Source organism: Eretmochelys imbricata, chromosome 17, assembly GCF_965152235.1.
Source record: "Eretmochelys imbricata isolate rEreImb1 chromosome 17, rEreImb1.hap1, whole genome shotgun sequence".
Classification (NCBI taxonomy): Eukaryota; Metazoa; Chordata; order Testudines; family Cheloniidae; genus Eretmochelys; species Eretmochelys imbricata.
In genome coordinates, this window is record NC_135588.1 from 8,309,788 (window position 1) to 8,377,581 (window position 67,794).

Sequence of the window (67,794 nt, forward strand, 5' to 3'; positions counted from 1 at the left end):
GAAGGTGACGGCTAGTGGCGTTCTGTTATTTTCTTTGTTGGGCCTGTCCTGTAGTAGGTAACTTCTGGGTACTCTTCTGGCTCTGTCAATCTGTTTCTTCACTTCCACAGGTGGGTATTGTAGTTGTAAGAATGCTTGATAGAGATCTTGTAGGTGCTTGTCTCTGTCTGAGGGGTTGGAGCAAATGCGGTTGTATCGCAGAGCTTGGCTATAGACAATGGATCGTGTGGTGTGGTCAGGGTGAAAGCTGGAGGCATGTAGGTAGGAATAGCAGTCAGTAGGTTTCCGGTATAGGGTGGTGTTTATGTGACCATCGCTTATTAGCACTGTAGTGTCCAGGAAGTGGATCTCTTGTGTGGACTGGACCAGGCTGAGGTTGATGGTGGGATGGAAATTGTTGAAATCATGGTGGAATTCCTCAAGGGCTTCTTTTCCATGGGTCCAGATGATGAAGATGTCATCAATATAGCGCAAGTAGAGTAGGGGCATTAGGGGACGAGAGCTGAGGAAGCGTTGTTCTAAGTCAGCCATAAAAAATGTCGGCATACTGTGGGGCCATGCGGGTACCCATAGCAGTGCCGCTGATCTGAAGGTATACATTGTCCCCAAATGTAAAATAGTTATGGGTAAGGACAAAGTCACAAAGTTCAGCCACCAGGTTAGCTGTGACATTATCGGGGATAGTGGTCTTGACGGCTTGTAGTCCATCTTTGTGTGGAATGTTGGTGTAGAGGGCTTCTACATCCGTAGTGGCCAGGATGGTGTTATCAGGAAGATCACCGATGGATTGAAGTTTCCTCAGGAAGTCAGTGGTGTCTCGAAGGTAGCTGGGAGTGCTGGTAGCATAGGGCCTGAGGAGGGAGTCTACATAGCCTGACAATCCTGCTGTCAGGGTGCCAATGCCTGAGATGATGGGGCGCCCAGGATTTCCAGGTTTATGGATCTTGGGTAGTAGATAGAATATCCCAGGTCGGGGTTCCAGGGGTGTGTCTGTGCGGATTTGATCTTGTGCTTTTTCAGGGAGTTTCTTGAGCAAATGCTGTAGTTTCTTTTGGTAACTCTCATTGGGGTCAGAGGGTAATGGCTTGTAGAAACCCAGGAACCTATCCTTGCAACAAAGCCCATTGCCAACTGTGCCCACATATCTATTCAGGGGACACCATCACAGGGCCTAATAACATCAGCCACACTATCAGAGGCTCGTTCACCTGCACATCTACCAATGTGATATATGCCATCATGTGCCAGCAATGCCCCTCTGCCATGTACATTGGTCCAACTGGACAGTCTCTACGTAAAAGAATAAATGGACACAAATCAGATGTCAAGAATTATAACATTCATAAACCAGTCGGAGAACACTTCAATCTCTCTGGTCACGCGATTACAGACATGAAAGTTGTGATATTACAACAGAAAAACTTCAAATCCAGACTCCAGCGAGAGACTGCTGAATTGGAATTCATTTGCAAATTGGATACAATTAACTTAAGCTTGAATAGAGACTGGGAGTGGCTAAGTCATTATGCAAGGTAACCCATTTCCCCTTGTTTTTTCCTCCCCTCCCCCTCCCCAGACGTTCTTGTTAAACCCTGGATTTGTGCTGGAAATGGTCCACCTTGATTATCATACACATTGTAAGGAGAGTCATCACTTTAGATAAGCTATTACCAACAGGAGAGTGGATTTGTGTGTGTGTTTGGGGGGGTGGGGAGAAAACCTGGATTTGTGCTGGAAATGGCCCACCTTCATTATCATACACATTGTAAGGAGAGTGATCACTTTAGATAAGCTATTACCAACAGGAGAGTGTTTTTTTTGGGGGGAGGGGTGTTGCGGGGCGGGGGGGGGGGGAGAAAACTTGGATTTGTGCTGGAAATGGCCCACCTTGATTATCATACACACTATAAGGAGAGTGATCACTTTACATAAGCTATTACCAGCAGGAGAGTGGGGTGGGGGGAGAGAAAACCTTTTGTAGTGATAATCACCCATTTTTTCATGGTTTGTTGTATAAAAAGAAAAGGAGTACTTGTGGCACCTTAGAGACTAACCAATTTATTTGAGCATGAGCTTTCGTGAGCTACAGCTCACTTCATCGGATGCATACCGTGGAAACTGCAGAAGACATTATATACACACAGAGACCATGAAACAATACCTCCTCCCACCCCACTCTCCTGCTGGTAATAGCTTATCTAAAGTGATCATCAAGTTGGGCCATTTCCAGCACAAATCCAGGTTTTCTCACCCTCTGCCCCCCCTCGCCACACAAACTCACTCTCCTGCTGGTAATAGCCCATCCAAAGTGACCACTCTCTTCACAATGTGTATGATAATCAAGGTGGGCCATTTCCTGCATAAATCCAGGTTCTCTCACTCCCTCACCCCCCTCCAAAAACCACACACACAAACTCACTCTCCTGCTGGTAATAGCTTATCCAAAGTGACCACTCACCCTACAATGTGCATGATAATCAAGGTGGGCCATTTCCAGTACAAATCCAGGTTTTCTCACCCCCCTACCCTCCCCCCCGGGAACACACACACACACACACACAAACTCACTCTCCTGCTGGCAATAGCTCATCCAAACTGACCACTCTTCAAGTTTAAATCCAAGTTTAACCAGAACGTCTGTGGGGGGGGGGTAGGAAAAAACAAGGGGAAATAGGCTACCTTGCATAATGACTTAGCCAGCAGGAGAGTGAGTTTGTGTGTGTATGGGGGTGGGGGGTGAGAAAACCTGGATTTGTACTAGAAATGGCCCACCTTGATTATCATGCACATTGTAGGGAGAGTGGTCACTTTGGATAAGCTATTACCAGCAGGAGAGTGAGTCTGTGTGTGTATGGGGGTGGGTTTTTGAAGGGGGGTGAGGGAGTGAGAGAACCTGGATTTGTGCAGGAAATGGCCCAACTTGATTATCATACACATTGTGAAGAGAGTGGTCACTTTGGATGGGCTATTACCAGCAGGAGAGTGAGTTTGTGGGGGGGTGGGGTGGAGGGTGAGAAAACCTGGATTTGTGCTGGAAATGGCCCAACTTGATGATCACTTTAGATAAGCTATTACCAGCAGGAGAGTGGGGTGGGAGGAGGTATTGTTTCATGGTCTCTGTGTGTATATAATGTCTTCTGCAGTTTCCACGGTATGCATCCGATGAAGTGAGCTGTAGCTCACGAAAGCTCATGCTCAAATAAATTGGTTAGTCTCTAAGGTGCCACAAGTACTCCTTTTCTTTTTGCGAATACAGACTAACACGGCTGTTACTCTGAAACCTGTGTGTATAAAAACATCCTCTGTACTTTCCACAGTATGCATCCGATGAAGTGAGCTGTAGCTCACGAAAGCTTATGCTCAAATAAATTGGTTAGTCTCTAAGGTGCGACAAGTACTCCTTTTCTTTTTGCAAATACAGACTAAAACGGCTGTTACTCTGAAAACTGTTGTTTTTCTTCACCCATGTGGAGGATTGGGGGTCGGGGGGGTAAAAGAATGAGGGACAGTGATGCAGTACCCCTCACCTCCCACAAAGTCTCCTGATTGGGGATTAACAGTTCAGAAATCATGTAGCAGACTCAGAGGCATTAGCAATGAAAAAGGCTTATAATATCTGTCAGTCCATGACCATGCCAGAGCAGGACACAAAGCCTAATCCAAACCCCATGGAAAGCAATGGAAAGACTCTCATTGAGTTCAGTGGGCACTGATCATCCCTCAGTCCCTAGCTCCAGGATAATAGATGCTACTCTTGATTTTACACAAAAGGTCCCTTTGGCCTTGCTGGCTCCCACTAAGCCAGCAAAGGGTGAGGAAGGAAGTGTTGTCGGATTTCAGTACATCTTCATGCTGTGTTTTTCCATTTGCAAAAGCAAGAAAGAACTAGAATAATAACATGAAAACAGGCATACTGGGACAGACCAATGGTCCATGTAGCCCAATATCCTGTCTTCCTACAGCAGCCAATGCCAGATGCTTCAACAAGAATCAGAACAGGGCAGTTATCGAGTGATCCATCCCCTACTGGCAAGCCCCAGCTTTTGGTGTTCAGAGGCTTAGGTTCACCTAGAGCATGGGGTTGCATCCCTGATCATGCTACTAGCCATAATGGACCTGTCTTCCATCAACTTAGCTATCTATTTTTGAACCCAGTTATATGTTTGGCCTTCACAATATCCCCTGGCAATGAGTTCCACAGGGTGACTGTGCACTGTGTGAAGAAGTACTTCCTTTTGTTTGTTTTAAACCTGCTGCCTATTAATTTCATTGGGAGACCCCTGGTTTTTGTGTCATGATTTTATAGACCTCTACCATATCCCCCTTATTTCTCTTTTTTCTGAGCTGAACGGTCCCAGTCTTTTTAATCTCTCCTCATATGGAAGCTGTTCCAGACCCTTTATCATTTTTGTTGCCCTTCTCTGAACCTTTTCCATTTCTAATATATTTTTTTTTAAATGGGGTAACCAGAACTGCATGCAGTATTCAAGATGTGGACGTACCATGGATTTATATAGAAGTAGTATGATATTTACTGTCTTATTATCTATCCCTTTCCTAATGGCTCCTGACATTCTGTTAGCATTTTTGACTGCTGCTGCACAGTGAGTGCAGGTTTTCAGAGAACTCTCCACAATGACTCCAAGATCTCTTTCTTGAGTGGTAACAGCTAAATTAGGCCCCGTCATTTTGTATATATCATTGGAATTATGTTTTCCAATGTGCATTACTTTGCATTTATCAACACTGAATTTGACAGAGGGCTGCGAATGACACAGTGAATGAGTCATTAAAGACTTTATTTAATATAAAATAGTAAGCTAAGCAAACAAGCATCATACTATTACCATACACTGCCTTGATACACACATTCAGAGATCAAATGATGCATTATGGCATGATCAGTCCCTAAATAAGGAGAACAGATATAACCCATTCTCTAATGGTACCCTGATGGGAGATGGGTGTGCCCAATCTAAAATTAGCATGCTACCCTTTTTATAATAATTTATAGTAATGCCCTTTAATTAATTAACATTAAATCCACCATTTTAATCACAATTAAATATTTTCTACTTTCTCATTGGCCATTGAACATTAAGCTCATCACTAATTAGCATCTGTGTAAATGCCATACCGATAACTGTCAATACAGATAGCATTTTCCAAGACATTAACGTTTTATCTAAAATGCTTGTGAAAACCAGTTAGGCAAAATATGTCTACAACATGACCTGGGGCTATGTCCTAAGTTACCTGCAACTTGCCTCTGAACTGTCCCACTTCCCTTTACTCATAGTTTACTAGGCCTCACTTGACTGTTGTCAAGCCTGTTTTTAGAAAATAGATCTTTGGGCCCACTTACATTTCAACACATTTCTGTATAAACATAAGCAAACATCATCTCTATAGGTACATGCTCCAGTGGTCCTCAACCTGCAGCCCAATCGGCAGGGTGATCAGACGTCTCGTTTTTAAAGGGACAGTCCCATACTTAAGCCCTCCTGCAGGTGTCCCACCTTTTTCTTAAAAACGGGCAAATTGTCCCGTATTTTCTGTCTCCACCCATCAGTACTGGTGGGTCGTACTGCTGGCCGGATCCCTGCTCGGCAGCCACCCCGCCCACCAGCAGTGAGTGGGGGGATCCAGTGGCCAACAATGGGGGTGAGTGTGCAAGGCCCTTTATGTGCTTCCCCTCTCGCTGTCCTCTCCCTGCTTTTCCCCTTCACCCCTCCAACCCAGCTGCTCCTCTATATCCCCCCGGGGGGCACGTCCCGGTCCCAGCGCTGTGTGGAGAACCAGACTCTGGTCTGCACGCTCAGCTCACCAACAGCCTGGCTGGCAGGCTCCTTCCTTCCCCCATTGCCTCTGGCTGGGCCGGCGCCCCAGGAAAGCCCAAGACCCTACAGCCCAGGGTGCTGGCCTGCATGTGCCAAAGCCCCGCACAGTGCTGGCACAGGGAAGCCTCTCTGCCCTTCAGCTAAGCTCTTGAGTGGTGGGGGGAAAGCAATTTCCAGCCTATTCACGCCCCAAACCTGCAGGCTCCACAGCAGTCCCCAGGGCAGAGGATTAGCATCCTCTTCGTGCCCCCCCACCCTGGGTCCTGCCCCCAGGGAGCGCGGGGCTGCTTCGTCCCCTAGGCACCTTGCTCTGCTGAGCCACCTCTCTGGCCGGGTTCACTGAAGCCCCTGCAGTCCGGTTCCCTTAGGACAATGCATCCTTCGGGCTTAACCCCTTCCTGCCTGCGCTGTAGCCGGGAGACAGGACAGGAGGTGGCTGGGATATGTTGGTGGCCAGCAGCAGCCTGGAGGTGTTTAGCTGCCTTTTGACACTGTGTGTGCGGGAAGGGACAAGCTGCTTCCAGCCACATGGGAGCAGTGTGGCGTGGGAAGAGAAGAGCTCTGCAAAAATACAGGCCAGGTCATCCCTTCCCCTGCCCTCCTCCTCCCCTGCAGCGGGAAGCAGCTCCCGTCCCTTCCCTCCTGCACAGTGTTGAAAGGTTGCTGCTGGCCACATTCTGATGTGAACCCTAGCAGAAATCAGGGGAGGGGGGAGCATGTGACCCTGCATCCCGCCCCCCCATGTGTTTCCTCAGGAAGACGCAGTGCTAGGAGAGGCGGGTCTGTCCCGTGGGCCCAGCCAGGTATGGAAGGTGGAGAGTGCCAGGCAGGGAGGGTCAGATGGGTCAGTCAACCCTGCACCCATGTGAGAGAGAGGTATACAGGAGTGTGTGTGTGTGTTACCCCTCCCCATGTGTGTGGGGGAGAGGGGTGTGTTGTGTCACCCTTCCCCATGTGAACACTAAAGCCTAAAAGATAAGAAGGTAAATAGAAAGAATCCAACTACGGCAGGATTTCTTTTTAACAGGGGCTCAGTCAACTTGATGTTAATTTGAACGTCTGTACGATTGATTGCCCTTGAACTCGCTTGAATACGAGTAATTTTACCAGGTGTCCCGTATGCCGCATAGGGAAATATGGTCACCCTACCAATCAGCAGACAGCTGTGTCCCATGTGACAGCCTCAGGGCCATACAGTAAATATACTGTAAATACATTGTGTGTAAATAGGAAATATATTGTGTGGCTGTGGCCCAAATGACAGACAGAGAGCTGCATATGTGGCCCGCAATAGGCTGAGAACCACTGCTCTAGGCTCTGTGTGTGTCTGAAGTTATGCCAGTAAAAGTCGTTGGGCCTGAATTGTACTCCGCTGCATAAATACTTTACCTTTATGTTGCATGGGCTTTAATCTGATGGGTTTCCTTTATCATCCTCTTTGCTGGGCTTTATCTTTATAGGCTCCAGGATATGCTGGTATATTTCTCATTACCACTTACCTTGCTTCCCAGAAAAGGTGGCAGTAATTTTCCTTGGCTTTTGACTTTCTTATGTACTAGCCACCTTTCTGACTTTAAGGCTGAGATTTTTCAAAGCTACCCAGGCGTAGGAAGTATCTGCCTAAAGGATTGAATATATTTTCCCAAGCGTATATATAAAATAGCACAGACTTGCGTTGTTCTTATTATTATTACCATCGCTAAATCTTTTGCTATCTATTGCATGTATCTTTGTTGGTGGGTTTGTTTGTTTGGAAGGAGCATCACACACTGAGGCAGCAAAATCACTTGCTCTAGGTCTGAAATCAGTTAGGGAACATAAGGTGCCACCTTTAATAATACTTTTGATTTCCAAGATCTGAAATTCTGCCTGAGGTTATTGCCCACACAAAAGGTATTATCAGTGAAATGTGGCAGTTTTCAGCCATTACCACTTAAATTACTGTGAGCTACTAGCATTCAGAGAGTATGTTCAGATGGCTACAGAACATATAGAAATTCGCTGAGGATTAACACCAAACATGATCTAATCCCTAGCAAAAGCAGAAGTGAAATCATCGTTCATATGCATAATTCATGTCCATAATTTTATCTTTGCTATGTATTCTCCAAGGATGTAAGATAGAAAGTGCTTTTCTTCCCTTCTTGCCCTTCGCAGAGCCATAGCTGCAAATCACTGGAGATGGCAAGAGATACTAGCTTTGCTGAATTTCTAAATAAATGCTAAACTTGTCTGAATTTCTAGCCTACATACTGGCAAGTTACACAGATTGAACATACACACACATTTGAATATACACACTGTCACGGAGTCCCTGGGCAATGCTCTGGAACTGCTCCCTATGAAGCCAGGCAGGACTCTAGTGAAGTCTCCTCTCTGTGAGCAGACTGTCTTCAGGGCAAACAGCTCACACAACTTTCACCTTCCTGGGTCTGACCTCTGAGCATTCAGCATCCTCTGCCCCTCCATGCACTTCCCACAGCGAGGCCGCCCAGATGGGGTCCTGGGGAAGCCAGAGGGTCCTGCACCCCAACTTCGCAGTCAGACGTGACTCTTAGCCAGCCAGTAAAACAGAGGTATATTAGATGACAGGAACATGGTCTAAAACAGAGCTTGTAGGTACAGAGAACAGCACCCCTCAGCCGGGTCCATTTTGGTGGGGCAGTGAGCCAGACAACCACGTCTGCACTTCACTCCTCCACTTCACTCCTGGTCCCCAGCCAGCCCCAACTGACTCACCGTCCAGCCCCTCCTCCTCTGGGCTTTGTCCCTTTCCCGGGCCAGGAGGTCACCTGATTCCTTTGTTCTCCAGCCCTTTAGCTCTCACCTTGCAGGGGGGAAGGGAATTGTAGCATTTTAATTACTTTCATTGCGAACCCTGGCTTCTGACTGTATCTGCATGGAAAACTGTAACAGTTTGCACTTGTAAACATTAAAAAATGTTAAACAATAATGGCAATTAAAGATAATTATAGTTATTCTGAAATAAGGATTCAAGTTAGATTCCAAGAAGACAGCCGAGAAAAAAATGGAATTGCCCTGTTTATCATACAAACTGCAGGCTGCTTTTTGTTTGCTGAGAGATCAGCCAGATTTAATTGTTTAATGATTTGCTATAAATTATTGTATGTAATATAATATCTTAAGATGACCCAGGCTGTTCTTGCCTCGCATATGTGTCACTTCTGCTGAAGTACAATCAGAACCATGAAAACAATGGCTCAGCTTTGAGCATCTGTTGAGTCAAAAAATATTTTCTCCTTTCATGCTAATTATTGTTTACAAAAATGCATGTGGCCTTTCAAACTCTCTTGCGCTGCCTTCCTGCCGGCGTGCTCTGGCCCTGCGGTGGAAGAAATCATCCCTAGAGGTTGAATGAAACCTTCAGTTCCTGTGATGCATCTATCTTGGCCTCCCTCTTAAAATGTCCAATTCTGGGGGTAGTTTTGCAATGTGAAAACCTGTGGCTCTAGATGGGCTACAATCTTCTCTTCCCTTCCAGTGTGTGTGAGACCACTGCCATTCTCCTGTGATTTACTGGTGCAAATGGAGATAAGTCAGAACTCATAATCTATTTTCTACCTTAGGCTATGTCTTCACTGCAAAGTTAACTCAAGTTATCTATGCTAGAGTTAACTCTGCTCGAGTTAGCCTAGCTCAAGCGAGAGCAGCCATGCTGTGAAATAACTCTCAAGCTGCACAGAGCAGTTGTGTTAGCGGCAGCTTATTCCTCCAGACCGGCCAGCCAAACCAAGTGAAGGGTGTGCGTGGATGGGACTTAATTTAGGGGACATACTCGAGCAAACTCAGCAGTGAAGACAAGCACTATGGGTACGTCTTCACTCAATTCAGCCTCTTACTCAGGTATTGAGCCCTGACCCCCTGTATCCCTTGTGACACTCTGTACCCCATGTTCACCACTTGTATATGGTTATGAATTATTTTGTACAAAGTATGCCTTGTGAGGTATCATTTGAAAACTCATAATAAGCTGAATATGCTTATCCTGTGAAATGCATGTAACAAGGCTGTATGTAAAATTATGAGATTTCGCTGTATGATTGCTACTGAAATATGTTGTAGCTCTGGGTAACGTCCACAAACCAGGTTTCAGAGTAACAGCCGTGTTAGTCTGTATTCGCAAAAAGAAAAGGAGTACTTGTGGCACCTTAGAGACTAACCAATTTATTTGAGCATGAGCTTTCGTGAGCTACAGCTCACTTCATCAGATACATACCGTGGAAACTGCAGTTTCTCGGAGATAAAGACACATTAGCATGCCAGCAAGGTACTAAAGGGCCATTACCTGTTTAATTGGCTATCAAGCAGCAGGGGAGAAGGTATAAACAAGACATTTACATTTCCTTCCAGAGACGGTTCAAATCTCACTGTTTGTCTATATCACGGTGAGGGGGAGGTAATCCTCAAAGAGAGGAAGAGCATATAAAAATAAGTGACAGTTACCTTCACATCGCCCCTCTCTTTCTCCCTTCTCATGACATCAATGAATACCTGAAGAACACTGAACTGGTGGAGGGGTCCCTGGCTGAAAGGAAATCCACTGCCGAAACTGTTACAGCTTATGGTGAGAGAGACATTTTTCTTTTTAGTTTATTTAGGTATTAGCTTGCCGTTTTACCTTTTTCTTTTGAAACCAATTCTGATTTTTATGCCTTATCACTTGTAATCACTTAAAATCTATCTTTCTCTAGTTAATAAACTTGTTTTATCTCAATCCGTGTGTTTGGATTGAAATGTTGGGGAATCGCTACTTTGGATGACAGTGCATAATCGTTAACCAGTGTTGGAATGACAGGCTTCCTATGAGTTTACACTGTCCAGGAGAATACTGAGCAGTGCAAGATGCACATTCTGGGGAACAAGGCTGGGACTGCGGATATACAGGTGTCGTCCTGTAAGTAATTTATGCATGGCGATCTTACAGCTCTCAATACTGTGTTGATGGGAGCAAGTTACCTGCTGGAGGCTGTGTGTGAGCAGGTCAGGTGTGGCTGTTCTGGCAGCAAAGCAGTGTAAGAGGTAGCCCAGGCTAGAGAATTAAGAAGTACTGCTGTTCAGTAGTCCAAATTGTACCCTGGGGAATGTCACACCCCTCTCCTATCCACACACAAAATCTCACCCAAGTTTGGTGCTGTTTTCAGCCTGGGTTAGCGGGTCTGTCCTCGTCTTATAGACTAAAATCGATGGAGCTTTCACTCAGGCTGGTAACCCACCCACTTTGCAATGAGGATGCAGGCTAAATCACTGATAATCCTCCTGCGTCTTCCCACAATTCCCCCCATGCACTCAGAGGAAGAGACAAGTTCTCCCACAAATTACTGGGAAGGAATCCTAGAGCATTCAGGTCACTATAGCTCAAAGAATCGCCCCCAGAAGCCATTGTGATACACATCGGGGGACTGCAGCACCAGCAAGGACCCAGTATGGCAAGATAGGTAGGACTTTGCAATGTAGCTGCTCACACCCAGGTGCCAATCACCAGAGTTAACGTCGCAGTGAGGATATCACAAATGGCCAGACTTTTATCGGTCCTCAGCTCCTTTCTCACCAGCAGTGTGGCCTTCCACATTGGATGCATCAGGGCTAGCTGGCTGGGTAACAGAACAGACCTGTGGTGTTCTGCCTAGCTGGGCATGATATTAAGCATTCCGTTTATTAAAAAGTGTAATCAAATGTTTAACATCATGCCAAGTGCAAAACATCTGTTTAACATGAGATTTCCACTCCTCAGCTCCAGTTTATGGAGTAACATGTTAAATCTCTGTTTAGTGAACATCATCTTGAAACATCCAACGTTGCCAGCTAAACTATTTCCATTTATATTATCACGGCTTGGCATAAATCTGCTTAACCTTGATATTTAGTTGTAAAGAGCCAGGGTTTGCAATTTAATTTAGTTTTGACTTTGCAGCGTCTTTTTATTGGTAGGATACTTTCGTGGGTGGCTGGCAGGGACCAGTGATTACTCCCTGTAGTTATTAATGGTGATACCTAGTGGTTTGTCTCACTTTGTACCTTCAAAGTACTTTGCCCAGGTTGGGCCATATTCTGCTCTTTTGAACACCAGCATCAATCCAGAGTCACTTCACTGAAGCCAGCAGAGTTCCTCTTCATTTGTACTAGTATAAATGGGGGCAGAATTTGAAATGCTAAGCAAGGCCTAGTCTACACATGCTTTTCATACCCGTACAACAATTTTGGTTGGGGTAGTGATTTTTTTTATACAAACCCTGAAACTGATACAACCTCCCACACAATGTGGACACAGTTACAGCAGGGAAAAGGTGCAGTATAGGTTATTCCCTTCTCCTACCAATAGCTATACCAGAATAAAGTATAGTTATACCAGTATAACTGTGGGCACACCAAGGAAGTTTTACCATGTTAGATATACCAGCTTAGTTAAAGCAGTACAGCCTTTGTGTGTAGACCTCACAACACCTCAATAAGGTAGCTAAGGACCATTAGCTCCATTTTACAGATGGGGAAATTGAGGCAGTATCGGTCTGGTGAATTGAACATTAGAGTGGAAACAAGGAGGCTTGGGTTCTAATACCAACTTCTCCTGAACTGCAACAGGATTGTAGCAACTCACTCAGCCTCTCTGGGCCTGTTTTGTCTACACAGATTGTTTATCCTTTGGAGCGGGGACTCTTTCTCCCCACATACCACACTAGCACAATGGGGCCCTGAGGCTGGTAGGACTGACAACAATAATAGCAAAGGTTCAGAGGCATTTCCCAGGCTACAAGAGGCGTTGGTGTCAGTGCAAGAATTAGAGCTCAGAAGCTAATCTGGCACAGGCAGATCTAATAACTATTTGTGATGTCTGACTTTGGGTTCCGGGAGTTCTTATCTCCCAGCATTGTGCTCAGCTGTCTAGAAAACACTCCCTATTGTCTATTAGACAAACATCTGTCAGGGGTGGTCTAGATAATACTTAGTCCTCCTGCCATGAGTGCAGGGGACTGGACTAGATGACCTCTCAAGGTCCCTTCCAATCCTACAATTCTACAACAGTAACTGCCTATACAAGACCTGGGAGAGTGGGTTGGAATTTACTTGTATAGATCATAAGAATAAATAGACTGCTTGATTAATGCTTGCAAAGTGCTTTCAGGACTGAAAGCATGGTATAAATGCTGACTGCTATAATTATACAATGCGGCACCAGGAACTGGCTTTAAATGAAGCTGAGGAAGTTCAGGAAGAATGGGAGCTAGGAATTGCCATGGTGAATTCCTTGGATATTTTGATGGGTCATAAACAAGTGTCAGGACACATAGCAACTCTTAGGGAGCTCCTCCCACTCCTGAAATCATTCCATTCAAAGACAAGTGAGAGGGAGGAAAGTTAGAGGCAAAACAAAAGGCCACACACACACATATACATTCCAAAAGGATGCTACAACAGAGCCATTTTTTATACAGTTTGCACTTTGCTTTTCAGTCCTTTCTGAATAGTATGCAAGTGGGAAGAAAAATATGGGGACGTTCCTGTAATGCTGCAGCTTAGGGGGTGAGCTGGGGCTCAGGGCCGAGCAGGTGATATAGGAAGGCAGGTGAGCTGTAATCTGGATAGCTGAGGAGCAGCTGTAAATCTGCCACTGTGACTTGCCTCCATTGGAGGCAAGAAAGGAACTGGAAGGATGCTGCTGCATCTGGTGCTGGTGCGGGGAGGGGAAGAAGTAAGGAGCGTAGCAGCTGCACCCAGAGATAAAGTTTTCTTGAGGCTGTTGGGAAGCAGGGGCTGACGTGTAACCAGGTCAGTGGGGTTACAATGCATATTATAAGGAGGTCTATGATGGACCAAGAAATAGGAGCTGGGGAAATGCTCAAATCTGTTGAGAGCCTCCTCCGATTAGCCCCACGTTACCAAAACTGCTTCAAACTTGCCACCTGGACCTGGGATCTAGGCTTTTTGCCCAACAAGGGAGACTCTTGGGACACACGCTAGGGTTCAGCTCCTGCTGGGCAAGCTGCTGCTTAGCATGTGAACCTAGGAAGCCTGAAGCTGAAATCCATGTCCTGAGCAAGAGCTCTGTTGGTGCCCCACGGGCATCCCTTGCAGTGCTCATGGGCTCGGGACAGCAGGTTGCACTAATTTGTTTTAGCTGCAAATACACAGCATGGGGGCTCTTTTCCATTGTCCCCTTTGCGAGGTGGGGAAGCAAAACACAGGCACTGTCTGCACAAATGCACAAGCCTCAGTTATCCAAAGCACAGGGAACCAAATCTCTTTGTTACCGTGTTCAGTACATAGCCCGTATTTTCAGTGCACTCTGCACAGCTCCTGAGCTCTGCAGCAGCATGGCTAACAGCCTTCAAGAGGTCACACAACTCTCTATAACCAGGAGTCCAGGCCATGCTCACCTGTCTCAAGGTTTCCATGGCAGCAGGATAACCAGATAACGTAGAGCTACATGAACCTGGCAACCAAAACACAGAGGAAAATGTAGCTTACATCCTGGGCTTCACTGATCTTGACATTGACCCTCTCCAATGAGTATATCTGTATGCTGGAAGCCAGCTGAATGGTAAAAACATGCCTTGGCAAAGCTTCCCCCTAACCCCAAAAATGGCTCAGCTTCCTGGTGGGTGACCACATATGTCAACATATTTCTGGTGATGAGCCCCTTTAAGAAGCTGACAGCCTAAATGAGACAGTCATATAAAAGGTCATATTCTTACAGATAGAGGTATGGCCTAGCTGCCTGAAAGCCAGACTGGCTCCCTGAGACTCCTGGATCCTAGTCCAAGTACTGACACCAAGTCCCTCTGGGGTCATCAGCAAGTTACTCCTGTCTCTCACTTTCCCCACCTGTAAAGTGGGAATAATAATAGTACCAGCTGCACAGGAGGTTATGAGATTTAGTTTGTAAAGTGCTCTGAAGTGTGGAGGTGCTATGTAAGTTTGAAGTCTAATTACTGTAAGCTCCATAGGTGAGCCCTTAAGCATGTAGGCCCAGATCGCCAATGGTATTTAGGCACTGAATTCCCAAAAAATTACATCCAGTTGTAACCAATGGGAGTTAGGTGCCTACATACCTTTGAGGATTTGATAACTCACTGGACATGGTGATGACCACCCTCGCACCACACACATGGCCCTGCTCATGTAAAATAGCAAGAGGAGTTTTAGGAAGTCACTAAAGGAGAATCTCCACCCCAGCCACAAGGAGGTGAGCAACATGAGAGATGGATATAGGGTGACCAGACAGCAAGAGTGAAAAATCGGGGTGGGGGGTAATAGGAGCCTATATAAGAAAAAGACCCAAAAATCGGGACTGTCCCTATAAAATCGGGACATCTGGTCATCCAACATGGATATAAAATTGTCCGTTGAGCATAAGAGCAGGCCAAATCCAAGCCCATTCGTGTAACAGGGAGCTGCTCCACTGGCTTCCATGGGACTGTACCTGCTGCCATCTGCGCTGTACAGGGCTGCAAGGTGTGCACAGAATAGGGAAGTGACTCCTGCAGGTAAACATGAGCCTAGAGCTGTGTTACCATGAAACTGAGTGCTAAAGGAAGCCAAATCCATTAAAAAAAAGGCACTGTGGATCCTATCCATGGTAACTCAGACACTGTGGTGACAAGGGCCATAAAGAAGACAGATTTCAAGAGACAATCTAGGGTGTATTTCTGTTCTTAGGATGAAAACGGACATTTTTCCCCTTGTAGGGTAACATGGGTTAGTGCTGGTGAAATGTACAAACTAGACCGTCCCAGTCTGAAGCCCCTAGACACCAAGACAGGCAGAGCACGGGCAGAGTGCGCAGACGCCTGCCTCCTAATCTGGAAAGAACATCTTCACAGGTGATGAGTGGGTCGTTAGCTAGCCCTGCTTATTGCATCCTTAGCCTCTCTCCGCTTCTAATTACCCCATGGATAGCGTTCTGCTTAACAATGGACTGAGACCTCCCACTTTCATACTGACCATGGCACAATCATCAGATGGGCAGGACATCTGAGGTCACTAACGAGCTAGGCTGGCTTCAAACCAGTGACCTGGTGATAAACAATTATGTGTCTCATTTGTAGTGACTTACTGTTCATCCTCAGCTAGACACTGCCCGAAGGGGAGAACCACTCTGAATTTTGTTTAATGTAGATTGTTCTGTCAACTCCTGGAAAATGGAGATAATGATATTTTCCTCACTCTGAGATCTATGGACTATATCTACCATCTAGACATTATTACTCAACTTGAGTAAAGGTATCAGAATCTGGTCCTAAATACATAAAACAAAAACTGTAACATCCAAGTAAACAGGGAGGGATGCAACATTGATATCAGTACACAGCAGGTCAGGCTCCCAAAAGATTTGCAAAGCGAAGATAGAGAAATATGCTTTCCACTCCCCTACTTCCCCCAAAAATGTTATTAACTTGTCCCCGTCCCCCCATCACCCTCCATAAATGTTCTTTGTTTACAAAGGTAACACACCCAGATATGAGTTCTCTTCCCCTATACGTGAGACTGACCAGGACTGGTGCCAGTAGTTTATCGATAGTATTACATATGTTCCAGCAAAGAACAACTTTGTTATGAAAAGGAGAAGCAGTCGTGCTTCTGGGGCTAGCCTGTGATATTGAATAGCACCCTGCACCATGAGTCAACGGGACACCTGAGTACAGCACTGCTTAGTGCAAGGGTAGTGTAATTGGACCCTTCATTATAATCCTCTGGCCCTTATGACCCTGAATGTTAAGGGACTTCAATATTAGCCATCACTGAGTGGGAAAATCTGCTCAGCTCTATGACTGACCATGGGTATTTCTGCCCTTTTCTTCTCTTCTTTCCCATTCTTCTGTTCCTTTCTTTTTCCCCTTCCCTATATCGCTTCTCCTTTGAATCTCTCCCCCTGCAACAAGTGCCTGTTCCCCACTCCATCTGGGGAATTAATCAATCAGCACTGAAATAATTAACATTAAGGGCCAGATTGCCAAAGGTGCAGAGCACCCAAATTCTAGTTGAAATCAACCAGAGCAGCAGGTACTCAGCACTGACAAAAAGTCAGAGCTTGAAAGTGTGATCAGGAAGCTATAAAGTTGACATCTCAGGGAGGTAATGGGATCACACCTGCCCCTGGGGAAAATCACTGCTTAAGTTTAGAGGCCCACTACATTTCTGAAAGTTCTTTGAAAGCGTAAGAACTAGAGTTAAAGTGAAAGCTGAAAGTGAGCAGGATCAGAACCTGTCATGGATGTCACATAACCACATAAAGTGGGCTGGGTGGTTGAACCAGGTTTTCTTCATTACTTTCACTACCTCCTCCAATGAAGGCCTGGGACAAAGTCCTTTAAATCAATAGGACTCTTTCCTTTGCTATTTAATAATACGTGCAAGTGGGGAACCCCTGAGTTTGATGTGAAGTAGGTTTAGATAAATCCACTTTCTCCCCCAAATTAATTTTTTAAAGGAGTCAATATAGCTGGTAAAGTCTCCTGATTTCCAAGAGGAAGATTGTTGAGCTAAATACTGTGTGGGGATTTTAAAAAAAAAAAATCAATTACTGGTCATTTTTTATGTTTTGTAGATTAATGTCTAACCCTGGAGGTTTTCCTTTCCTGGCAGATTTGGACAGCACGCAACTGCTCGTTCAAGTGACTTTCATAGGTCAGATAAGAGTAGCACAGAGGCTGGGAGCACTTGCTTTGTCTGTGAGTCTCCCCCTTCCCCAAAGTCACAGGAGTAAAGCCCAGTGCAGAGTTAGTTTGGAAATGAAGACATGGAAATGCTCCAGAGAAAGCACTGTCTTGCACTACCCAGTATTACTAAACCTCCCAGCAGCCCTGACAGCCTAAATATTCTCCTGCTTTTGGAACTGAGGGGTAAATGGTTTACCTTAAAGTTATGGTGGAAGTTTGTGATGGGGCAGGCTCTCGAACACAGATTCACATGGCTGCACTTCCCTGCACAGGACCATCCTTCCACCTGGGAAGGGTTATTTAGGCCATTCCAAGATGAGCAGTACATGTTGAAGGGAGAGAGAATCGCTTCTCCCTGCCTCAAGTGAGCATCCCACCTTGTGAGAGGCAAGATTGATTGCTGGTGTGTAAATCCTTCAGCATAAGGAGCAGTCACACCCTTGCATTAGTCAAGATTCCCCTCTGTGCATTTAGAGCTGTTCCACACTAGTTTGGGAAGGGGTGAACTTTAACACTGAAGTCTACAGACTACTGGTGCTCCATAGAGGACTACTTCTTATTTCCAGGGCGTAAGATCAGTAGTTTCTTATGTAAGAAGGTAATGTTAAGTGCCACAAGCATGCTGTGTGACCTCCAATGGGATGGGGGGGGGGGGGGCAGGGGTTGCACATGAGACCTTGAAGATGGATCCCCCACAGCAAGAGGGCCAGAAGCTCCAGGATAGAATCATGCAGATAGAAGTGTAAGGCTTAAGAGCCCTACTTTAAAAGCAACTTCATATTCTTACCTATTTTCCCCCTGTTCCACCCCCTAATGTGGATTTTTTTTTTTTTTTTTTTTTAAAAGCCAATTCCTCCAGGCAACCACTGATTTTAAGTTACAAGACAGCTCATTCAATCTTTAAATTCAGAAGAACACCACATCTCATTACTTGGATTACCTTTTTGGACAGACCCTATTTATCTAACAAGCAAATCCAAGAAGGAGCCAGGAGTAGTTTGGAAGCGTTAATGCTCCAAAAAGGCTTGATCAGTTGTAGTAGCTAATGAAAGCTTTAGTTGCTACATCAAAGTAGTCTGCAGCAAAGCAGTTTAGGATTGTTAAGTGATTTTACAGCTAGCATGTCTGGAATACGAATGACAGCCAGCATCCAGTTAGGACCCTCAGCGTAATGAGGTTATCTCAGGACCAGTCAAGTGACACACTGGAAGAGGGTCTAAACTCACTTCAGAGAGCAACATCTTAAGGTCAGTAGCTAATTTGATGAGCTGGAGACTCAACCATGCGAACAGTATTAAGTGTTGCCTGACCTACAGAGTTCAGTAGATATTTGTAACATTTAATGTTAACTGTTTCTCCATTACGTAGCCAATTTAGATTTCCATGCCTTTGGAGCCTTCCACCCTAAGCATTCTGTAGTTCAATCTGCTAAGTATGGAAGTGTTGTTTTTACTTTGCAAGTCTGGTATGAAAAAGAAACTAGAAGCTTTTTAAATGTGTCAATTCACCTTTAATGTTTGAAAAATAAAAAGATATTTGAGCAATTGCAGTTATGAAGGGAACATCTCTTGCTCCACAGAAGAGTGTGAACAGGTTCACATCAGACTCATGCTGGAAAAACAAACAAACATTCTCCTTTTTAGATCAAAAGTGGAGTTCTGTATAGACAAAAGTCGCCAAAGTGCCCTGGTTAGTCCAAGGCATCTCACCCCCAGATTGGAAGTTTTCTGTCAACGTGAAATAAATTAAGACACCACATCCTGTCTAGTTACAACATGGTTCTATCAATATTACAAAGTTAGGTATACTTTGGATTTTGCAGTCTACAGACACAAGGACTTTTACTTCAGGAAGAAGTCAGCCTGGGTCATTAAGTCATTTCACAATTAATAGCTACACTTTCTCCCTTCTCCCAATACAGCAAACAAAAAGCAGTGGCATGTTACTTTCAACAATCAACTTGGTTCATCTCGAGAGTTAGGAGTCACCTTGCACTAGAACAGAATTCACTCCATTCTAGAAATTTTGCCCATATTAACCACCAATCAATAGGCTCTTACTGCAAACACCAGGTTTTGCAGAAGCCACCACAGGTGTTTTGTTGTTTGTTTGGGTTTTTTTTTTTTTTGGGGGTGGGGGGGGGGGAAGAGACTGACACCACCCTAGGATGATCCAGAAGAACCTTCTTGCAGTTTGAACTAGAAGACAACACCGCTGACCCTACTGGAGACAACGACCTTCTGTCTTCTGAGAATATATTCAGAAGTTTCCCCTCACAAAACAGCTTCTGCTAAGAGAGGAGAGAGATTTGGAACACAGAAGCTATTCCTGAAGGATTTTCCACTGTAGCTGATGGAGACAACAGTGGCCATCTCCAAGTCTTCCAGATGACTAGGTTACTTTAGGGAAAGACCTGAGTTAAGACAGTGTTGTCTTGATAAAAACATGCCCGATCAAGTCTCAGATTCTAGTGTCAATCACTACATTTAAAATTTTCTAGTCCATTTTGGAACAGAGGCCAGTTGGCCTAAGAGAGTTAGTCTCAGTGGCAGCAACTAAGATCTGGATCACCCCATCACCAAGCAGCCAAGGCCAGGAGATCCTTCCTCCTACAAAAAAACCCCAAATAATAATTTAGGGGGAACATTTAAGTTTCAGACTAGATTAAGTTGCTGTGAGTTTGGCTGATCCATGTAGGCTGATCTGAGGGCAGTGGTGTGGGCATTTTCTACAGAAAACATCAAGGCCCAGTTGTATGATTTGCCATGCAGTCCCAAGACAGGATATACTTTTTTGAATGAAAACCTTGTTAAAAAGCCTCCCTGCTAACTTACATGGGCATTATAAGGCCTTTCTCCCCACCAACAGCTGAGATGGCCAGCGAAGCCAAATTGACACAGCTCCCAAACCCACCCCACAGACTAAAACTGAAAAGGAAAGTTGACGTTCCTCCATCAATACACACACAGACGTTGAGACAGTCTAATAAGAGTATTTACTATGAACGCAATAAGATCTCTTTTTGGGCTGCTGAACAAAAAAAGTGTGTTCCCCGCCTTACCCAAGAAAAGGTTACCACTGGGGGAGCTGTTTGTGGAACAGTTTTATTTCTTCCCACTGAAAGGCCATTGTTTAAGCATTTACAGTTTTCCCTAGTGCAATACAACCAAAAAAAAAAAAAACCAAAACAAAACCAAAAAGCAGTAACAAAAAATGCTGCCTTCTTCCCAGGCAACTACACAGAAGTAGATTTTACTGCAACATATACACATTAAATATAGTATACAGTCCATGCAGCGGCACAGCCATGTTAAAGGGAATCTTGGCTTCAGCCATCAGTGCATTACAGTCCAAATTTCACTGGCTCCGACTTCCTATCCAGACTTGAACAGAAGAATTGCAACCTGACCCAAGTAAAAATAGATGAAGTGCTTTGTCTCATGTGTTACATAGCTGCCAAAATTTCTGCCAACAATGCAGTGCCAGGTAGGGTTGTATTTCTTGTCAAATTCCTAAGAGGGAGAGAGAGTACAGTAGTTAAGACCAAGAAAGCCCACACCAGGACAGTCTGAAATATACATTCCTAACCAGTTACTGTTAGATACAAATGCAATGGAAATCTGAAGACACACAGGTGGATGCAAGCTTCTACTGCATTACTGACGTGCTAATTAGCAGGCGACAAAAGCGCCGTACTGGAGTGTGGAAGAGTTCCTATGCCAGGTACTTATTGGAGTGATTTATACACAAGCTCCAGGCCATAACTGCAGATTTTAAAAGTCCCCTTGGCACAGTGGTATTCAAGCCACATGCATAGGCCAGTTGTTCCACAGAACTGTTTAAACCCTCCCATTCCAAGCTGACTCACAGAAACAGTATTTTGGAATGCTTGTTCCAGTAAGCCACTGGAGTATGCATCCGATGAAGTGAGCTGTAGCTCACGAAAGCTTATGCTCAAATAAATTGGTTAGTCTCTGAGGTGCCACAAGTACTCCTTTTCTTTTTGCGAATACAGACTAACACGGCTGCTACTCTGAAACCTGGATCTTAAAGGTCACTTGAAAAAGGAAAAAAAAGGCAGGCTTCAGGCATTCTTCATAAAGCAGCAGAAGAGTTTGTGAGAAGACTTTCTAATGTAAACAAGCAGAATAATTCACACATTGTCTGCCTTGGGAAGACTTCAGCAAAGCCGAACGCTGAACAAGTGAAGTAGTGTTTCATTGGGATAAACAATTTAAATAATTTAGCAATTGAGAGGGAAGGGTTTCTGGTAAGGATTGAGAGCTCTCATCCCTTCAGTTAAGACGGATGTCCCATGACCCAGTCTTCAGGCAAAACTAGGGAAATATCATATTTTGGAGGTGGGGGGGGGCAGGAAGAGGGTAAAAGAGTGAGAAAGCTTCAGACTATACACCAGAAGGCAGCAAGGCACCAACAACAAAGACAGCTGAAGTCCTTTGCGAGTAAGCTTTCTTCCATTTCATGTGCAGTAACGCATTTCCTTTATATTAGCAAAGGAAGCAAATACGCAACAAGCCATTTTCTTTCCTGAGCTTTAGTTGTCTTAAGTTTTATTCCATTCCCTTGTTGCACTGTCCCAAGAGCCTTCTGGATTAGTCACTTTTTTAACCTGGAAAGGCCAGATTTTAAGAAAATATAAAAGATATGCTCAACTCGTTAAGACCATGGAATTTCAAATTGAATTAGAGTTGAACAGAGTTAAGTAGTTTCAGGTCCCACATTGGGTCCCAAACCCCCTGGCCTACTTTTGGCTTTATAATAATATTTTCCTCTGTTTCCCTCCCCTCAAGTGCTCTCTCCCTTGTTGCTGTGTGAAGGGTCTACACAAACAGGGGAAACCAACTATGGCACAAGATGCCATCAAATGCATAAGGTCAACAAACTGAAAGATACTTTGATTAGTCAGTTCCTCTAATCTTCAGGGGTTCCTCAGATAAATCCAGGTAAAGAGTTCAGACAGACATGAGATGTTTAAGTTGCATCATCTCCGCAGGCCAGCTCCATTCACCTCAATTAGAGCTGGTGCTCAGAACTTTCAAAAACTCAGTGTTAAGAATATGTCAATAGGTAGAGAAGCCTGGGGCGGGGGGGGGGGAGAGAGAGAAAGAGGGTGAAAGTGGAAGTTTACTTAGCCTAGAAATGCTATGCAGAAGCAAGTAAGTTTCACTTGACTAGATGAGTTGGGTTTTGTTTGTTTTAACTACAGTAGCCACACAGAGTTTAAATCAAGTCACACCTTCCAAAGATTCAGAAGATTGCAGAGAGATAGCAACAATATGGTAAGTCGCTACTTAAGGTAAATAGCAACCAAGTCCTTTTAGCTTGGCTAGCCAGAAAGAATGGTCCATTGGTTAAGGTGCTAGCTGAGAACTTGGAAAACCTGAGTTCAAGTCTCTCTCTGCCTCAGACTGCCTGTGTGATTGGACCCAATCATAGAATCAGACTCAGCTGCCATCTGAGAAACAGGGATAACAGCACTGTCCTATCTCAGAAGGGTATTGTGAGGCACTCTGGTACTATGGGGATGACTTTGATAGTCAACATGTCCCAACGAACCTATGCCATTTTATAGCAGCTACATAATACCTTCTTTATATAGGCTGCAATGTCTTTCTCGATGTTGTACTTCTCCATTGCCTGCGTAGCACAGTCTACAGCATCCTGCTGCATGTCCTCAGACATGTCTGCATTCTTGATCACAGCCTTTCTGTCAGACATTGTGAACCTAAGGAAGAACATGAAGTATTAAGATGTGCCCATAGGATTCTGCTACAGTTCTTTCATGCATTAGAATACAGTGTCTACATGATGTAAAACAGTTCTGGATACAGCGTTCTGTATTTATATTACAGGATACACCAAACCCATCTTGCCCAGCATCTGGTACTAGGCACACTACACAGTATATCCTAGGATATACTATTAGGTTGTGGAACGCTGTAATACATGAAGCTACTGAGAGATTAGACTAGAGACAGCCAAGTATCACCACTTGTACATACATTTTTAGCTTTAAAAACCATAAATCCTATGCAGAGATCTTCTACTCCTTTAAGTTACAGGAACAGCAGTCCTGCAAATCAATAAGCAATGGCTAAAACCACATTTCCTTACAGGTATAGCCAATGGAGTGGAGCAGTAATATGGATCTACCAACAGCAGCCCCCAGACTATGTTTGTCTCCACATTGATTATAGGTCAATGCATTCAATGGATATAGTAGCAGAAACCTTTAGTATTTCACTCAAGTGTGTACACATTCCCTTTAAATGTAAGGTTAAGGGTCATACGTTCCAGCTGTTCTTGCTAGTTCAGACCAGAACGCAGCAGTTTCAGATCTAGTTTACCTCCCTGTGTCATGGATTCCCTTTTGCACTTTGCTCAGCTTAACCAATGAAACCTAAACAGTTTTGCTTGTGTCTCATGCACTGCACAACACTGCAATATTGGGATGTTAGGGTTGACGGTTCTGCTGTGGAACAATGCTTCCATCCAAGACAAGAGAGCCTACCTGGGACCTTTTAAGAGCCTGAACTGTGGCATGCTGGAAAGAGGTAACACACCCTGTCACTCTGCTAAAACTAGTTAGGGAGTTCTAGGCTAGCCAGTGATAAGCCACCCATATGTAGTTCTCAGATCCCCTGCTAAGGGCACAGCCACTAGTTGTATATGCAATTTAATGTTTCAGTCCTTACTCGGCCAAAACACCCACTAAAAACAAACTTGTGAATTTTGCCTGAGCTAAGAGTGGACCTGCGTTGATTAGTACTTTTGATGTATGACCCATTTTAACTAGCACATGGGCTACATACAGCCACTTTGAACTCAGGTCTCCATTGTTATTTTGGTGGAACAACTGGAGAATCAGGCATGATATTGGACCAGTTTAGAGCCTTCATTTGAAGGACTACACAAGTGAAGGGCAGCTGTCTAGATGGTGCCCACAGCTGCTGGTTATCATATTTTGCTTTACCATAGGATCACCACAAAAAAGTTACTTACGTTTTAAGGATGTAGCCTTTTTACGGTGGAGAATGTGTCAAATTAGGTTTGCAGAGCTCCATTAAGTTTACAGTGCCATAACAAGGCTTAGTAAATCTTGAGCTATATTACTAGCACTATATGTTTGGAGGTAGGAAACCCATACGTGTTTAACTCCATTAAGGAGGCAGTCTGCTACAATGATTGTTTCCTAGAGCAGTCCCAGAAAAACTGAAGGAGTAGCTTTGTTATAGCAACTAAAAGGAGCCTGCTATCCAGAGAGAGGACGAAAGAAAGAATCTAGTTACATAACAGCCCTATGACAACAATGCTTCCATTCTTTATTCTGCCTGCAGTTGAAGACTCCTAGTGCTCTAATTTATAGATTTTTAGATACCATGTATAATTGAGCATTGCTATTAACACGCACTAATAGCATTAAAGGAATAGGATGGGAATTCATCTAGAATGCCAGGAAAGAGCACATGCATTTGTAAGAGTTTTTAGGAAACCAGTCACAGGTGCCTTCCACCCCCCACCCTCCCAGATGATTGGGATTTAAAAATCACTGTTTAGCAGGAGGGGGTAGATTTGGAGCCTCAAGTATGTCAACAACCACAAAGGAAAGCCCTAGAGAGACAGCCAAGCACCCAGGACAAGCCACATGTGGCTGCTTCAAGAGTCAATTCAGAGGCATCTGTAATTACAGGACTGTCAGTGAGAGACCTGCAGAAAGGGTCCTCCTTCCTGGTTCTTATTTAGAATGGGAATTCCTGGAAGCAGGGACAAGCCTGCCAAGCACTAGTCCTGCAACAACTGAAAACAACTTCCTTCTGCTAAGTATGTAGATGTCTCCTCTCCTTTCCTCACCCGCCCCTTTTTGAGCCATACTCGCCCCTCTCCTGGCTACAACATCCTTTTCATGATAGCAGCTGAGCGAGGATGCTGCAGACACTGTTGTCTGGAAAGGGGAGGGTGGAAGCGTGAACAGGTTAGGGAGCAGCACGCAGAGCCACAGCACCAGAGGCCAAACATCATTCTCCTTGGCATTGCCAAGCACAAGTACTCCACCTGCAGATCAGAACAGCAGCTCCTCCCCTAGCCACAGGGCTGGGCCTTAACAATACCACGACACCCCTCATCCTCCTAGAAAGGGCCAGAGACAGCTCACTCCCTACCCAAGGAGGCTTGGCTGCTGTTGCATTTTCCAGGGGGAGAAGCCACCAACACAGGCCTCAAGAGAGGCTGGCCCAGGCAGAAACTGACACTTAAACTCATGGGGAGAAGCTGATCCCTGAAATAATGCCACAGAACAGGTAGAACATTTGCCCTTTTCTATAAGGGAGGGAGCCTTCCTCTTTACCCCTGAAATAGAGACCAGAGCCACCTCCTACTAGCACAGGACTGGTCCCCACACCACCCTAGTGCGTTTCCTCCAGCGGCAGCCCCGCCACTGTTAAGCTGTCCCAGGGGAGGAGGTTTCCATGCAGTCCCCAGCAGCCCAAGGCTCGCGGAGGTCTGGAGGGGGGAGAAGAGGCGTGACCTTCACTTTCCGAGCCCCCAGGGGAAGCGTCTAGAGCTCGGCTCACGAAGATGACCTTGCCTTCGGAGAACGCGGATACTCGGCCTGGACAGGGCAGGCCAGATGATGCAGCCCCGGCTGAAAGCCACGGGGTGGGGGCTGCATGGGAGACCCATCCATGCCCCGATGGAAACGGAGTCATCGGAGCAGCAAAGCCGCCTCCGGCTGCGAGAAGGGGCTGAGCAGAGGGGTCACCCAGAGGCTGCAGCAGGAGGAAGGGGGAGTGGGAGGAGACGGAGGGGGTGGGGAAATCTGAGCAGCTCCAAGGAAGGGGGCAGCTCCCAGGGGCAGGGCGGCCAGGTGAAAGCGAGGGGGGGCGGGGTGCAGCCGCCAGCTGGAGCCGTGTGGGGGCTGGAGAGAGGTGCAGCCACCCCCCGGATTGCAGCCCACTCGCTTCCCACCCCCACCGCCGCCAGGAGTTGCAGCCCCGGGGCGGGGGGAGAGAATTGCAGCCCGGGAGGGGGCGCCCCCTGCCCTGCTCGTGAATGCACCAGGCCAAAAAAAAAAAAAACAAAAAACCCAAATCAAAAACACGCCCCCCCCCCCCCGCGCCGGGCGCGCTCGGCTCACCTGCCCCGCGGGAGTCACCGGCAAACGGACCCGAAGCGCCTCCGCCGCGCACTGGCTCTGGCACCGGCTTCCCCCCGCTGCGCTGCCGCCCTGTGCCCCGCTCAGCCCGGCGCTCGCTCGCTCTCCGCCCGGCCGCCTCCCCCGCGCTGAAATAGCCGCCCCGCCCCTTGCAGGGGCTCCGCCAGCCGCCCTCGCCATTGGCTGCGGCGCGGCCTCGGCCCACCGCGACCAGCGTTCTCCCCTCGCCCGTCTCTGCCTACATCTTGTTTCATCCCACAATGCCGCGAGCAGGCTGCGGAGCGCGTCTGGCTCACGAGGTGGAGGGGGTGGAGAGCGAGCGGCGGGGGGGGGAGTAAATAAGACTCAGGGACTGGGGTGGCCTGGACCTGCGGGACCTTCCTGCAAAAGACCTGGTTCCCTGTGGGAGCCTCGTGCATTTTTTTTTGGGGGGGGGGGGTGCAATCAACAGATTTACTGCTCGTTCTGGGGCCTGATGGTGCTCCGGCCCCAATGCAGTGTAAACCCCCTGGACCGAAGTGGAGTCACTCTGGATCATAACCGGCCAAGTGGCCTAAGCTTAGGTCAGATTCAACCTCGCCTGCATTCTACACGCCAGCTAGGATGACTCCCCCCCTCCCCCCCGTGTCACATTGGTTGCTGACAAGTATTGACATCAGAAAGTGAGGGCGATGGCCATTGTTATTTGCACTAAAGTAATGGACCCAACATCCATTTTGGTTTCCTGCACTGTTCATTTTTTTGTGAGTGCCTCGTTTTGGGTCTTTGTCGCACACAGTCCCCGTATTTGGACTTTAGATTGCTCTGGATTTACACCTCTGTGACCAGGAGCAAAATCTAAGCGCTTGTCCTGAAGGCCTGATTCTGATTTAATTTACACCAACAGGTTTCATGCTGATGTGTCCCTGTGGATGTCAGCGGAGTTACTCCAGGAGGAGATCAGTGGGGCCTCTTAAGTCCAATCACTGTGTCTGGCAAGGATACAGGACCAGTGCTTTACTCTGTGTTTGCTTGTCTGGGTGCATTCGTCGTGCTTTGTGGTTTTATCATGGAGCGGTGGTGCCGCATGTGAGCTCTGATGTGCACTAATAATAGGACTATGCACTGGCTCAGGGAGATCAGTATTGTATTCCTGGGTCTCCGAAAGATGCCAGGGCACTTTTTATACAAGAAGGGATTTGCTGCAGTATCTTTGGCCATAGAAATCTCCCCACCTCACGGTGGCGTGCACTAGTCATCTGTGCTCTTCACCCCAGAAGTTGGTGCATTTCCATAGTGCCATATGTATACAGGATCTTATCCTGCAACTGGATCTTCACAAGCAGATCCCTGCACCCATATAAAGCCTCAGAGTTCAGGGATCCACACGCATGGATCTGATTGCAGGATCAGGGCCATAGTTTGTAAAGTATTCTTGGGATGAAAGGCATTACATAAAGTAAAAAGTGTTTTGCCAGTGTTAATTAATTGTAATGATACTGCATGCTTCTACAGCGCCTTCCACCGGAGTGTATGACAGACATTAATTAAGTAAGCCTCACAAAATGCTCCTGTGAGGTAGGTAGGCAGGCAGTATTACAGTGTCTCTCATTTACAGAAGAGGAAATTGAGGCATGGAGAGAGTGAGTGATTTGTCCAAGATCACACAGCATGTTAGCAGCAAAGTCAGGAATAGCTCCTGTGTCTCTTAATGCCCAATCATGTGACCCTCCTCCTTCCATTGACATTATATCAAAAGCCACTTGTAAGGACCTCGGATAGAAATGTACTATTGATTGACACCCTGCAGTGCCTCTGCCACAACATCTCTAGGGCAGGAACAACACATATTCAAAACCCTACCATACACAAGGACAGCAGAAGAGGCAGGTCTGTCCTTTGTCCAACAGGTATGGCACTGCGCTAGGTGTCAGGATTCCATTTTTGGCTCTGATGCTGACTTACTGGGTGACCTCGGGCAAGTGACATCCATCTCCCTGGGCCTTAGTTTCTCCTATGTAACCTGAGGATAATGATGCCCTCCTTCATCAAGTGCTTTCAGAACTCATTTGTCTCGACGGGACTTAAAGGACTCCTCACCATATAAAAACCAGGTGAGGCCTTTGACCAAACTGAGGAGGACTGGCTGTTTCTGGAGGTCTAGATATCAGTGGTGGCCAAGAGTGCTTCTCCTGACCATTCCTTGTCTTGTGGAACTGGTGACAGGTTGGAGGGAAGGGGGGTGTCTCATGTCTAATAGTGAACTCCAATTTGCTCGGTAAACCCCATTTTGTTTCAGGGGTTCTGCTTTGTATTGTAATCTTCATTATGCAGTGTGACCTTGATGTTCTATTGTAGCCTCTTTTGTGGATTAGAGCATCTGGAAGCTGGCACAGAACAATGTAGTGCCATCAACATTGCATAACTCTTCCCTTCTAGAACAATGGATTTTCTACCAGAAGGGCTATTGACTTTGAATTATTCTCTGCACAGAAGCTGGTGGGATAGGGGCTCGAACCTAGAATTCCTCCATCTGAAGCACATAGGCCACAGGAGGAGAAACACATGCCAGAAGATCAAGCTAAGAAGGAAGGCAGGAAAGGCTGCATCACCTCTGGTTGCTGTCCAAACCCAGGACTTATGGAGGGGTGAGATCAGATTTGGAGGGCTGCATTCAGGACTCTTTGCTATGCAAAGATCTGTAACTCTCCAGTGTGCTTTGTTAAGAGTAAAGTGTTTGTAGTTAACAAATTTCTCTGTTAAGACTGTGTTCCTGTCTTTCCTGCCATGTTAATTGAGAAACCAGAACTCCCACAGCCAGGTGAATTCTGGGGGAATGTGTCTAAGCAGCTCAGGAGATCTAAAGCACTTGTTCCAGAGCTCAAGGTGGCTGGACTGCAGGGTTTCACTGCCCAAATAGGGTGTCAGATAGGGGATCTGCACATGGGAGAACCAGACCTAGAAACAGTGACCAGTGATTATCAACTAGTGCAGAATGTAGTTGGCCCATTTTCTTAGCAGTGTTTTGCATGTGGAGTACATGTGATTGTACTGTGCAATTCAAGGTTATGGTGCTGATCTATAAAGCCATCTATTGTTTGGGTCCTGGGCATCACTACCTCTCTCTTTGTGCTTTAACCCATCAATTGAGATCAGCTGGGACACTGAAGCAGACAAGTCCTCAGATGCATATCTTTACGGGTTAGAGGGAGCAGTGTTTGCAGTGCAAGGTCCTCAGCTCTGGAACTCATTTCCTAACTCGGTCTAAGAGAGCCATAGTTTGTTGGCCTTATTATGCAGACAAAACTACACAGGATCATTTCAGGGGACAAGACAAGATGTCACGTTTATTATAACACAATTTGATTTATGACCAATAACTAATATCTAATACCTATGTACACACACACACACACATCAAGTGTTCTGCTGTGTAGTTACCAGTCCTGAATGTAGCTTGAGTTCGTGGCTTGGGTTCATAGCTTGTGGCAGCTAACCGGCCAGGAAAGCCGGGCACAAGGAAGAGCTGGGTCTCTGTCGGGCATGCACCAATGCACTTCCATGTTGGCAGCAGAATGTTACCCTCCAAAGTCTTCCATCTCACCCACCCTTTTTGTAGGCTTTAGTTTGAATCCAGAGTCTATAGGTCTTGCTGTGTTATGCTGCCTCTGGGTCCGGTGTGATTGATCACCCATCAATTGCAGACATGACTTTCAGCCTAGGACCTGGCTTTGATTTTTCTTCAGTTGTACTTTTGTTCTTTTCTTTTTAGGGTGGCCTCTTCTTGCTTTGTCAGGGCTGTTGTCTGCATCTTCAGCTGCTGCTGTTTACACTTTATTTCACCAGGACAGGCTGGGGCTGGAGGTTGATTCCATCATCCATACATACCTCATTCACACATCTAAACTACACTAATAAGATTGCAAAATGAAGGTTGCAGCAGGGTTTACAAAATGGAGTGAGCATTTTAAAATGGAGTTTGGGACAAGTTAAAATGGAGTTTGAGTTACAATATGGACAAGTGTAAGGAATGGCAAACAATGAGCAGAAGTTACAATGTTGAAACAGTGTAAGTTTCAGTGATTTAAGCAGCCATTGGATTGAAAGTGAAACTCAATTAGCCAGTTATTGGGGTACCTGGTTTTATGAATGAATGTAGTTTCATTCATAAAACTTTGCTTATGAAGTTATATTAATAAAGTGAACAATTAAAAACAATTTCATTGATCAGTTCTACATTGTGGGCATACATATTTCAGTCTCTCTTTTCTCAGGCTTTTCCTTTTTCATGGTGAAAGGAAAGGTCACAGGAAAGCCCAGGAAAGATGGTAAGGAGGAAATAATGCCCTTTGCTAAAGCACCATCTCTACCTCCGGCAGGAGCCTAAGTTTACCTTGAAGATTTCCCATCCAAACAGACCTAGCTCTGCTTAGCATGGGAAATCTGATAAGATCACAACCCTATGTGGTGCAGCTGCAGACAAGTGTACCTCTCCCAAACCGGGACATGCCGCTTACAGCAGCTTCATCTCCAGTCACCACAGGACCTTCTGTAGCCAGTTTGTAGCCGTTTAAACTTGGCTGTGGTGGCAGTAAACATAAGAACCCTAAGACATTTCTGAACTAAAGGGCATTTAAAGGAAGCAGAGATCTCATGAACATCCCCTAGCCGATTCAACACCTTGAAAAGACAGATAGAGAGCACCCCAGGTTAGTGAGGCCACTCTATAGGGGAGAAATGGAAATAATTACTTTTTCATACCCCTATATACTCAAAGAAGGTATAGGAATCCCGTCTGTAGGTAAAAAGAGAGAGTAATACAAAGGAACTGGGAGCAATAAGACTATTAAATCCCAAATGTTTCACATACACTTAAAAGCCAAGTTAGGAAGAAAACTCCCCATTCATCTCTAAATCAAGGTGAAGGGTTGTGTTGTTCCAGTTTTATGTTAGGGTAACTCTGCTGCCCGACTGGGCCTAGCTTCTTAAATGGCTACGTTGGAGGCCTCCAGCAAAGAAGGAAAAGGAGTGAAAAGTTGTGTTGGAATTCATCTCTCTGCCCCCTATGCACCCGTAAATAAGATTTAGGAAGATGAAATGGTAGGGATAACTTGCAGACAGTGGCCGGGAGAGCAGCCTGGTCCGTGATCAGTCATGTAACATACCTTTAACTATAGGCACATATGCGCCACATGAACAGCTGTTTAGTCTTTCCCGCCCGGGAATCCTGCCCTCAATAAATGTACTCTCTCTATATACCTGGTCTCTTGGCTGCCTACACATGTGCCCATCTGTCAGGATGGCATCACGCCGGCTTGAATTTTGGTTGCTCCATTTCACTTGAGCACAGGTGCCAAGAAGTCATGGGTTTAGATAAGTAGCCTATAAAAACACAGCAAGTGCCATCTCCTCTGCCACACTGCTGCTACAACACACCCCCTTAGGCTCCATTGCATCCTTTGATACCCAAGAATGGATCGGAGTGGAGTTCATGGGCACATCTGGGTCTTAACAAGACACATTGTAATTGCATGAAGGGCCTTGAGATCCATGGAGACCACTTGGGGTTCTGAAATCTGTGGAACATGATAGGAGAGTTGCTTCTTACATGAGAGGAAAGTGCTCAGGAACAGTCAGCATGGATTCACCAAGGGAAGGTCATGCCTGACTAATCTAATCGCCTTCTATGATGAGATTACTTGTTCTGCGGATGAAGGGAAAACAGTGGATGTATTGTTTCTTGACTTTAGCAAAGCTTTTGACACCGTCTCCCACAGTATTCTTGTCAGCAAGTTAAAGAAGTATGGGCTGGATGAATGCACTATAAGGTGGGTAGAAAGTTGGCTAGATTGTCGGGCTCAACGGGTAGTGATCAATGGCTCCATGTCTAGTTGGCAGCCGGTGTCAAGTGGAGTGCCCCAGGGGTCAGTCCTGGGGCCGGTTTTGTTCAATATCTTCATAAATGATCTGGAGGATGGTGTGGATTGCACTCTCAGCAAATTTGCGGATGATACTAAACTGGGAGGAATGGTAGATACGCTGGAGGGCAGGGATAGGATACAGAGGGACCTAGACAAATTGGAGGATTGGGCCAAAAGAAATCTGATAAGGTTCAATAAGGATAAGTGCAGGGTCCTGCACTTAGGACGGAAGAACCCAAAGCACAGCTACAGACTAGGGACCGAATGGCTAGGCAGCAGTTCTGCGGAAAAGGACCTAGGGGTGACAGTGGACGAGAAGCTGGATATGAGTCAGCAGTGTGCCCTTGTTGCCAAGAAGGCCAATGGCATTTTGGGATGTATAAGTAGGGGCATAGCGAGCAGATCGAGGGACGTGATCGTCCCCCTCTATTCGACATTGGTGAGGCCTCATCTGGAGTACTGTGTCCAGTTTTGGGCCCCACACTACAAGAAGGATGTGGATAAATTGGAAAGAGTCCAGCGAAGGGCAACAAAAATGATTGGGGTCTGGAACACATGACTTATGAGGAGAGGCTGAGGGAACTGGGATTGTTTAGTCTGCAGAAGAGAAGAATGAGGGGGGATTTGATAGCTGCTTTCAACTACCTGAGAGGTGGTTCCAGAGAGGATGGTTCTAGACTATTCTCAGTGGTAGAAGAGGACAGGACAAGGAGTAATGGTCTCAAGTTGCAGTGGGGGGAGGTTTAGGTTGGATATTAGGAAAAACTTTTTCACTAGGAGGGTGGTGAAACACTGGAATGCGTTGCCTAGGGAGGTGGTGGAATCTCCTTCCTTAGAAGTTTTTAAGGTCAGGCTTGACAAAGCCCTGGCTGGGATGATTTAATTGGGGATTGGTCCTGCTTTTGAGCAGGGTGTTGGACTAGATGACCTCCTGAGGTCCCTTCCAACCCTGATATTCTATGATTCTATGATTCTAGGAAGACAAGTCTCGGGTGGATAATGGCACCCAGAGGACAGACTGGAGTTCAATTCCCAAGTTGTGCTCTTGCCTGAGAAACTGCCAACCAGGTGCTTCCCTTTTACTAATTAAGTGTCTTATTTTCTGAAGTGACAATTGCAAGCAATGGGATGCCATTCACAACTAAAACAACAAATAAAATATGACTGAGGAAGCCAAAAAACCCAGCCATTCCAATGAATCAATGGGCAAAGTAAGGGAGAGGTCATGGAAAATAGTCAAAGATTAACTGATTCAATTTTCGAGACCTTAGTTTGAGCCTTGACTACACATACAGAACAGCCCGGGATGGTAGAGAGGCAGTGTGAGCTAGTGGCCGGGGACCTGGTTTTGACAATGATTTGCTATGGGGCCTCAAGCAAATCACTTACAGCCTGATTTTCAGGGATGCTGAGAATACACGGCTTCCATTAAGTCAAATGTTCAGCACCTTTACAAATCAGACCATTAATGTCTATGTGCTTCATTTTCCCTGTCCATACAAGGAGGCTAATGATCCTTGCTGACCTCCCTCACAAGGGTGCGTGGTGAGAGTCACGTAGTGAGTAGTAGGGGACAGTGAAGATGTAAAGAGCTACATATGCAAGTGCTCGGTATTCGTTCTGTTATCCAGAGGAAGGCTCTGTTTCCAGCCAGCTTTAAATGGAACCTGCTCATTCACTGCTGCTTTGGAGGGGCACTGCATGTGAGATACTTAGATAACTCTGACTTGTAGGACATGAAGATCAGGCCTCTCAATAATGATACCTAGCTCTCATAGAGCACTCTTCATCCATAGATTTCAGAGTGCTTTACAAAGGAGGTCAATATCATTATCCCCATTTTACAGATGGGGAAATGGAGGGACAGAGAAATGAAATGACTTCCACAATTTCACCCAGCAGACCAGTGGCAGAAGCAGGAATAAGAACTCAGATCTTCTGAGTCCTCATCCAATGCTCTGTCACCTTGGCCACACTGCCTCTTGTACGCTGGTACCCCTCTTCTCCCTCAGCACACTCTGTTCTGTCAGGGTTGCATCAGAAGCATTGGCTGACTTCTACAGACATAGAGGTGTAAGCGAGAGGCATGACTTGGTACTCAGCCCATACGTATAAAAAGTAAAAGCTGCTGTGAACTTCAGTGTAACAGCATCAGTGCAGACCCCTATGGCAAAAGCTTTGGACCTGAGTCTCATTTGCACTAAGGTAGCACATAATTTATGCCAAATATAAGGCCCCTTTACACTGCCAGAGTGGTGTAAATGGACATCAAGCCCCTTAAGCCTTTGGAAGGCCCCGCAGAGACTTGCACAAGTGGAGCAGAGTTATAAAAGAGAAAACGGTGGAGTAGGGAAGAGCTTCATCTTTATTATTATTTATATTACCATAGCACCTACATAAGAACGGCCAGACTGGGTCAGACCAATGGTCCATCTAGCCCAGTATCCTGTCTTCCGACAGTGGCCAACACCAGGTGCTTCTGCGGGACTGAAAGCATTTTACAAACCTTAGTCTCATAACACTCTGGTGAGATAGGTAAGTAACTGGCTAGTGTATATGTGTACCATGGCCATGAACTAAGTGGAATCAGATCAGTTCAATTATGTATATCATAGTGGCTACTATTAGCTACTAATGGAGGGTCTCCTTTAGCTTACCTGGTAGGGAGTGACCTGTGCTTTTGGAGTCAAAGGATCAGATTTCAGTTCTAGCCCTGCTGTCACCAGGAGGTCCCACATAATCATGATGTGAACCATAGTGACAACCAGGAAGTCCTAGGTAGCAATAGTTTTGTAACAATAAAATTGCAGAGGGGTAAACCGAGGCAGAGAATCATAGCAATGTAGGGCTGGAAGGGACCTCAAGAGGTTATTTAGTTCAATTCCCTCTCCCCACATGCTGAGGAGGAACCAAGTATATCGAGACCATCCCTGCATGGAGAGATGGCACAAGTTTCATAGATTCTAACGCCAGAAGGGATTGTAATGATTATCTAGTTTGACCTCCTGCATAACATAGCCCACAGAATTTCACTCAGGGATTCCTGTGACTTACCTAACAGCTCTCAGAAAGTCAGTGCCAGAGATGGGGTCACAGCACAGGAGCCCCCCTCACCATCACTTCCTTGCTCTCGCCACAAGAACGCACACATTCAATATAAATAAATGCACCCATACAATATAAATAAATTGATTTTAACAGGAGTAGCGTCAAACAAAGGGAAGGCAATACATGGGAGTATCTCTGCTGCAGCTGGAGTTGTCCACTGGAAGGCTCTCAGATGGAATGAGGTGGCCTTAGCCAAGAACTGGTAATCTTGAAACAAGTAAAAAGAGACCAGGGAGGGAAATCACTTCACCTTCGTGCCCTTAATGAAACAGGACTTTTCTTCACACTTTGAAAATTACAATTCTGCCTCAGCACACGCAGCCCCATTATTACATCTGCATGTCGAGAGCTGGGGGGAAATGATCAAGGAAGAATCCCAGGCAACCGTTTTTGTGATGAGGTGGACGCAAAAGTAGCTATTCTACACTGAACTCCTGCCTCCAGGATAGCCACAAATTCAAAAAAGGGGGAAGCTGTCCAGGTGCCCGCATCTCTTCACAGGTTCAGCAACCCTCCCCCGTCCACACGCCTGACATCAATAGCAGCCATCTGGAAACAGTGCCTGAGGGAGGATGGAAGAGTGCCACTCATACAAACCAGCTGAAGTCTTGTCGCAAGGATGGAGGCACTGTCCTGCCGGAGGTGCTGTTTTTCATATGAGATGAAACTCAGGTCCTCCTCAGCACTTGTGTGCATAAAGATCCCATCACACTTTTTTGCAAGAGCAGGCGTGTTAAGTCCTGCACCCTGGCCAGATTCTAGTTTGGGTTACCAACATTTGTAATTCCAACATCCTGGTAACTCTAATTGCATCAGCCTCCCTAAGATTCCTTGGGTGAAATCCTGGATCCATGGAAGTCAATGGCAAAATTTCCATTGATCTCAATGGGGTCAAGGTTTCACCTCTTTTTCAACTGAGGCAGCATGGTCTAGTGCCGTGTTTCTCAATTGGTGGGGCGTGACCCTTGGGGGCCATGAAGGGGGTCTCAAGATGTAGAAAATTTTATTAGAGTCACAAGCAAAGAAAATCTGGTTCCCCCACATCCCCTGACCCTTCCAGGTGAAGGATTCTGTCAACCTCTCAAAACACACATATAGATAAATTACACAGGCTCCTCGTTATCATTGATACATGTTTTTACTCTTAATTTTTACTTCAAATAAGCAGTTGCCAACCTCAAAAGGTTGGGAAACACTCGCCTAGTGGATAGAGCACTGGAATTGTTGTGTGACCATTCGCATGTCACTTCACTTCACTCTTAACATTTTTAATAAAATGTTCAATCTCTTTGGTCATTCGATTACAGACCTAAAAGTGGCAATTCTTCAACAAATAACTTCAAAAACAGACTCCAACGAGACGGCTGAATTGGAATTAATTTGCAAACTGGATACAATTAACTTAGGCTTGAATAGAGACTGGGAGTGGATGTGTCATTACACAAAGTAAAACTATTTCCCCTGGTTTATTTCCCCTCCTACTGTCCTTGTAAACTGCGGGAAATGGCCCACCTTGATTATCACTACAAAAGGTCCCTGTGGCCCCACCCCCCGCTCTTCTGCTGGTAATAGTTCACCTTTCCTGATCACTCTTGTTACATTCTGTATGGTAACACCCATTGTTTTATGTTCTCTGTGTATATAAAATCTCCCCACTATATTTTCCACTGTATGCATCCAATGAAGTGAGCTGTAGCTCATGAAAGCTTATGCTCTAATAAATTTGTTAGTCTCTAAGGTGCCACAAGTACTCCTTTTCTTTCTTTCCGGTTTTGTTCAATATCTTCATAAATGATCTGGAGGATGGTGTGGATTGCACTCTCAGCAAATGTGCGGATGATACTAAACTGGGAGGAGTGGTAGACACGCTGGAGGGCAGGGATAGGATACAGAGGGACCTAGACAAATTGGAGGATTGGGCCAAAAGAAATCTGATGAGGTTCAATAAGGATAAGTGCAGGGTCCTGCACTTAGGACGGAAGAACCCAATGCACAGCTACAGACTAGGGACCGAATGGCTAGGCAGCAGTTCTGCGGAAAAGGATCTAGGGGTGACAGTGGACGAGAAGCTGGATATGAGTCAGCAGTGTGCCCTTGTTGCCAAGAAGGCCAATGGCATTTTGGGATGTATAAGTAGGGGCATAGCGAGCAGATCGAGGGACGTGATCGTCCCCCTCTATTCGACATTGGTGAGGCCTCATCTGGAGTACTGTGTCCAGTTTTGGGCCCCACACTACAAGAAGGATGTGGATAAATTGGAAAGAGTCCAGCGAAGGGCAACAAAAATGATTAGGGGTCTGGAACACATGACTTATGAAGAGAGGCTGAGGGAACTGGGATTGTTTAGTCTGCGGAAGAGAAGAACGAGGGGGGATTTGATAGCTGCTTTCAACTACCTGAGAGGTGGTTCCAGAGAGGATGGTTCTAGACTATTCTCAGTGGTGGAAGAGGACAGAACAAGGAGTAATGGTCTCAAGTTGCAGTGGGGGAGGTTTAGGTTGGATATTAGGAAAATCTTTTTCACTAGGAGGGTGGTGAAACACTGGAATGCGTTGCCTAGGGAGGTGGTGGAATCTCCTTCCTTAGAAGTTTTTAAGGTCAGGCTTGACAAAGCCCTGGCTGGGATGATTTAATTGGGGATGGGTCCTGCTTTTGAGCAGGGGGTTGGACTAGATGACCTCCTGAGGTCCCTTCCAACCCTGATATTCTATGATTCTATGATGACAGACTCTCTGAAAAGAAGTCTCCATGTGGCCAGCCTTGCTTCAGTGTCACTTTGTAATGAGCCACCTTTATTGTCTTAGGCTTCGTTCTTCATCTGTTTCCTCCTCTTTGCTCTTGTGATTAACTTTTCTGCATGTCAGGCCAGGCTATCATAAAACCATGTAAATGTTTTAAATGTAAACCCACAAGCGATCCACATGTCAATTCTGTTCTGTCTAAAGGAAATTTAGAGGTTGTTCTTATGGAAAATTGAACATTTGCTTGCAGACATAGATGGAAAAAGACAGTGAAGGGTGGGGTCTCTTTATACCTGTGCTACCTGGGGCAGCGCCCACTCCAGTTTCATGTCCATATGAGGAGATGTAATGCCTGTTCCACTGTAATATGATCTAAAAGTAATTTCCTTTTTTACGTGACTTATTGGTTGTCATAATGGCTGACCATGTAGCCATAATGAGAGCTAACTCCTCCTTCTCTGATCCAGGCAGCACAGGGCCATCAAAGGAGTGGAGCTGGTGTGGAGGGAGAGCCGAAGGGATACAGGGACTCCTGGACAGCACTTCAAGGCTCCTGAGCATCTGTTAGTTTATGGATCTATCAGTCCAGTCACTTCTTGCCTAAGGTAATGCAGCCTCTGCAAGGGTTAATCCCTTAGCCCACATCCAGGTCGGCTGATGCTCCACAGCTTCAGAAAGAGGATTCCTTCTCCTTAACTGTTGAGGAGCATTTGTGACGGCTACCATCTTGACTGACGTGGGGGATTGACCGAGGGATCTCCAGAGCTAGAAGCAGTCTCTAGAGCTTAAGCGAAAGGACCAAGCTCAGTAGCTGTGGACTGCCACAGACTCACATCCTCTATTGACTGGGCACCAAGGGGGACACAATACTCACTAACCAGTGGGTTACACATACCTGTGTGCACAGCATTGGCCTTATTTGCTCCCTCGTTGGTGTCAGGTTGCAAGTGACCCATCCTCTGTCTGCAGAGGGTTGGAAGCAGCTTCTTCTGGTGCCCATCAGCACTGCTCCCTGGCCTTGCCATAGAGAGCCATTTGTGTGCTAGGTGACAATTCTCTCCTACCAACATGATTTGAGTGTGCTCAGCCCTTACGTGGCTGGAGAGCAAGGGGTGGGCACAATATCTTAACCCACAGAATGTTTAAGAACACAGAAGACAGATGCCAGGCATGCGCCACGTTAATGGCATGCCACACCGGGCTGCCACTGGCAGGCAAATCTCCACAGGCCACTGTAATTTTGACAGCACAAATTTCAGGAGATGTTCTAAATCTTTTGTTCATGAATTTACATCTGTGTAATAGCAGCACATCTGGCACCCATGAATGGGTTACTTTGTGAAGACAATTAATTTCAGTAATGGTCATGTAACAATGTCCCTATATCTGGAGGGGCAGATGTGAGGATAGCGTTCTGGAAGGAGGCTGAACTTTCCAGTAGCATCCTGTACTTGATCAATCTCTATCAATAAAAGCAGCTATTATATTCTCTGATTTTCCTGTGGACTCTTTATGTATATATATTTTCCTAAATACAACATGAACATGGCATTGAGGTCAATGGGAGTCTTGGGTCAAGCCCTAAAACTTTCGCTTTTGGGCTCCTTAGTGATTGTGTGTAGCCACTGGAATATGAGGGGAAAAGGGGATTTATTCACTTTACATAACCATCTCTCTCAAGCGCTATGTCTGAAACACAAGCAATCACATTCACAGCTGCTGACAATTATTTTTCTTCATTTAGAGACACTGCAATCACTGAAAATCATTGTTCTGTGTTTGATATGTTGAATGAAGAGCTTGACAGTTTTTGGTCTTCTTTTAAAGATGAACAGCAAAGAAACAACTATAACTCTTTAAAAGAGACACTCTCGGCTGGTTTAACCCTGCATTTAGGTTCTATGGAGGGGGAAAGGTTTACAAAACCTAAACCCTTACAAATATATGTATTTCTTTTCTATCTTTTTTTTTTTTTTAATGTATGCATTTGCCTTCCACGTTTGGGCCTGATTCTCCATTGCCAAGCACCTTGTAGAGTCATTTGTATCAAAGTAAAATGAGTACCTCTCTGCACCAGACAGTTGTACCCCTTTAACTATTCCAGTATAGCTAAGCTGTATCACCTTGCTAGTATGGATGCCATTAGATAAGCATAAAGGCGCTTTATACTGGTCTGCTGTTCCCATATGGTAAGGTGAACAAACTATACTGGTATAAGGCACCAATATGCCAGTATAACTGCATCCACACTGTGGCCATGTCTAAACTAGACACACTTTACTGGTATATGTGTACCAATATACTATAATGCTCCTAACGTGGACATAGCTTATACCAGCAAAGTGCACTTAGGCTGTCTACACTACAGAGTGTAAACTGGCATAGTCACTATTGTAGGCCCAACGTATGTCAATGGAAGGAGCTTTTCTGCCAATGTAGGAACACCGCTTCCCAAATGAAATTAGCTATGTCAACAGAAGCACACTTAGGACTCTGCTTTACATTGTAGGTTTTGTTGGTGTGGTTTTTACTGGTATAGCTGCATCTACACTAGGGATTTCTGCTTGCACAGCTATGTCGGTCAGGGCTCACGCCTCTTCACCCCGCAACTGACATATCTATGCTGGCAGAAGTGTGTCATGCTGCAGACCTGGCCAAGAGTTTGTACCAGTTTAACTCTACCACTAAAAAAAAAAAAAAAATTACACTCCTGACCAATATAGTTACACCAGGAGAACGTTCAAGTGTAGACAAGGCCAGAGTGTAAAAAGCTCCCGGGACAGAATGGCAGTTGAACAGCAGTTTTGCACTATGGGAAATGACTGCCCTGGGAGCAGGGCAATCAGAGAGAGTCAGGCCATTCTACACATCTACACACAAGGTCTTGTTGGCTGCAGTGAGGTTGCCATGGTGTACCAGAGAACTGAATTTGACCCCTAATATTCTGTTAACTAGGTGAGATCTGAAACGGTTATTTCATGGTTTCTAAAGCTGGGCACTTCACCTGCCTGATAATGGTGCATTAATTTGGACAAAGCATTTCTTTTCTTCTCTTGTACGCAGGCATCAGACGTCAATCTCCAAGCTGCGTGACTAAAGCAAGGCCTCTGTATCAAGGGAGGCCAGGCATTGTAAATCACCCTCCAGATTTCGGGTTGGGCACTCTTCCACCACATGAGTGATTGTCTGTAACACCGCTTCACAGTTACAGTATGGGGAGGAAACCAGGCCACACTGGTGGATAGCTGCGGCAACTCTGGATGAGCCAGAGAGTAGCCTGTGAGTCTGGTCCATGATCTATGATCAAGTGGGCAAGGAGACAGGTGCTGCAATGGACTCCTGAATGTACTTAGTGCGTTAGACTCTTTTCCACCAATGCTTCCACTCTGTAAGGATGTAGTTTTCAGCTCCCTGGGAGTGCTGATTGTCTGTGCATGGTAAAAGGCCAATTTTGCTCTCATCCAAGAGTGCATTGGCTGCCATAGCAACTGTTGAGAGATCAGGTGTGGTGTCACACAAGAACAAGTTTCCACCCCTGAATATAAGCAGATTGTCAATTTGAAGCTGCATGTTATTTCCTGTCTAAAACTGGTCCATCAGTCAACTGGAGATGTATTGGGTTGTTTTCATTGGTCACAGCTCTCCAGGCAGATTGGACAGTAATGCCATCTTGTCAAAGGTCTGGAGGAACTATGCATGTTAGCAAACACAGAGACTGGAAACTGGTATATCATGCAAGCAGCTACTAATAATACGAGTGGCCAAATTCCGCTCCATGTCAGCAACCAGAGTGCGATGGCTGCACAGCAGTATTCAGGTGGAGCAAACACTATGGCCCATACAGATGCAGGAAGGACCAAAGGGTCTGCTCCCCAGGAGGTGCCTGATAGTTTTCATATCAAGGTGGTACAGGAAGAAATCTTCATTTTCAGGGATTCCAGATGAGGCCATTAAGTCTGGCTACAGCCAAGTTTCATTCCCAAATGACAGTGGAATGGAATGGCAGCAGCATTCCTTGCCCACGGATTGAGATAGCTTAAATAGCAAGAGGACTGTTTAGATGGACAGTAGTTGCCACTGTCTTGATTTCACTGAGAATTAAACTCCATTGCTAGAAGTAAGTGGTCAAAATGCCCAGGTCTGAGCTGAGATTCCCTGCAAGCTTGTGGAATTCATTTCCAGCATCCACAATACAGTTGTCAATCAGCAGACACATACTTCTTGGCCTGAATTTCAGGGAGGTCGTATGTGTATGTATGGGGAGCTAAGACTGACCCTTGTGGAAGATCATTACAGAGATGTTTCAGGTGACTGATTTTTCCCCTTTGGGCAAGTCACACAGGAAGTCTCTGGCAGAGCAAGGACTTGAACCCAGGTTTCCCAAGTCACAGACAGGCTTGTGCCCAACCATCCTTCCTCATTAAGATGCCAACCTCCAGGGACTGAGGATGGGCGTGGTTATGTCAATACCACAGCTGATCAGCCTCAGAGGTGGAAGATTGCCTAGAAGAAAGGGATAAAAAGTGGAAGTTTCAAGAGATCTGAAAATAATAAATAATGGACTTGCAGGATGAAGCTTCAGATGCTAATCATTTCTTGGGTGAATCAGCACCTTTGGCCTATAAGGAATCACTTGCAGCAGCTTGGCAGTCAGCCCAACGTGCCACACAGTGTCACAGGCTGCCACCAAATAAATAAGGATTTCACCAACTTTCTTTCTGGACTCAAATGCCTTTCTATACATTGGGTCAGACAAAGTACCTGGACTTGGGTACATCATCTCCTCCGGGAAGCAGCCTGAATGCAAGGCAGCTGAGGATCAGATACCTCTTTAATCTGCATCAGGATTAGTGTCTCCATCAGACTGTATGCAACACACAACAGAGAAATCAGTCAGTAGCTCTTTGGGTCTGTCAATAGTTTCACTGGCTTGGGGACAGCTATGACCTTTGCTGTCTGCCAGACTTTAGGAATCCTGCTATCCTGGGTACAACGATTCAAAAATCGAAGAAGCCCGTTTTTGCTGGTTGACCCAAAGTGAGAGACAACCTTGGAATCAGATATTTGGAAGAATATCAGTGCTACTTACCAAGCTTTCTGTGATGAAGCTCTGGCTACTGCAAACAAATATATACCAGGGAATCTCGTCTACAGTTCATTCCTGGATGGTCACCTGATGCAACCAGATTATATCAGTTTATATCCACCAAGAATGAACAGGAGGCTTGTGATAAAAGTGGAGACCTTTTTCCCCTTCTAAATCAAACCAGGCGAGAGCGATGGTGAGAAACTATCTCCAGATTTAACTTCACATGCTCCAGTCACAGATCCTGTCAAACTATTAGGAGAGTCCGTAGAGATTCTAGTCTTGGCAAGAGGGAATACCCACTCACAGCAAACTCCACTGCATCCCTGCTGGTGGCCCATGGCAGAGCTCCTAATTGAGACAAAGCTTTCAGCTGCTCAGTTGAAACAGTAGTTGCTAAGAGATGGCAGGCTCAGAATGTGGATACGAACTTGATGGCTCTTTTTATTGTCCAAGAGTTGAACCTGGCTATGCGTCAGCTGCAGCCTAACAAGGCTGCTGGTCTAGATAATATCCACAATATTTCTGATAACCCAGAGTCAATACTTTTGGCAAGTGTTTTACAAACCACATTAAGCAATGATTGGTAAACATTTCCGGCTACTTTGATCGTTCCTGTTTATGGTGCAGCTTTCAGTGCCTAGGTTAAATCATCTCCCTAGAATTCCCTTTATAAATCCTGGGTACAGTCTGGGTATATAAATGGTGAAATGCTTTATAAAATTCCAGTGGGAAACTGTCACAACAAGCGTTCAAGAATTTGATCACTGTAAAAGATTTCATTAACATTCATTTCAGTCTCAGGGTCCAGCATTTACTGTTCATGAATTTAAAGCAATAAAACATTTTGATTACCTACCTTCCTTCTATGTCAAATGTTTGCTAGTCTCGCACCCCTCTGACTCTGGGAATCAGGTTATCTTGTGTTCCACTACTATGGATTCAACATGAATGCAGCCGGCAGGAGGAAGGTCAGAAGGGTTCAATTCCTCCTCCCATTCTCAGAATATGCTTTCCACTCCAGGGTTAAAATTCAAGTATGGGACTGAAATACTAGAGATGCGATGAACATTCCCCAAAACACCCAACCCAACAACTATTCAGAAATGAAGAGATGGGTCCCTGTAGTCCTGTGACTTGGAGAAATGACCCTTCATAGAAATTATTGCCTGCGACTGGGTCATGTAGTGTTCTCATCAGCATTCTGCACAACTGCCAGGCCATTCAATCAGAGAAAGAGGGAGCCTTTCAAGAGAGGAGCAGAAGCTTGGTATCATAACGGCACTGGGGAAGACAGAAGGCCACCAATGCTCTAGCCTGAAATCCTTTGTATTTCTGAGAACAGCCTTGGAGTGAGCAAGGCCTGCCACCCCAGAATTTGTTTTCCTTTTGTTGGGAGGGTACGGACTCATTAACCTCACTGCTTCATCAATAGCAGCGTGCTGGGGCTAACACACTCCTTGAGGTATAGCTATTAACTCACAAACAAGGGGCGCTTTCAGGTTATATAAATAGTAATACTTGGCACCTAGCCCTTTTCGTCCACAGAGTTCAAAGCCCTTTATAAAGGTCGGTAAGCATCATTATCCCCATGCTATAGATGGGGAAACTGAGGCATGGAGGCATGACATGGCTTTGCCAAAATCACTCTGCAAATAAGTGGACAAGAACCCAAGTCTCCAGCCTTACGGTCAATCTATTAGACCACAGTTGCCTGCCAACATCTGGGGGCAGCAGACTTCCCCATTCATTTTAATAGAACAGTGGGATGCACAGAACTAGAACCCATGCTTCAAGCACTCTTTTCATGGAGTGAAGAATTAGACAATAGAGAGAAGCATGTCCTATCCGCTGACAGCTGCATGGCAAGATGGGCCCGGAGCAAGTTTCCCTTCTCTCTTTGCTCTTCTACTGGAGAAAGATCACTCAGTGCAACTTTAATCTCATCCCTCCCCTTTCTTCCCCTCTGTTACAGTTCAGTTTAAACAGTCATAGTCTTGCCTACCAGGGAGGTGCACGATGCGAAAACATCACTGCCATTGAACAAATGGAGCAAAAGGAGTAGAATCCAATGGCATCAGAACATTATCAGCTGGAACAGATGGGCATGATGCTTCACCAAGGCATGGAGGGCTACGGTGAATCAGAAAACATTAACCCCTTGGAGGTCAGAGCAGACCACATGGAGTGTTTTGTTTTAGCTCGATGGGATTATAAAGGGCAGTCACCGGATTGCAGCCTGAACTGGCTCCAAGAGATGCAATAAGATTGTTACTTACACCGAAGTAATGAGGTTAGCCCTTACATGTCTTGGAGAAGGGACCAGGACATTCCAAGTCTCAGGGCAGACCTGGATACATGAGAGATTTAAATGCAAAACAATTCAGGAGTGGCATGGGGGTGTGGAAAGGAAAAGCAAATTTGACTCCATCCCCAAAAGCTGTGTGTCAAGGTTCCTTCCCCATTCTGAACTCTAGGGTACAGATGTGGGGACCTGCATGAAAGACCCCCTAAGCTTATTCTTACCAGCTTAGGTTAAAAACTTCCCCAAGGTACAAACTTTGCCTTGTCCTTGAACAGTATGCTGCCACCACCAAGTGTTTTAAACAAAGAACAGGGAAAGAGACCACTTGGAGAAGTCTTTCCCCAAAATATCCCCCCAAACCCTACACCCCCTTTCCTGGGGAAGGCTTGATAATAATCCTCACTAATTGGTATGGGTGAACACAGACCCAAACCCTTGGATCTTAAGAACAATGAAAAATCAATCAGGTTCTTAAAAGAAGAATTTTAATTAAAGAAAAGGTAAAAGAATCACCTCTGTAAAATCAGGATGGTAAATACATTACAGGGTAATCAGATTCAAAACATAGAGAATCCCTCTAGGCAAAACCTTAAATTACAAAACGACACAAAAACAGGAATATACATTCCCTCCAGCACAGCTTATTTTACCAGCCATTAAACAAAAGAAAAATCTAATGCATTTTCTAGCTAGATTACTTACTAACTTAACAGGAGTTGGAAGGATTGCATTTCTGATCTGTTCCTGGCAAAAGCATCACACAGACAGACAGACCCTTTGTTCCCCCTCCCCTCCAGATTTGAAAGTATCTTGTCCCCTCATTGGTCATTTTGGTTAGGTGCCAGCGAGGTTACCTTAACTTCTTAACCCTTTACAGGTGAAAGGGTTTTGCCTCTGGCCAGGAGGGATTTTATAGCACTGTATACAGAAAGGTGGTTACCCTTCTCTTTATATTTATGACACTGTGGTTTAATCACCATCAGCATATTAGATGTCCTCTAAGTCCATTTGCCCCAATTTCAATTCCCTGAGTTCATATTTCTAAAAAATATATATATTACACAAATGTCCAGAGGCCCAGGATTGGGGCCCCATTGTGGTAGAGGTTATACAAACACACAGGAAGATACAGTCCCTCTCTAAACACCTTACACCAGAGGATTAATAGGAAACCATCTAGTGGTTCTGTTACAGCTTCTAAAAGGACAAGGATTGTTTATTTTCTTGTCACTATGTTTAGTCAGTCTGTGCTTTTCCTGGCAATAAAAAGAGAGAGCTGCATTGTAACACTAAGTTCCTATTCTGGGAAGTAAAATTCAGCTGTCAGGGGCAGAGCAGCTACCAGATTTTGAACTAGGGGCAGAAAGGTTTTCAAAGGGAGTATTCTAACTCTTCTGCTGAGGAGGTGACTTCCCAAGCAATGGGAGTACAGGGCCTGAGCCTAAGCTCGCTTACAGCAGTTTCACAGTAGTATCATTCTGCTTGCTTCAGTGGATTTACACCAGCATAGGAAAGGGAGAATCAGGCCCAAAGTCTCTTGCAGCCTCCCAGACACAATCCTGTCTTTGTGATTCACTCTTGAGGAAGTAATTCCTCCAGAGCTAAGTAGCATTCTTATCCCAGCCATTATTTCTATTTCCCATACACAGCCTAACTGTTGATATCCAGCACCGATGTGAATTTATTGTAGGGCTGGCTGAAAGGCATTTTACCCATGGAGTGCCAGGGCTCCATAGCAAGGACTTGCTATTGTGGTAACCTCAGAGCATACAACCCATGTGCACAGAGACAAGGGACAGGCTTATTATGGGGCATATGATAGTTTATTCTCAGTGAGGAGCTCAGAGTTTGGGTAAACAAACCCCATTTAGTGCAAGAGACTTGTACTTACCCTTTATTTATTAGACACACACAAAGCCACTGTATTACCATAAGCATGGTCTATGAATCACTTGACTATAAATAAGTTAAAAACAATGTGCACCTGAATAGGTTGCCTGCCTGCTATCCGTTTTCAGCTGAATATCTTTGAGGCAGGCCTCTTAGCTCAATGCATGCCACATTGTCTGTTGAAGTAAAAAAGAGCATAGATTTCTAGAAGAAAATTCCACCCCTGCGATACTAAAGCACCTGGGATCATTAAAGCTGAAATGTCTACGTCCTATTCACTTCTCTTCACGTGAGGCCAGATTTTCAGAAGAGCTTTGCTCCCACTTTCCAAAACTATTTAGCTGTGTAAACATGCAGAGAAGTGTCGAGTAGGTTTTTCAAAAGTCTAGGCACCTAATTCCAATTTCAATTTCATTTCAATGGGAGTTAGACACCTAGACATGTTTGAAAATCCCAGGAGGCACTTAAATCTCTTTGCTAATCTACCAGTAGATTTTCAAAAGTGCTCAGCACATAGCAGCTCCCTTAGCATTATTTATGGACAGATTTTCAAAAGGACTCAGGGTCAGATTTTCAAAGGTATTTAGGTGTCTAAAAAAGCAGGTAGATGCCCAGGGGGGATTTTCAGATGGGCCCAAGTAGGTCAAGTGCCTAACTCCTAATGAAATAAAAGCAGGGCAAATCCCTCTATGGACACTCTCTTAATGTGGTTTACGAAGCATTTTTTCAGTTTTGCTTAAAAGTTAAAACCTGCACCTAGTCAACCAAAAATAACCCATTTTTAAACCAAACTATGAGTGTCCACTGTGGGATTTCCACCTTTGGCCCGTAGAGGGACAAAGAGAATTAATTAAGATGGTTTAACTAAACCAATGCAAATTTGTGCGTAGTCAAGACCTACGGTGCACTGGTGTAGGCCTCACTTTACAGCCCTTTTGGTTGCACTGAGGTTTGTGCCAGCCTAACTAACTTGGTTTAAATTCACACCATAAATTAAAACAGTGCAACCTTCTGGTGCAGGCGAGCCCTTAGTCTGGTAAAACACCAAAATATGTTGCAGTGGCATCAGCCTCATTTTGCACTGGTGAAGCATGTCAACATCAGAGGTACCTTACCTTTTTCCATCATCTTGGATGGCTCCTGGGCACCAAACATGACTGGGAATGGAGAAAGGATTGGTCCCCTATACAATATACAAATCCGCAAGAGACTCTTTTGAGGAAATTTTTTAACTATTATGTCAACGTAGTTACACAAGTGCAAATTTCTCTAGTGTAGATGGGGTCTGAGTGAGCAGAGAATTCTGGCCTGGTAGCATTACGCAGGTGTAAATGACTACACAAAGCAGTGGGAAGTCATGCCCATTGTCTGTCCCACATCATGGGACAAGTCAATGCCTGATCCCTGCGTTACGGTATTATAGCATTTCTCTCTTTGTCCATGCTTGTTTTCCTGCCAGTTAATTCCCTTCCCTCTGGTGATCTTTTTATTTGAAGTGTTTTCTCATGACAGCGACCAAATCAACCCTAAATAAAGTGAACACAAGCGCCAGCTTCAGGTGCCTCCATGAAAAAGCGAGAAAAAAATAATTAACAGGATCAATGAAATTGGGATCTTTTATTAAAAAAACCTTCATTTCCCACTTTAGTGTGGTCCCTGCATCTTTGTGAATGTGATAGAAAAATCTCTAATATTAAATGACTTGTCAGACTTAATATGTATTTAGGTCATATGCTTTCTACAAGTTTTTGCACTTAGCTTGTGGTGTGCACTTCATGCAAGATCCATAAATAAAAATATCTATCTCTGATGTGCCTGGAATTTAGGCAGGGTCCTATTCCTTAGCATAGGGAAGTAATAGGCATCATTCTGCAAACTACACCAGCAATGAGGGGCGAGATGGGGAAAAGATGCCAGGATGAGCCCTCCAGCCTGCTTTTTACATGTAAAAGCGATAAGAGGCTAGATTGATCCTGGTTCTTCTTCGAAGGCACAGGATGGGGCATAATCCTTCCCGGAAGTGTACCTGGGTGCTGTACATCTACACCATCCCCCCCTGGACATAAATGACGCAATCTCTCCCTCTATGGGCCCGACTTTCAGAAGAGCTCAAGTCCAGATTTAAATAATTGGCACCCACAATTCTAAAGTGCTCAGTACCCAAATGCTTCTATTGTGGCCCCTCTGGCTAGATTTTCGGTGCTTGGGGAGCTGAGCTCTTTTGTAAACCCGATCCTCTTTTAAAAAAGAGCACACCTTTAAAAACAATAAATGCAAGGAAAATCATATTGTGTAAAACCAAGGAAAAATCATTTAAAAAATTACCATCTTCCCTGTCACACGGAAGGGCCCCTATCCTGCAGCCGGATCCATGTGGGCATAGGAGTCCACCTATGTGCATCAGATTGCAGGATTCGGGGTGTAAATTGTTTGGGGAGAGTGTTCATTTTGTTGTTCATTCAGGTTTCTTCATCTCCTTCACCCCCAACCCGCCATGGTTTCTTAAAGTGAGTGTAACATTTGTGATGGGTCCCACACCAACGGCACTGGAGACTGACGGCCTCTATGCACACAACAGGCAAATGGGCTTCAGCAAATGGGCCCGCAGGGACCACCTTTAAGAATGTATAGATTATAAGGCCATTGTGATCACCTCCTGCCTAATACAAGCCATAGGATTTCCTTGAATTAATTCCTACTTCCAGTTCAATAGCTGTGATTGAATTACAGCATGCGAGGACAGTGGAGATGGGGACTGCTGTCTCCAGGCCTATTTCACTTCTGCTGAAGCAGTCATTTCTAGCAATGTGGTCACGGTCACTTTTCCCTTTCAACCAGACCACAGCTCGTCAGCTCATTTCAAATGGGAACAACTTTCAGTCACTAGGCTACTATCCTACGAGGACGGATTACATGGCTGAAGTCAGTGGCAGTCCCTTGCAGGATTGGACCCTTGAGGCCTACACACACGGGGACCAAGAGGCAAAGCTCATTACTAGTCAGTCCCCGTGGCTTCTATCACAATATATTCAATATACTCAATAGACAAAAATGGCTCCATAGGTGCCATTAAGGTCTATTAGGTGAATAACAGCAGGTCTGTGTTAGAGATGGGAGTATGTGGTTGTTTTGTGAAAACAAAATTGAGCGACAGTTCAGATCTGGGTCTCATTTACCCAAACCTCCCTCAATCCAAAGTTCCAACGGGGAGGAGAGTCAGATAAATACTCCCTGTCCTGTCCCACTTCTAGTTTCATCATCATTATATTGTGGTGGTGCCTGGGGGGCCTCCACCATGTCAGGACTCTGCTGCACTAGGTGCTGTACACACAAAGAGTGGGAGACAGTCCCTGCCCCAAACCGCTTGCATTCTGAACACGCGAGACAAAACAGGTGGATGAAACAAGGATGAGAGATGGAGACATATTTACAGGATGGATTGCTTCCAAAGGAGCAATTACTGGCATTCTTATTAACGCTCCGACGTGGCTGTGGAAGATGTTTTCTTTCTACTTTGATGATGATTTATAAGCACCATGATTCATTCCAAAATGAAACATGTCGCAGGAGGAGCAAGGGGCAGTGAAAGACTTTGTGTTGGGCCCTCCTTGGCAGGAAGGATAGCCGCTTCAGCAGGGAGCCTCCAACAGGGTGAGGTTCTGTAAAGAAAGATGCTCATACGACCTGATCCAAAGTCCAGTGAAAGCTGATGAGAGTCTTTCCATTGATTTCACTGGGCTTTGGATCAGGCCCTTTGCCCTTATGAGATGGAGAAAACCCACTCCCACTCTGGGACTGGTCCAGCGGTATATGTGGATAGATGCATTCCAAATGCTTTCTTCCAAGTAGATTCTTCATTGAATGCTAAGCCGCTATTGTGCTATTATTTCAAAGGGAAATCTCATAGACTGACGGTAAACAAAAGAAAGGCCCCACTTCATTTCAGAGCTAAACTGCAGCCCTTGGAAATGTGGAAGCACTCTGACCAGAGCAGTGGTCACATTGCACCGTCTAATATGCTCTGAGGATTGCGACTGTGGGAACACTAGCAACGCAGGTGCAACACAAGCAAGAGAGTTTATGAAATTGCTGGAAACGTGACCATTGTGCAAAACAGCAGCACCTATAGGACAGCAGTAAATGCAGGTGCTGGGTAAGCAGCTGCCCCTATAGAACTCCAGGCAATTCTTGCAAAAGGTCTGCAGTTTAAATGGGGGCGGGGGGGGGCTCAGATTTCCATCACCAGCCTCCCCCATACTCTGGAGTAGAAGCCACTCCATAAAAATACTGTGGGAAAAAGCTGCATTAGAATCAATAGCCTCATGAATAGATAAAGAGAACACTCCTCTGTCAGCGAGCGAACAGTTCCTTCAAAGAATAATAATACAGCCCAGGGATGTTTAACCTTTAATAACAGCCAGCAAGGCTGATTAACGTTTTCCAATCTAATCAAACACTTTGGGACTTAGCCCCTGTAGCAGCACTTTAATCTGAAAGCAGGGAAGCACTCTGTCCCTCAGCCAATGGATGTGGGAGCTGGGAGGTGTAGCACATTTGCTACTTGCTTGGGACTCACTCTCAGGCTGTGGAAGGCAAGGAAAAGCAAGTGACGGAGGAAGTGCCTTCCTGTGGTGGGCAATATGATTGCAATCAGTGTAGGAGAATGCTAACAACTCTCCCTCCTGGAGAGTACGGCTGGGGCCTCCTTGTAGCTGCACATGGGGAGGCCAAGGCTGTACAGCTTCACTGTGGGACGGAGCAGAACAGGAGAGTCCAGCCAGCCTGAGAGCACTAAAAAAAATTAATACATCCAGGAAGGAAATGAGGGGAGAGCATTTTAATTTCTGTCCTTGCGGATAAAGGAGAATCATTTCAGCCTAGACCAGGGAGTTCCTAGAGAGAAGCCAGGACCCCTCCACTGATCCTAACTGGGCTTCTTTCCTCCCCACCCCCTCAGGCTGTGTGTTTGTGGGTATGGGAGATAAGCAAGGTCTACTGTCTGTCATGTGATCCTGACCAGATTGCTGCTCTCTCATCATGCTGTAAACTGGAGCTCACTCTCACAGCAAGAGCCAGGGGAAAGCAAAGATTCAGGCTCCAGTGCTGCTGTGAATTACACCAGGGTAAATAAGGAATAACTCTCCTAATTTCAGTAAAAAGAAAAGTGTGGCACCTTAGAGACTAACCAATTTATTTGAGCATAAGCTTTCGTGAGCTACAGCTCACTTCATCGGATGCATACTGTGGAAAGTGTAGAAGATCTTTTTATACACACAAAGCATGAAAAAAATACCTCCCCCCACCCCACTCTCCTGCTGGTAATAGCTTATCTAAAGTGATCACTCTCCTTACAATATCTAATTTCTATTACAATTACTAATTTCAGTGCAGTTCCACTGGGTTTGCACCCGTATAATTCAGAGCAGAACGGAGTCCTCAGAAGGGAGTTTTTGCAGGGGGTTAATATTTTCTTTTTAATTCTCAAACAGGTAACATTGTGAAACACATAGGTAGGAGGTGAGGAAGCAAGTCGGTAAGAGCAATCAGGGGCATGTGGTGTGAGATGGGGCGGGGAGGAGGGGAGGTTCCATTTGAGAGCAGAGAAGGGCAGAGACTGATGCCCTGGTTCCTCTGGGGCCTGCAGGGGAGCCAATGAAAAATCTGTCCTTTATCCACAAGGTTATACCTAAGACCAGGCTTGGCAGAATTCAAATTTTTTTTAAAATAATTTTGACAGATAATATAGATGTTTATTTTTAAGTATCTTTTTATCTATTTAAATGTTCACAGTTGCTAAAAATTATGGGTTTTAAGCATTTTCATCAATTTAAATTTCAAAGTTGCGGGGAAAAATTTTTTTGAGGGGGGACAGACAACAATGATTTAATGAGAGGAGACATTGAGATTCAACAAGTTAACGCTTTATTACCATTAATGCACAAATTGTCAACATCAAATGTCAAAATATACAAAGTAAATATACAAAGTAAATATCCTTAAATCAAACTCTAGTAAGTTCTCAAGCAGCATTTGCCTTACATTGCCTATCTATAAATGTCTATTTTCACCTACGGAAATATGTTTTCATCGGTTTGTGTGAGTACAGTGAAATTGATGGTTACTGACATTTACGGATAAAAAAAACTAATCTTTCCAAGCCTGTATAAGATACACAAGGATAAATACACACATTCTCATACACAACGGTGTGCCACAAAATCTGCCTTTTTTTGGAACAAACTGCTTTAGCCAAAATGGAATTCCCACTTCCCTCCACCTCCCACAGAAAGAAAAGAAAGCTCTGCCTGAGACATATTTTTGAACAGCACCAACAATATTCAGTATCTGTCTCTCTGGCCTCTTTAAAAGAGAGATGTTTGGTGAAGCACTCTGCAAGGAGACAGTCAGAGCTCCTGGGTACTCGGGGGCAATATAGTACTCCTAGGGTATTAGTAAAGTATGGTGCAGAAGTGCCTGGATACTATGGAGGAGCAAGGTACTGTGGTACTAGGCTACAGCATTGTATTACGGTACTAGGGTGCAGCATGGTACTACAGTCCTAGGGTACAACGCCCTACAAGGAGGCAGTCAGAGTGCCTGGATACTATGGAGGAGCAAGGTACTGTGGTGTTAGGTTGCATGGTACTAGGGTACTACAGTGCAGCATGGTACTAGGGTACAACACCTTACAGGAAGGCAGTCAGAGTGCCTGGGTACTATGGAGGAGCAGGGTACTGTGGTACTAGGTTGCATGGTACTAGGGTACAGCATGGTATTAGGGTACTACAGTGCAGTATGGTACTATGGTACAACATCCTACAGGGAGCCATTCAGAGTGCCTCGGTACTATGCCTGGCTGCCGCGGACATTTTCTGTTTTATGAATGTGGCTAATGTAACCTGCTCAAGATGAAGAGGAAGCTAGTGTCAAAGCCAGATGTTCCTCGCTTCTGGGCATTTCCTCAGATCTTTAGACAACACTTCCCTACTCCGCTCTCTCCCAATTCCCCTCTTAACTCATGTTCCTTTGTGGGCATGAGAAGCAATGAAATTCTAGCAAGACTAACCTGGGAGGGATGTAACTTGTATCTGTTTGTGTGAGAATTAAGCTCACACACTGCTAGGACTCTGACCCGAGTCAGACGATAACATTTCTGCACCTTGTTCTTTCCCTTGCCCTCCCAGAGAGTTCAGAGTCCTGTTGTTTTGCTGTAATATCTAAAATAACATGATTTAAATGCAAAACAAATATATGCTGGTTACTGCCTGCTTAGGATAAAGCAAGGCTCTTCAGATCCTTTTTACACCAGCTGTCTTGATCTGTGACATAGCTGCACTCTGGAACATGAAGATGGGCCTGATTCTCAGTTATGCCAGTTACAGCACTCTGGCAGTGCGCCTTAAAGTGATGCTCCTTGACATAGCTAGAATAGTGCAAAGGAGCCAGTGTAAATAAAAATCAGGCCCACTGTCTCTATAACTGATCATGAGGTTTTTTCATTGATGCCCTCATCTGAGACAGTGCAGGTAACTATGGTGTATGTTTCCTTGCACTGCCCCCCAACTGACCTCAGCAATGAATGGCTGGTATTGGGAACACTGGGAGCTTGATGGCCTCTAATGAGTACCAACTCCCCAATCTCACTGAATTATGTATGACTATTTGGGAGTAACACTCCTTTGGAATCATGTTACTTAGGATCTCAGGTCATATACACTGCAGTACAGCTGAATAATATGGGCCATGTGGCATCTTGCCATCTAAAATATTCATTAAGGGCATAAGTGACATGTAATATGTTATTGCTCCTGCATGTTTAAATCCTATCCAGTGAAATCTGCACTAAAGATCTCCCTTAATAGGTAACCTCTTCTCGTAAGGGACCACCCCCAGGGATCCCCCAAATATACTGGAGTACAATTCTGCCCCAACTTTATTTGGGGAAGGCCTCCGTGAAAGAAGCGATTTTTATTGGTCCCTTGGAATGACCACTTAACAAAAGTGGCACTATATTCATCACCCCCTTTCACTCTGCTTTCCAGCCAGTCCTTTCCAATAACCACGCGCCCTGTATTTTATAAACACGACAGCCATAATGTTGCACATTCCTTCCCAGCAGTTTTCAGTTCACTAGGCTGCATTTCCAAGACTGTGAGACAGCCCTAATATTAATTATTAACTCTTATTCTTATTACCGTTTGTACTGTGATAACACCTAGCAGCCCCAAGCAAGACTGGCATTCCATCATGCCAGGTGCTGTACAAATACAAATACAGTCCCCGGCCCAAAGAACTTCCAGTCTAAGGGCATGTGAAAATTATTCCAGATTAAAGTAGGGTGTGACTTTAAAGGGGAATAGCTATTCCAGAATAACTCCACGTGTTCTAGAATAAGAGTGCTTTTTTCCAAGTTAGCTTAAGCCATGTCTCTTGAGTCCCAGTCCAGCATTCTATCAATTAGATCACACTATTAACTATTATTATATATCAATTTATATCACCTTTCACAAGCCTCAGAGCACCTACACACAAATACAGGGATCACCTCATTCACTGCTGAAATGCCTTTGGGGTGGCATGTTGCAGCTATTTAACCACACAGAAACTAGCCAGCTGTTTGGAAAGGCTTCCATATCCAGTTAAGAGTTCAGGGGGAAATTAGAGAGGCCTAATGTAATTTCCAAAAACTAGAGCAAGGAAAAACACCAACCCCTAGGCTCCCAGGCGAGCCTTTACTGACCATAAATGGTCAAGGCTTCAGTTTTATATCTCATCCTAATGACAGCATCCCCACCAACACAATGCCCCTAACACCACACTGGGCTATTAGTTCAGAAGAAAGAGCACCACCTATTGTGTCCACAGCCCCTCTCACTTTAATCCAGGCCCTCCCTGGATGTCTCCCATTCAGATACTTAGCATTCCTAACAATGTTCAGTTTGTGCAATCTGACACGATCAGAACACAAGATGGCGTGGCTGTAGGATCAGCTACTGCTTAACACTCTGTCTGGCATGTCATCACACAGCTGGGATAAAGCGAGTCAGCAGCCAGGGTCCCTACTATCATAGGCATGATAACAGACAGGTTGACTTCTTTTCTCAGGCCCTAAATCGGAGAAGTTGCTGCTGAGTGATATAAATATGAAGGTGCATTCATGTAGTCAAACCCAGCATCTCTTCTCCAGCTATTGTTTATGCTGCCAACTTTTCCTATTTCAGCAGAGCCCCTTTGTTCTGTCTCAGATCTGGCAGCTCTTTGATGCTGTTACTAGGAACACCTTGGGGGTGGGGGGAAAATATGTATGGGTTTGCACTGGTATATGAGGTTTGAAATTTGGGTCTTATTTGTGTCTCCAACAACACTGATATGGCTTGTGTGAACAAGAGCTGAATTGCTGGCTGTTCTACTGAGAGATTACGAGCATTTCCACAGGCAAATCAGAATGGGTGAAGAGGTTGTTGAATACCAGATACATGTAATATGTCAGAACTTTTGTAGTGCCCCTCTACATACCAATGCAGCTGCTGTGCAGAATCATGGCTGGTGTTCTCTTTTTTAAATACTTAGGGAACAAAACTAATCCTATTTCTTTTAAGAAATATTTCCTATTATGACAGGGTGAGAATTCATAGCACCAGATTCTGCAGTGTAGTGCACTTACTTTGTACCAGATCACCAGTGCAATCTAGCCCTAAAGTTGCTGCATATGGCCCTGGGAGAATCACCCCAGTGTAAGGGGTGTCCTTTATCCATGTAGAGGCTTCTATACCAACACCCACACACCACAGCTGGCAGAGAGGGCGTGCCCAGAGGCAAGGCGGTGTAGCTCCAATGTCCCTTTGTTGCACCAATCCTCAGCTGTGCTTTTGGTCCCTCAGGGCTGCTTAGCAGCTAGTGAAAGTTAAAACACAGCTGAGGCTGCTCAATCTTAGCACAAGGGGTCTGGTTCTGCAGCAGCCCTAAGATTCAGAGAGTGCACAGGTGAGCTTTACATCACCTTTTCACATTTCCCTTCAATCTGTGCTGAACGCAGGTCAACCAGACCTAAAACCTGGCATAGAGCATGTTTTCATAGGCCTAATGATAACACTTTGCACTTTCAAAGTGTAGCATTGTTTATCGAAAGACTAGAAAGCACTTTACAATGGTGGGTAGGTATTATTATAATTGATTTACAGGTGTGGTAATTAGACACCAACAGATGGGTGGCTTACCCAAGGTCAAACAGTGAGTCAGTGGCCCAGCTACGGTTTGTCTACATTAGACAGGATATAGCTATATGGGCAAACCCTCCTAGTACAGATGCAACTTATATAGCAAACGACTGCTGTTGCTTGTATAGCTTATACCAGTTCTCCTGATGAAATAAAGGACTTTTTTGCTGGTATACGTGTATCTACCAGGGCTTTTGCAAGCACAACTACTGTGGTTAGAGGTGCGATATTTTCAGGTCCCAAGGTTTTCTGGGCTCTTCAGCCACCCGCATCAGTCTGCCATGCGGGCTGCCAGTGAGCCAGGTGGGTAAGCCAGCAGGAACCCAGTGGGTTTGCAATGTAATGCTGCATGGCAGGTAGGGTTCTGTCAGAACTTCATCAAAATCAAACCTTCTCCACAAAACATTTCAATTTCAAGAAATCAGCAAATTACAACCAAAAATGTTTAGTTAAAATTTTTCAGACCAGATCTAGTGCAGACGAGGCCTTGGTAAGAGAAACCAACTCTCCTGATCTAGCTATTAGACAACCATCAGAGGGGTAGCCATGTTAGTCTGGATCTGTAAAAGCGTTCGTGGGTGAATACGACGAAGTGAGTAAAGCTTATGCTCCAATACGTCTGTTAGTCTATAAGGTGCCACAGGACTTTTTGCCTCTATTAGACAACACCGTCTTCAACACCCTGCTGCATTGTCTCTCAGTTAATCTCCTGAGGGTCTTTTAAATCAAGTGATGCCAAAGCACATTTAACAGAGCAATTTTGAAATACTGTACATTGTGGCCCGAGGGTAGGTCTATCTTTTCAGTGACTATGAGGTGACTCTGATGAGTTTATGTTTTGTTTTATTTGCTGTAGCACAAAAGTAGTAACATACAAGATTTGACGGTAACATCTTGTGAGAGCTGATCATTCAAAACCGGAGTCTGCACTATCTTTACTAGCGTAGTACACATGCTTGGATTTGTTTTATGAATGGGCCTATCACAACATGCCTGTGTGCACAGATATCTTCTATTTAGTTAGTACATTTCAACCCACAGGGTTTTATAGACAGCATGTGCATAGATCACTTCACCCATTACTAAAATGTCACTGACTCTGGGATGGAGTGTGCCAGCACTGGTAAGGAGGAGGAGAAGAAATGTAGAATGATTTATTGTGATCGGGCTTAACCCCCATCACCTGCAAGGCTAGTGAATGCACCCAGTTAATCATGCTCTGAACCTGGGGAGGTGGATAGCTAATTAGCTCCTGGCCATAATAGGTAGATTGAAGGAGCTCAGGTTTCAGAGTAGCAGCCGCGTTGGTCTGTATCCGCAAAAAGAACAGGAGGACTTGTGGCACCTTAGAGACTAACAAATTTATTTGAGCATAAGCTTTCGTGGGCTACAGCTCACTTCATCAGATGCATAGATTGGAACATCTAGTAAGAAGATATATATACAGAAAACATGAAAAGGTGGAGTAAGAGGCTAATTAATTAAGATGAGCTATTATCAACAAGAGAAAAAAACTTTTGTAGTGATAATCAAGATGGCCCATTTAAACAGTTGACATACTCACACGCTCTCTCTCTCTCTTATCCACCCCCACCCCCCAAGAGGTAGGTCTTTCTGGCGGAAAGAAATCCAGAGCTAGGGTTAGGGTTTAACAGGAGGATAAAGAGGGAAGCATGCTATAGGGGCATGGTAGGCTCCTGCAGAGGAAGCCCCAATAGGGATTTTGCAAGTAAAAAGAGAAGACCTCAGTTGCCCAAGGGGGCAGAAGAATGATTCAGATTTGTTTGGTCTTGTTCATGATACCCCAGAAGGGATTTGAACTCTGTGACTTAGCCACAGGGCTGAGCCATAGAAGGTCTGGAGCCAGAGGCAAACAGCCATCAGAAGGCACTGGAACTGAAGATACTCGTGACATTGCACCCGGACAGTAGGGGGTGCTCCAAGGGGGAGTGTGCTTCACCATATGTTGGTATCAGAAGTGGGATTGAGAGGATCCCTCTCTGACGAAAGGGGAAGATACCAACTACCTTAAAGCTGAGTGACAGATGGACAGACTAAGGCTTTTTCCCCCCCCTCTGGGGAACATGGAGGATGTAGCCTACATGCTGGCAGCCCAACAGGAGCAGACACATGCTCTTTTGTTGCCTCTATTACAAGGGCTGCAACAACAGCAAGATGCTCAACAGGCTCAGCAAGAACATCTCCTGCCATTCCTAGAGAAGCATACCCCAGGGACCTGGATAATTTTGGGAGAAAAAAATTCTGCTAGACCAGTACCCAGCCTGGCCAAATTGGGCCCAAAGGCATTTTTGTGCACTTTCAAGAAGGTAGCAACTGCATCAGGAAGGGCTGAATACTCTTGGGCAGCTCAAGTGGCCCCATTCCTGTCAGGAAAAGCTCAAGCTTCCCCTATGCTGGGACTATCTGGGGTCAATCCATGCCCCAGTCCAGGTTGAGGGCTGCTTTAAATTGCACCTTTGCTGCAAGTGGCCCCTGTGGCACAGAACCACCAGGGTCCAAGACTGCTCCAGCTCCTTCCAAGTCCATCCCCTGCTTGCTCACAGCCTGGAAGGAGCTTCCCGTGGTGGGTACAGAAGCTGCTTACATCAGTGGTATTGCCCAGAGGAGAGGCCTTTTTGCCTTCTTTATGGGTCCTTAAAGGGGCTAATGGGTAAATACTGAATCCAGCTGGATGAGTGAACTAGTGTGTGGGGAGAAAATGGGAAGATCAAAGCGGGCATGAGCCTGTTCCCACTGGAGTCAAACAGCAAAACTCCAATTGGCTTCAGTGGGACACGATCAAGTTTGAAACCCATTAAAAAATAATAAAAGCACCTATGTCACAGGATGGGCTAGCCCTTTAAGAGAACTGGGCTCAGCCTGTCCTGTGTCTAGTTATCTGGCCCCGGGTGATGGATTTGGGATTGGGCCACTGGCTGAGTCAGGTGATCAGCATCACCTAGTATGTAGGTGGCTGTTCGTTGGAGGGATTATCCCATAGGAGGGAGCTTGTTTTGTCACTGAGGAGAAAAAGGGTCCTACAGAATCAAAAAGAACCAGCAAAGGGTCTCTCCACACAAGCCAGATGAAAAGATCTGCAGCTTGCTCCAGCCAGTGAGGGGCAGGAGCAGAAGCCTGAAGAGGAAGAGGCTTAAGGAAACTCCAGGCAGCAGGAACTGGGCTTTGGGAAAAGCTATTGAGCCCAGCAAGGAGATGAAGAAACCATGGAGTCAGGGAAAGACTTGTTTTGATTTAAGTTGACGTTTGAGCTGTGACGTTGTAATAACCCAGTGTTATTGGTCTCCCATGAGAGGCTGGGTGCCATTATTGGGAATTCCAAGAAGGGAGAACTGAGGTAGTGAAAGGATCTGATGCCAGATTGCTTGACTCTTTTACAACCTAATACACATGCTAACTTATCACTACAACCTACATGCACATCATTAATACATGGATGTAACAGCAGCTGTGCATAGCCCTCAAAAAGTCATGGATTTAAGTTGACATAAGTAGATGTTCAGCCAAATGGCCACTTCAGTGCTCACATGGCCATCCTTGTCAATAATGCATGCTATTAGAGTCTACCGTATATAAATGTAAGGAGCCACTACAGCTGATCAGATCAATACATTCTGTAAATCCCTTAAATATGTAATGCCTCTTTGGCTTTAAAAGTCCTTGAGGGATTTCATTTTAATTAGAGGGATACTTAAGGTGGCCATACCCAACATTTAATCTGCCCTAAAAATATAAGTTTAAAAAGATTAATTCCAATGATACAGAGATTCCCCCACACTAAGAATGCTGCAGCGTTGTTCAGATCCTAGTCTTTGCCAACAGCAAACCCAAGGCCTGACTGAAGTCAAGAGGCAGGTTGCTCCAATGCAACCGAGAGCAGAATTCAAGCCATATTTATTTCCCTCTTGGTATCTCTAACGCTGGCCAGAAAAAACATATAATGATCAGCATGCTTCTAATTCCCACCCCCTTTTGACTTGGCTTGATCTCTTGCTGGAGACATAACAGTCTGAAAAGTGACGCATGCATTCTCGAGGCAAAACAGACAAAGAATTGACGGAAATTATTCACTCATCTCCCATGTAAATACAGGGCAGCGGCTCAGCTGATACTGGGAAAGTGGCCGTATTCTGTTTTTATTGTCAGTGATAGAGCTGAAGCTAACTCTGCATAAGGTGGGATCTGTTCAAAGCATCTGAATGTGAGTTACCTGGCACTGGACCTAACCCTGCAGACACACGCGTCTGGGTGAAGTTCACCCCTGCACGGAGCACTGGCATAACAGCCGTCAAAATAAGGCATAAATGGGCCTTAACTGGTGCCCGGACGTTGTGCTGGCCCTCTGCCCAGGCTGAATTTTGCTCCCCTGCCAGTGTCTTCGCTCGTACGAATAGTCCAGCCAAAGTTTAGAGCCACCTCAAAATTGCGCTGACCTGGCCCACTTCTAGGGTAAATCGATGGCGTGCACAAATGTGGATTTCGCAGTGACGTCCACGGCCCTTTCAACAAGATGGCACAGTGCACATAAGCTAGAATTAAGTCTGCAGTTGGCCATATCCCCCTTAGTGTCACAAGCCCAACCCTTTCACGCCACAATCATCTATTCATTATGCTTTGAAAGCGGAGTCCATAATACCATCGGCCTGTTTACAAAGTCCATCCCAGTGCTAGAGTTATTAGCAACTCTAGCACTTTAAGAATAGGGAATCACTCTAGGACCAGTAATCTCTTTAAAACCAGAATTAACTTTTTTAATCAATCCAGTATTTTTCTCTAAACAAAGCCAACTTTTACAACAACTAAAGAAAGAAATAGGCAGGAGGAAAAACTAACATTTGATGCCTGATTTTAATAAAACATGTTACTTGTTATAAAGATTTACAATTTCCTTCCAATGTAGAAAGCAGCACCACCTTCAAAGTGACACCGTCATTTGATGAGATCACAACCCTTCAAGCTATGCTCATGGCTTACATGATGTTGTCTGACCCCCTTTAGGTAGGTGTATTGCCATATAGATCACAGCCAGCTGTGCAATATATTTCTTCTCACTCTGTCTCCTACATGCAATGAAATGTTTCAGAGCTTGAGTTATTGTGTAATAATTCATGCCTGGATGCCATAAATGGCACTCAATCTTCAGGCTCTTGCCTAACAACCCACCCAGGTGTGAATTACAAGGCAAAGTCCAGTCACTTTCTTCAGTCTGAGAGTTATTATTTAATCACTGAAATATGGGGAGGAGGTATAAGGAATTCATTCCACAGCAAGCAAAAGAGCAGAGGTTTACAGTATATAAAATATATACTGCCAGAGTTTATGAATTTAAGTCCACGTAACACCTGCTTAGAACATGTGGTAAGGAAATAGTCTTAGGAGGGCAGACAGACCCTGGATTGCCCCTGTATAAGCAACATACATCCAATAAAGCAGCATTGCAATGGCTCGAAATCCATTTGTTTGTCTGTTGCGGTCTACCTAAATGTTTGCATTGCACCCCGTGCTGTAGCATGTGAATGTCTGACACATCTCTCATTGTCACTGAGCCCTGGTCTACACTAGGACTTTAGGTCAAATTTAGCAGCGTTAAATCGATGTAAACCTGCACCCGTCCACACGATGAAGCCCTTTATTTCGACTTAAAGGGCTCTTAAAATCGATTTCCTTACTCCACCCCGACAAGTGGATTAGCGCTTAAATCGGCCTTGCCGGGTCGAATTTGGGGTACTGTGGACACAATTCGATGGTATTGGCCTCCGGGAGCTATCCCAGAGTGCTCCATTGTGACCGCTCTGGACAGCAGTCTCAACTCAGAAGCACTGGCCAGGTAGACAGGAAAAGAACTGCGAACTTTTGAATCTCGTTTCCTGTTTGGCAAGCGTGGCAAGCTGCAGGTGACCATGCAGAGCTCATCAGCAGAGGTGACCATGATGGAGTCCCAGAATCGCAAAAGAGCTCCAGCATGGACTGAATGGGAGGTACGAGATCTGATCGCTGTATGGGGAGAGGAATCCGTGCTATCAGAACTCCGTTCCAGTTTTCGAAATGCCAAAACCTTTGTCAAAATCCCTCAGGGCATGAAGGACAGAGGCCATAACAGGGACCCGAAGCAGTGCCGCGTGAAACTTAAGGAGCTGAGGCAAGTCTACCAGAAAACCAGAGAGGCAAACGGCCGCTCCGGGTCAGAGCCCCAAACATGCCGCTTCTATGATGAGCTGCATGCCATTTTAGGGGGTTCAGCCACCACTACCCCAGTCGTGTTGTTTGACTCCTTCAATGGAGATGGAAGCAACATGGAAGCAGGTTTTGGGGATGAAGAAGATGATGATGAGGTTGTAGATAGCTCACAGCAAGCAAGCGGAGAAACCGCTTTTCCCGACAGCCAGGAATTGTTTCTCACCCTGGACCTGAAGCCAGTACTCCCTGAACCCACCCAAGGCTGCCTCCCGGACCCGCCAGGAGGAGAAGGGACCTCCGGTGAGTGTACCTTTTAAAATACTATACATGGTTTAAAAGCAAGCATGTGAAAGGATTAATTTGCCCTGGCATTCGCGGCTCTCCTGGATGTACTCCCAAAGCCTTTGCAAAAGGTTTCTGGGGAGGGCAGCCTTATTGCGTCCTTCATGGTAGGACACTTTACCACTCCAGGCCAGTAACACGTACTCGGGAATCATTGTAGAACAAAGCATTGCAGTGTATGTTTGCTGGCGTTCAAACAACATCCGTTCTTTATCTCTCTGTGTTATGCTCAGGAGAGTGAGATATCATTCATGGTCACCTGGTTGAAATAGGGTGCTTTTCTTCAGGGGACACTCAGAGGAGCCCATTCCTGATGGGCTGTTTGCCTGTGGCTGAACAGAAATGTTCCCCACTGTTAGCCATGGGGGGGGGAGGGTTGAGGGGGTAGCCATGCGGTGGGGGGAGGCAAAATGTGACCTTGTAACGAAAGCACATGTGCTATGTATGTAATGTTAACAGCAAGGTTTACCCTGAAAGAGTGTAGCCATTGTTTTATAAAATGTGTCTTTTTAAATACCGCTGTCCCTTTTTTTTTCTCCACCAGCTGCATGTGTTTCAATGATCACAGGATCTTCTCCTTCCCAGAGGCTAGTGAAGATTAGAAAGAAAAAAAAAAACGCACTCGTGATGAAATGTTCTCTGAGCTCATGTTGTCCTTCCACACTGACAGAGCACAGATGAATGCGTGGAGGCAAATAATGTCAGAGTGCAAGAAAGCACAAAATGACCGGGAGGAGAGGTGGTGGGCTGAAGAGAGTAAGTGGCGGGCTGAAGAGAGTAAGTGGCGGGCTGAAGACAGGGCTGAAGCTCAAATGTGGCGGCAGCATGATGAGAGGAGGCAGGATTCAATGCTGAGGCTGCTGGAGGATCAAACCAGCATGCTCCAGTATATGGTTGAGCTGCAGCAAAGGCAGCTGGAGCACAGACTGCCACTACAGCCCCTGTGTAACCAACCGCCCTCCTCCCCAAGTTCCATAGCCTCCACACCCAGACGCCCAAGAATGTGGTGGAGGGGTCTCCGGCCAACCAGCCACTCCGCCACAGAGGACTGCCCAAAAAAAAGAAGGCTGGCATTCAATAAATTTTAAAGTTGTAAACTTTTAAAGTGCTGTGTGGCATTTTCCTTCCCTCCTCCACCACCCCTCCTGGGCTACCTTGGTAGTCATCCCCCTATTTGTGTGATGAATGAATAAAGAATGCATGAATGTGAAGCAACAATGACTTTATTGCCTCTGCAAGCGGTGATCGAAGGGAGGAGGGGAGGGTGGTTAGCTTACAGGGAAGTAGAGTGAACCAAGGGGCGGGGTGTTTCATCAAGGAGAAACAAAGAGAACTTCACACCGTAGCCTGGCCAGTCATGAAACTGGTTTTCAAAGCTTCTCTGATGCATACCGCGCCCTCCTGTGCTCTTCTAACCGCCCTGGTGTCTGGCTGCGCGTAACCAGCAGCCAGGCGATTTGCCTTGACCTCCCACCCCACCATAAACGTCTCCCCATTACTCTCACAGATATTGTGGAGCACACAGCAAGCAGTAATAACAGTGAGAATATTGGTTTTGCTGAGGTCTAAGCGAGTCAGTAAACTGCGCCAGCGCGCCTTTAAACGTCCAAATGCACATTCTACCACCATTCTGCACTTGCTCAGCCTGTAGTTGAACAGCTCCTGACTACTGTCCAGGCTGCCTGTGTACGGCTTCATGAGCCATGGCATTAAGGGATAGGCTGGGTCCCCAAGGATAATTATAGGCATTTCAACATCCCCAACGGTTATTTTCTGGTCTGGGAATAAAGTCCCTTCCTGCAGCTTTTGAAACAGACCAGAGTTCCTGAAGATGCGAGCGTCATGTACCTTTCCCGGCCATCCCACGTTGATGTTGGTGAAACGTCCCTTGTGATCCACCAGAGCTTGCAGCACTATTGAAAAGTACCCCTTGCGGTTTATATACTCGCAGGCTTGGTGCTCCGGTGCCAAGATAGGGATATGGGTTCCGTCTATGGCCCCACCACAGTTAGGGAATCCCATTGCAGCAAAGCCATCCACTATGACCTGCACATTTCCCAGAGTCACTACCCTTGATATCAGCAGATCTTTGATTGCGTGGGCTACTTGCATCACAGCAGCCCCCACAGTAGATTTGCCCACTCCAAATTGATTCCCAAGTGACCAATAGCTGTCTGGCGTTGCAAGCTTCCACAGGGCTATCGCCACTCACTTCTCAACTGTGAGGGCTGCTCTCATCCTGGTATTCATGCGCTTCAGGGCAGGGGAAAGCAAGTCACAAAGTTCCATGAAAGTGCTCTTACGCATGCGAAAGTTTTGCAGCCACTGGGAATCGTCCCAGACCTGCAACACTATATGGTCCCACCAGTCTGTGCTTGTTTCCCGAGCCCAGAATCAGCGTTCCACAGCATGAACCTGCCCCATTAGCACCATGATGCATGCATTGCCAGGGCCCATGCTTTCAGAGAAATCTGTGTCCATGTCCTGATCACTCACGCGACCGCGCTGACATCGCCTACTCGCCCCATATCGCTCTGCCAGGTTCTGGTGCTGCATATACTGCTGGATAATGCGTGTGGTGTTGAATGTGCTCCTAATTGCCAAAGTGAGCTGAGCGGCCTCCATGCTTGCCTTGGTATGGCGTCCGCATAGAAAAAAGGCGCGGAACGATTGTCTGCCGTTGCTCTGACGGAGGGAGGGGCGACTGACGACACAGCTTACAGGTTTGGCTTCAGGGAGCTAAAATCAACAAAGGGGGTGGCTTTACATCAAGGAGTATTTCAGGCAGGACTTCACGGAGGGTTCCAATAAGAAATGGTGCACCTAAGTTATTGTTCTTATTGGAACAAGGAGGTTAGTCTGGCCTCTGACTGATACATGGCTAGATTTACCTCGCTGCACCTTCTCTGTGAGCGACTGCAGTGTGACCTAGAGGAATGAGTCCCCTAGACGGGGGAGGGGGGGAAGCAAATGAGTACAAAACAAATCTGGTCTATTTCTTGTTTTGATACACTCCATCTATCTTTTACATCTTTGGCTGCCAGCAGTCGGTGCAGAAGGACTGCATGCCATCCACATCTCAGGGCTGCTCGGCAGAAGATGGTACTATACAACTGCTAGCCATCCTCATCTCTTGCCTGCCTGGCAGAAGATGATACAATACGACTGCTAGCAATCCATATCGCCTGCCTGCTCACCATAAGATGGTTCGATAGGACTGACTGCAGGACTAAAGAGAATGACTTGATCAAGTCACTCCAAATTTAGTCCCTGCGCCCATGTCTGCCCAGACGCTCCTGGCCGATGTGGCCAGGAGCACCTCG

At 45.5% G+C, this 67,794-nt stretch overlaps 1 protein-coding gene across 1 annotated transcript; it reads right to left on the reverse strand.

Annotated features, from left to right (window-relative positions):
- Positions 1-20,603: 20,603 nt before the first annotated feature.
- On the reverse strand, positions 20,604-26,808 carry DYNLL2 (dynein light chain LC8-type 2). Its single transcript, XM_077836679.1, has 3 exons — positions 26,670-26,808; positions 23,123-23,261; positions 20,604-21,027 (listed from the first exon to the last, which is right to left on the reverse strand). The coding sequence occupies exons 2-3, from the start codon at positions 23,252-23,254 to the stop codon at positions 20,890-20,892; spliced, it is 270 nt and encodes an 89-aa protein (XP_077692805.1). The 5' UTR covers positions 23,255-23,261; positions 26,670-26,808; the 3' UTR covers positions 20,604-20,889.
- Between the last annotated feature and the right edge of the window lie 40,986 nt (positions 26,809-67,794).

Excerpts from the sequence above, each read along its gene's own strand:
- DYNLL2 (XM_077836679.1), bottom strand. The coding sequence starts at position 23,254 with ATGTCTGACAGAAAGGCTGTGATCAAGAATGCAGACATGTCTGAGGAC. Across the intron at positions 21,028-23,122 it reads TTGCAGCCTATATAAAGAAG|GAATTTGACAAGAAATACAA; the intron begins GTATTATGTAGC and ends TCTCCCTCTTAG.